Genomic DNA, 60,948 nt, shown 5'->3' with positions numbered 1-60,948 from the left:
CTTAAATTATTTAGCAAAAGAAAAAGAAAAAGTCGGCGTCCTTTTCCTGTAACTAATAACAATTATTTAGAGAGGTGATCTGCAGGGGTGGCAGAATTACACCCACCTCTGAACAGCTTGTACTCCAATTACTTAAATTTGTTTAATGGGATTGCAGATGCTTCATCCCTCAGCTGCTCTTTATGTTTCCTTTTCTGTGAGCACCTAAAGGCTAAAGTTGAGACTTTGGATGGAAAAAAAAAATTTGAGTGGTCTTGGCATCCTTATACAAAGAGTGCAAGCAGCAACTTTGGACCACTCTACTCACAAGATTCTTGTACTGTACTTAATAGTTATATCTTTCTCTGTCATATCCTTAATAAGGACCCGTTAAAAAAATCATGTACCTATATGTATGTAGGGTTCTTAGGGAACGCAATCCCCAAACACTCCTCCATCTTTGCCAGTGGATTCTGGACATAACACAACCCAAAGTGTTTTTCTAGGAAGGCCCTCAATAACACCTAACTCAAGGTAAAACAACTAAAAGGCTCACCAACAAAAAGAAATATTTACTTAGTTTTTATAAAGTAAAAAAAGGTCACATTTATCAGGAAAAAAAATGTTAAATATGTTTGTAAAAAAACTCAATATATAGTTCTCTCATTTAAAGTAAAAACATTTTTTTTAGATTTTACTTATTGTTGAACCGATTCTTTTCTCAACAAACAACATTCAGCAAAAACTCTGACCATCAAACCACATTTTGAAAATTTATTTACTTGTGATAATACCAGTTTAGTTTACGAATAGTGGAGTATTAATTGTGACCTTCAGTCAACAGGCATTGGTGTTTTTATGTCACAACAAGTGCAGAGAAAAATAGACCTATGGCAATTTTTCTAGACACCAGTGTCTTGAGTAGTAGACTGCACATGGGACAGAAAAATTCAATGAAAGCGAAGAATGGAAATATCTTTTTGGCTTAAGATGCTGCTGTGCTTGCTTTAACATGGGGGTGGTGATGGTGCCTATTCCTTTTCTTTCTCTTGTCTCTATTTTTTCTACCTTCTGACTTTGTTGGCAGTTTTTGCTACATTGGTATAACTTGAGAGAGATTGAGACCCCCAAATAAAACCAATTGGAGCATGCTTTCCTCAAATCAAATGCGGACCACCTCTTTCCTCTGGGTTTGAGCCAGCTTGTTTTGTTGCAAGCTTGGGGCATATATACACTGTGGACCCTGATGTTGAGACTTAATAGTAATTTTTCCATTCTAGGCAACAATTACAATTTTGGCACAGAAATCTAACTTTCTTAACACAATACTTTACTGGGACAATTAAATATATGCTATCATCTATGGCAACATTATATTCCCCCCTTAGCTGTATGTTACCCTCCCATCCCATATTTTATATTTGTATTTTTTTATTTCTTTAAATCACATTACTGTCTACTTAACTTTCACCCACCCCCTCAACATTTTAAATTGTGCATACATTTCTCACATTCTGTCAATCTACTCGCCTATTGTTTTTTTTTTTTCCTTTCTAATATATCTGTTTGGTCCCCTAATAGTTTTTGGTTTTAAATTCATGTCTTATATTTTAATAGTTCTAAAATGATCTCTTAAAGAATTTTTTTTATTAACACATTTATTTTTTTATTAGTTTTAATTCAAACGACATTAAACCAATGTAACCAGTCAGTCAATTGTGTCTCCTCTGCTGTGGAATGCAATGGTCACGTTGGTGGAGTCCTGAATGACGCCAATGGACTAAATTCTTTTGATGTGAACTTCGCCGATGGTTATAATCTCTCCATAACCGTTGAATTATAAACGAAATTAATGCTAGAAACTACATCGTCACGAGAATCGAACGAGTTATAGTAGTCAGTGACTTAAGTTTAACGTCGTTTAAGTTAAAACTAACAAAAAGACCAATGTGTTACTAAAAGGTTTGGATAGAAAATTTCAACTAAGGAAAGTAATTTATCAGATAATTTGAATTTTTGTAATTTAGAATTTATTGTGTGGATGTTTTTTTATGAAGAATTTAAAATTTTGAAATTTTAAAACAAAATTTTAAACAACTAAAAATCTGGAATTTCAATTTCTTTCTAAAAGGTGAGAAATTGAAATTCTCTTCTTACAATCTTCTTCAAGAAATATTATTTTAACTCTTAAAATATCGATAGAGTGTGAGCATAGAGGAGGAACACGTATAACTAGCACATCAATCATATCTTCTCTTTTTTTTCATTCATTTTTTCATCTCATAATTTTAATTTTTTTTATCCAAACACAAAATTTTGAAAATAAAAGAATTTCAATTGAAATATTTGAAATTCTTAAAATTTAAAATTTTTCAGAATTTTAAATTTCCATATCCATTAAAATTCAATTTTTTAAGGAATTATTTTATAACTTTTAAAACATAAATGACTAATTTAAAACCCAAAAATAAGTTAGGTACCAAACATATATTTTAGCCTTATATTTTCTTGAAAGAAGTTATTATGTTTGATCCCTAAATTAATTTGACAATAGTTTTGTAATAATCAACACTCAACATGTAATAGTTATCAGTAATAGATTTTATGGTAGCCTCTTATTTTCTCATTGCCATACAACACTTTAAAAAAATACGTATAAAATGATCTTTAAGGTTATGGTTGGTGCAAGACTAGGGAGACGACCAATGACACTATGGCAGCAAGCAACTAATCCAACATCATGATTATGAATGTCTTCTTAATTTTGTTACTATTATCTGTTGGAAGGAAAAGAATATTTGTCCAAAAAGTATGTCTCATATTTACTTGCTTTTTGCTTTTTATAATAAGCAGCGTCTCTTTTTATATAATTTCTTTCATACGGACAGGAATAATATCATTGAAACAATTTACACTTACAAATATAAAATTACGTGTTTAGTTGTTAACAAAGTCAACAACAATTAAGCGAACAAGAATGCAGAAGTTATAAATAGTGACGATCGATATCCACACGTAAGTACGTACTAAGTAACTTGGGCAATAAGTTCCTCAACGGAAAAAAAAAAAACAGAATCATGTTATTCATATAGTAATACTTTTTTTTTTTCTATATCTCGATCTCCATCATAAATTCACCATATTTCATACCTTTTTTTCTCTCTCAGTTTCTCTCATTATTTAATTTTTTTATATAAATAACATTATTACAAAAAAAAAACTTCGAATATCCAATCTTCCATTCCTATCGAGTTTTTTTTTTTTTATTATTCCTATCGAGTTTTAGGTAGCCTTATATCATATTCTACAATTTTTTTAAAATTCAAATTTTGATTTCTCTCCTATGTTTTTCAACTTGTGTATAACAAGTCGTCATGTGGCTGATTGACAGATCAAGGAATTTTTAATTTTGTGGAAGAAATTTATATTTATAAATTAACTTTTTAATTTATGTATTATGCACAGTAAAATTTTATTTTTTTATACTTTAAATGTAAATAATAAATAATTTTAATGAATAAATATATTTAAATTTATAGTTTATATTTTAGATTTGCAATAAACAATTTAAATTATGACATAAGATAGTTTTAATTATTGGTAATTTCTTTTGAAAAAATATTGAAATTTAATTTAAAAATAAATTGAGAGTGATAAACAATTAGGAAGTTCAAACATGCATATAAAGATAAAAGAAATATAATTTGAAATGGTTAACAGTGAATTATTTTGAGAAATTATAGAGATAGTGTGTGAAATGTAATTCCAAAAAATATATTAAAAATGACTAACTGAGTGAGTAAGAAAAATAAAATGGGATAGTAACAAATTTAATTGTAAAGACACTGTAAATTGATTTTTAATAAATTTTAAATTATAGGTAAAACAAATATTTTAACTTATGAAAATAATTTATATTTATATACTATATTATATTAAAAATGCAAGGGCATCTAGATTTTTGCGTTAACATATTTTTAATTGTAGTCCTACTTATATTTTACATGAAATAATGAGTTTATTCCTTAAAAAAAAATTAAAAAAATTGTTGGAGCAGTTGCCACAGTCATAAACGTGAATCCGTCCGTGATTGGCTTACATACTAGAGAGAATAATTTACTTGCAGACTGAATAAACTAATTTATCTAATTAACTAAGCTGACTAAAGTTTAATTATGGTAATTCATATAAGTATGATTAATGAAAGGAGAGTAGCTTAATTGGAAAGATTCAAAATATAAATATTGTTAAAAAAACATAAATATCTTTCATATTTTAAATAAGGACCTTGTTAACCTTTTTAGGATATTAATTAAATAATTTTTAAAAAAATTGTAAAAATTACAAGAATATGTAAAAAATAACAAATAACACAATTTTCTGTGTCTTAGTAAAAATATCTTTAGTAAAAAAACATTGTCATGATATAAAGTTTAGCTTGGGATATGTGCAGGCCTAGCTTCACTTAGTTAGTGATCTAGCTTATATATATGGTAGTGCCTATACTCGACGCGAGATGATACCAAAAATAACGTAAACACTTGCAGATATATTTCCCGTTTTAGAAAAAAAAAATGTGGAAATTTAGTTTTAAACACATCGATATTAATTTCAAGCAAATTAATATAAAATTTTACTTTTTTATATGTATAATACTGGAAATCTATATCATACATGTTTCTCAATCTTCATATTCTCATGAAAAAAAATGAAAAATTTAATTTCTCATATGAATATTTATTTTAAATAACTTTTCACTTTCTTCTCATTCAACATAGTATATTTATTTATTTGATATTTTATTTTTAAATTAAAAAAATTTAAAACATTCCTAAAAAATAGAAAGATGTACCAAACATTTTTGGTAGGAATAATATTATGCCCCTGACATTCCAAGGATGATTTTTACCATTTATAATAATTTTATTCGGTTCAAATATGATATCTTCATGGGAGCTTTATATAAAAAATATGTACATTTTTCAGATTAAAAATAGAGTATTAATAAAATCGTCAAATTTTAAAAGTATATTGATGATGAAAATGCTAGAGCATCTCTAAAAGAAAATATATGGAGAAAAAAAAAGATACGTTAACTATATGATGTTCTAATAATATACAAAATGATCTATTAACACGTAAAGTTTTATGAGTATTATGTGCATAATATAAACTTTAATAATTGTTTTGATGAAGAAAAAAAATATAAAAGTACTTATTAGTGCTAGACCAGAAAATGTTTGCGTAATACACAATTTTTTATTTGATGCTAATAAATATTTTTATAAATGATCTGACACTAGCTACAAAAATATCTAAATCAGGGTTTAAATACATTTAAGTATTTCAAAATATAGTGATTTTTATTTTATTTATTGTAAATTTTTTTAAAAACTATTCTTATAATATTGTTATCTCTTGATTTTTTTATGTTCTAATAGTAGAGTCTACAAACAAAAATCACTTTATTTTGTAAGGAAGTAAAAAGTAAACACTAAAAAATATACTATTAATTTGTAAAGACAAAAAAACCTATATTTATAAGTACATAAAACAAAAACTGATATGTTTTATAAGTACATAAAACTATATTACTGTTGAGAAATCAAAATAAGTAACGAAAAATATTAAAATATTTTAAAAAAGTATATACAGCAATTAAAAAACAAAAAACCATTACATTTATAGAAACTTTTGACAGATTTAATTTGATAAAATGTTCATATTTTTTTATGATTTTAATTATTAATTTTTCATCAGCAATTACATCTATTCGCATTTTTTCCTCTCAGAAATGTGTAACTCTTATTTTGAAGGAATCAAATCCCAACTGCATTTGTAATAATAATAATAATAATTGTATGATATTTTTCTCTTCACTTATGGTTTAAATTTTAAACTAATAATAAAACCCTGAAGCCTAAATTTAAGTTAATTAATAAGTAATGAAAATTAAGCAAATTTAAAATCTTGTTTTTTCCTCTAAAGTAAATGCTTTATCTGCATATATTCGAGTATATATAACGCTACTGTTGTTATGTGCATATAAGGCATACAATTCTGAATATTTATTAGTAAATTCAGTTGGGTTAGTGACGAATTGCGCAGTGAAACATAGACAAGTAGAGGATGATGATGATGTTTTATTTGCAAGATACCAACATTGCCTTTGGTGACCAGCCAATAGATAGTGAACATCGAAAAGACAATAATCAGAATAAAATCGATCCAGGCATTTTTATAGCCCGAGAATTCTTGTCTCTAGAACCCTATCATCAGACATTAACTACATGATTGCTAGTAATTAATGTTTATATATTGGCAGAGAATAAAAGAATACTACAAGCCAGTAATGTTTTTAAAATGCAGATGTATAACTTATCCCAGATAAAAATGTGCTAAACAATCTTTTAATAGGTGATTGATGTTATTTGTATGTACTTAAAAATAATTGGTACGATTTTCTTAATATATTGCACTCATAATTTTAGATGGAGTTCTTTAACTCCAATTTTATCCGCCGAAATAAGTTGGAAAACTCTTTTAAAATTGCTCCATGTAAAATTATTAATTAACCTGACAATTAATATACAATTTTTTACTAGAAATAATTTTATCCAAGTATGATATAATTAGTCATTAAACTTTTTATATTTCTCACAATTCTAACTTTTAATTAACTCATGCTTCTTTCTCATGATTAAAAGACACATATATCCTAAAAAAATACTTATACATATGATTTATATGTCTTTTTCTGCACATAGGTGCACTCTAAGCTCGTACCTTATGTATAGAGTTTAGTGATTTTTATTTTTTTTATGTATAGGAGTCAAACTCAAGAATAAAAAAATTATAATAATTTATGTATATTAATTGCTCATTTAATTGACTTGAGCTAGATCTCTTTAGTAAAGTTTAATGACTTTGAAAAAAAATATTTAGTTCTTTTTTTTTGTTTAAATTATTGATATATAAGACACTTATTCAAGTAAAATAAATATACAATATGATGAGATAATTTTTCCAATAATATGTGCTGTTAAAATCACGTGATTAGTCCGGATTTATTTTTCGTGAGGAATCGGTTAAGGATAAAAAAAAAACACTTTTATACTAGTTAAGTGAATCCCATCCGTTTCAAGTATTTAGAAAGCGCGCCATGTTGTTTTTAATGAGACAAAAACACCTTATTTCTTTGTTGCAAGCTTCTTACAATTTTGAGCTCTTATTTTGAAATTATCTTAATAATAAGTCTTCCAATTATATTGCGTAGTAATTAAAAAATGAAAAGGATGGAGGTTGACGTAGCAATCACATGAATTTCTTTTGAAAAAGTTAGTTCCTTTTTAATTTTTTTTAAATGATGAATAAAGTATAATTGCGCTTAAAGTTTTACAAAAAGTAAATAAGTATCAAATAAACCATGCATGTGTAATGTGATTCTCTCTCTCTCTCTCTCTTTTTTCTTCCTATATTCTCTCATTAACACTTTGGCTAAATCTTACTTTAGTCCACCTTGCACCATTCTGATTTCACAGAAATCATAGCCGCCACCTCCACATATAAAATACCCATATAAAATACCTAGTCCAAATAAAATATAGAATACTTATTCGGTATATATCAAAGAATCTTTTAAGAAGCTATATATTCTTGCCACATACAGTTCCACGTGCTTTCCTTTCCTTCATCGATATCAATCAAGCAATCCATTAGAAATATTTAAATAAATATTATTTTTTAGTAAATGTGTAATAAAATTTTTATATTATTAATCAATCATAAATTTTTCATAAGAATTCACTAACTTTTATAACTATTATTTTAAAAATTATATCTATTATAATTTTTAATTAACTAATATTTTTTTTCAAAAACAATGCATAAAAATTAAACTCGTTTTCCTTTCTAAATGGGTGTAATAAGTTCATATCTTGACCTTTTAAGCATTTAAAAACTTATATTATAATATTAGAGCAAAACATACGTATAACACTTTTAGGTAGTGTTAGTTACTTTATTAATGATTTAAAATTTAATGAGTATAAATTATAAATTAAATATTTTAATTATTATGAGTATGTATTTATCTAAGTTATACATAAATGCAAATATATTTATCATGTTATCATTTTTTAAAGGATACATTTATATGAATTAGAATGATATAGACATTTGTAATATAATTATTTTAAAATATACATTAATATCTAAAATTATCTATAACCTAAAACATATCTATTAATTATTACAATATCTAATGTGGTTATGTTAGAAATATTTTATGTTGATGCAAGTTAAAGTTATTCTTATATCATTCGATAATTATTATATTAGATAAGCATTTTACAAAAGTTACAATCAGATGCTTATTAGAAGTTTATATTATATAAATTATATCTATAAAATATTTTATATCATAATGCAAAACAATTTAGTTATTCGTTAATATTTTTTAAGAATAACATTATATATTTTTAGAATATATCAAAATAAGCAACCATTTATACATTATTAACATTATTATTTTTATTTAATTGTAACGAAATTTCATAAAGAAATTAAGATAATAAAAAATTATAATTCAATGCTTATATAAACAAAATGACATTAATGTATTTGGGTTTATTAAATGTGGTACGACTGTTAAGTGCCTGGTTGATATCAAGTAAATGGAACAAATAGCGTCCATTCTATTTATTTTGCAATTAATTTGTGAGTATATTATAGTGTCATCTTTTAGATGCTCTTAATCTACACATACCAAAGGGAAAACGACTAGTAACGTAGTATATACGTACAGACTGTAATTACTTCTTCTCTTCCCTTTTCAATTCTTACCAGCCACTATAAAAATAAAAAAAATGGTGCATTTAAAACACATAAGCTATAAAATAGATAATGACATATATACTTTAGATCTATCATGTCACTACTTGTATCTATAAGAAGGAAAAGGTTTTCAGATAGCATTAAATATTTATAACTAATGAGTCATTTTCCTAATCACCAGTATCAAACGTTTCCAGTATGTAGTATATATGCAGCTGGCACCTACCAGATCCAGCACAAGCAAGTATTCGACAAATGGCAAATTTGCATAACAGAAAAAAAAGAGATACTTAATTAATTTTTGTTTGGTTGAGATGCTTTTTTATTTCTTCTTCTTCTTGATATGCATGATGTGTGAACTAATGCAAATGTCTATGTAGCCATGCAAATGGTCCCCTCATTCCTTTGGCTCATGTTCACTGCTTTCCTTCCTCATCAGTGACATTAAGAGATAGAGAGAGAATGTGAAAGGGTTCCCCACTTCCTTAGTACGCAGCTCAAAAGTTATTAATGCATTTTGTAATATATATGTATATATAGAAAAACACTCGCTATCTTGTCTGCAAACTGCATGGTGGTGGTGTTGGCGTGACAATATTCAATTTACATCACTAGGGACCACTTTTTACCTCTTTTAATTTGTTTTCATTTTAATAACTTCTCCAATGGCTTTACACCCTCCCCTAATATTCCGTTACTTATAGATAACAAATATTAAAAGTTAAAACAAATGGTGGGAGGCAAAAAGATTATAATCAATAAATAAATTAAATTAAAAGGAACCCTTCAAATTTTCACATAGAGTCTTTCTTGATTTCTCTTTGATCGCTGCTATATATAATAGTGACTCTTCCTACTCTCTTCTCCATCCAAACCCTAGCTAGCAAAAGCAGCAGTTAAAACCTCCCTTCAATTTCCGATCTCATCATCATCATATACATCATCACCTTTTAGAACACTTGTTCTTGTTCTTCCCAATATCTGTCTACCATCATGCACCACTACCAGTTGAAGCTGCCAGCATGATCTTAACTTCCCTCACTTGCTGTGGAAAGATCAGATCATGTGGCAGTTTCACCTAGTAGTTGTTGGCCGCATGAACCCTAGTTTAATAATTTGTTAGTTCTGATGCCTTCCTCTCTGTTTTGTGTTTAATTATGTCTGTGCCCTCTTGGATTTTCTTTGCTTGTTTGTAATTTATATAGCAGAACAAAAGCGTGACTAGTGAGGAACGGATTCTCATCTTATTTTCTCTCATCTGGGTTCTTACTTCTTATTCTTAGTCAGCATAGCATATATAACTGATAGCTCATTATTTTCCCCTTAATTATTTTCTTGGATAAGACAAGGATTCTGGATGAGATATTCTTTAATTATTTATTTTTTTCTTCTGCCACTGCGTGAAATTGAATAAGCTATAGGTGCTAAATCTTAATTGTATGATTGTTAGGGTTTAGGGGGACAGGAATTGTTTTGCGTGGCTCGGTGCAATGCATTCGTGATTTCGAGATCCAATCCGTGCTTCGGTGTCTGAGCCTCCATTACATTGGAATTGTAATATACCTTTTTTTTTGTTAAATTTATCTGTTGGGGCTTCTTTACCATTAGTGTCTTTTTTTTTTCAATATTGGTGATGATAATGGCAGTGAAATTCTGTATTTAGGGTTCATGATGAGGGTTGTGTTTTGTGTACTTTCTGGATTTCCTAAGATACTCTGAACTCTTTAACTACCTAAAATTTTCTTTTCTTTTGTTTTCTCTTTCTTTTTTTTTTTTGAAGAGGGTCCAATTAGTTAATTAGAGAGAGATTATTGAGAGAAAAAGTCAAATATTTTAACTTAGTGATTTTTCACCATGACATTTTGGGATTAACATGTACACATTACCTTTCTCAATTTATATTTGTTCATTGCTTGGTTAACTTGAGTGTGCGAGTGTTGAATAAACATTGATGTAGGTACTGCAAATCTGTAATTAATACATGGCTCACACGGTACAGGTGAGTCATATATATCTACTTTAAGCCAATTCATTTTGCTTCATATCTGAGAAAGATGCTCAAATGAGACAAAATAACTATTCCATTGCTGAAGTCATGGTAGATTCTCAATATCTCAATGTACTTTCCTCATCTTACTAGGATCTGAGTAGACTTTTGGCATAGGTTTTTGATTTTGATCTTTTTCCTACGTGATGAGGCAATAATGTGCTTTGTATCCCAAAGAGAAAAAAAAAAATCCTCCAAGTGAGTATGATCAGATCATAAAGAAGAAATAGGAAGAAAACAAGCAATAACAAACTTTACTAATTTACTTCTACTGTTTGCAATCATCTGTTGAATTGAAAATTGATCTTCCTTGGAAGAATCTCATATGGATAATCAATTGATTTCATCATCACCTTCATGATCTGCAAGGTTTCTGACAACAACAAATATATATGAACACATGAAGTCATGAACCACCATGTCTTCATAATATATAATAATATATATATCATCGGTTGTGTTATATTTGTACATATGTGCAGTTTCTTTCCCTCTCTTTTTTATCTTCTTTGTTCATTTTGGTTCTCACGGGGTTTTCTTTGGATTTAAAGCCTCCTCTTTTTTCCTTCTTTTATTTCTCTCTCGGTAAGATTCCACATAGCTTTTAATCTGCTACAAGTACCTAAATGACATGTAATAGGTCAGTGGTTTGATTCTCTCAATTCTTTCCGTATGTCTTTTATATGTCAGTTATTCCTCGGTATATATTACATAATTACCAGAGATGTTAGCATAAATCTCTATATTAACTGTTACTTGAGTCATGCATTACTGTTAGATATATAGACAGGTGTATTCAGAATGAAATCAGAATAAAGCCGATTAACATAATGAAGCATATGCAGTTATCTGGCTACTTTAGTTTTTCAGGGAAGGCACTTATATCAAGATAATTTATCACACTGAAGGTGACTGGATTATACAATCACAATCTCTTGATTCGACAAATATAAAGTTCATACTTAAAGTTTGAGCATATATGCATATATTTTAGCTGTGAATTATTTAACTGGTGATTTCTAAGTAAGACAAGTTTAAGTTAAATCGTTGTAGGATCCCTAAAATATTCTTTATATGACTAAGAGTAGCTCACAGGTCTTTTACGTAACAATTCCTTTGTATTATTGTTGTATAATTAAGTGTTTGTTTGTGCTTGCACTCTCAAAAACTATGTATTCGTGTTAATTGAAGGTATAATTTGAAGGCTCAGTTAGTACTTGCCATAGACCTCATTTGTGTTGTATATATTTATATATACTGCTTAGAGCTCTGACTGGTACCGTATATTCTTAAATCACTTACTAGTTACCACATTGATTAGAAATGCATTCCTTTGTTGTCGAAATGTTGCAGTCACAAATCACAATATATAATATTCTACAGTGGATGCCTCATTTGTTTGGTTTCAAATTAAATAGTTTCTTTGAATTGAAATAGTACGGAATGAAATCTAGACTATGAAAACCATATGTAAACAAAAGCTTCTGTGTGAGCCTATATTTGCCCCTTTACTTAATGGTCAGAGAGCATATAAATGAGGGGTAGCATTCAATTTAGAATTCATAATTATGATATCAGATGCAGAATGTCACGTGATGCGAAAATTGTCTTAATTTCTTTTGGTCCCCCTCCATAAAAATTTAACTTAACAATTCTTATGTTCAAGGGGCAGTTTTCTCTCTGATCAATTAAACTTCCCTCATCATGAAGAATGGTTCATGAAATCCTATCGTGAAGTTTTATTAATTAATTACCTGAATTAGCTAAAACCTCCCACTCTCTTGGGTTAATGCTTGCTGAAAAGTTTAAACACTTTCATGTACCAATTTTTTTTTTAAACACTTCCTAAAATTGTAAAAAGAAAAAACAGAGAGCTAGAGTAATTAATTAAGGTGGTTCGGAAGGAGGAAAGGGAGGATGTTTCACAATTGAGATATATTATTCCTATAAAAAATTTGTTAAACACTTTTTTATGGTACAAGTACAATTTTTCTTTTTTATTTGAATGGATGCATGCTAGAATTGAACAATAAATTCTATGAAATGAAAGAAAATTTTCTCCGAAGTACATTTATACATGCTTAAAGGAAGCAAGTAACCCTAGCTTAGCTATTTTGTGATCTTCAGACTTCAGCTTAATAACAAAATTTGGAAAGTAGGTGGCTAAGCTGATGCTTATTTCAAGATATATATACCGTCAGTAATGAGTAATCCATCAAATAAGTAATAGAAAAATTCAAGATAATAGTAAAAAAAAAAACAGATTAGATTTTTAACTGTTTTGTGATATAAAACACAATAATTAAGTGTGTTCAACAACAAAAAATATTCGTATAAAACTAGATATTTGCTGGTTGTTAAATATGTTATGTTTTTTTTAATCAGATTAAATATGTTATATATGTTACTTGCATTATACAATGGATAATGGGAAAGGGAATGTATATTGGTTATTGAGCTTAACAAATAGAGACTAAATTTAATATAATATGTACATAGGAAATAGCTCATTAAAATTATGTTATTATATAAAATTAAGCATATATGCCTATGGCCCGAAGGTATAATATATGAAGGCAAATTTCATAAAAAGGTCCCCTACTTTTGGAACTTTAATTTGTTTATTAAAATTCCATTACGAACCCAACCATATATAATTTGTTTTATCTTTCTTTACTTATATACCAGCCATTGAGAATCAGGAGTTACGTACAAAAAAGTGGGAATTATTTATTTTAAAGGCATAGGACTTGATTCTGAACAGTTTGATCCCTATTGAGTGGAGTTGCCAAAAGCAATAAATTTTTAGATTGAGAGAAAAAAGAAAAATTGAGAATGATAAAAAATAAAAAAAGAGTTGGTGTTCTGATAAGTGTTAGTTTTTAATAAGTTCAAATACATTTATATATGATTTCATTTTTTTTACTGTAAATTAGTCACATTTATGTTATTGTCGCGTAAAATAGTGCTTAAAGATTATTTTTGTGGTATAGTGGATATAGAAAATAAAAATTATCTACAATGTGTTTGGACTGTGTGGTGTCCAAAAATCACAACCCCTTAAAAATCTGCAGCAAGCTAACGTCCGAGAATCATTCCTTTGTGAAACACCCCACACGGCACACACATGCACCAGAAGCATAAACTACCACCATGGCACCATCCCTACCTATAAGCTAAAGTCTCTACAGCTACACCATTATTATATATACTTTGACTATAGGCATGCATGATAATTAATTATATAACAATATCACCATCCCTATCTTGGTGCAAAACGTCATTGATCGATATTCCATTCTATAGTTTAAAGAAAAGTTCCAACTGATCGAACATGTAATAAATCACCATATGGGTGGATGATGCATAAACCATTTTCCCTTAGTAAAAAAAAAATGTTATTTTATGTTAGATATATACAAAGCGTATGCTTGGTTTATGATACACCCAAAAAAAAATCTAGCACATTCTAAGTTAAACCAAACATACTTTTTTTAACATTTCTCTTTTAACTCTTTACTATTAGTTGAAATCTACAATTAAAAGTTATGAAATTATAAGTGAAACTTATTAAATATAAAGTGAGAAATTTTGTAATTTAATATATTTTAACTAATTATATATATATATATATATATATATATATATATATATTAAATAATATGTTACAAATATTTTTCTTAAAAAGTATTTTTACGAAATTAATCAATAACCATAAGAGCATTGACTCCCTTAAAAACTTAAGCATTTAAAAATGCTTGTGAGTAAAAAAATGTGTACCTTTAATTGTAATAATTAAGTTTTTTTTTACTTGCTGTGAAGTTATTTAGTTAATAAATATGTAACCTATATAAGTTTAATATATTAACATAGAGCATAAAGTAATTTTAATGTTGTTTGTTTTTCAAGAAATAAAAAAAAAAATTCACTTGCTCTCAAAATAAACAATTACTTTTTTTAGTCGGAGCTCAAATAAACTATTCGAAGAATTATTTTAAATTGGTAAAACAATATTTGCCAGCCATGTACGCTGGTCCATAACCACAATGTGCTTACAAATTAATGGCTTGCTATTGGTCTCTAATAACTTTTAAAATCCATGAAAATGATCATTTTATCCCTCGGTTTAAATCCAGCACACATACACAACAAAAGTATAGTTTCTCATACAAGATCTCAATTATAGTATCAGGTTGCTATTGTATTTTTTTAAAGTTGAAATAAATATGTAAGGAAAAGGTGATTTCGCATACAAAATTTTTGAAAAATAATCATGATTTTGTTTCAAATTTTATATGCGAAATCACGTTTTTATTAACAAACACACAACAAAAACATATTTGCGTGTGCAAAATCTCAAATTTTGTATGCAGAATTACATTTCCGTTGTATTACATGAGTACAAATAAAATCTAAAACGAAACGTTTTATATTTTGTTTGCTCCCTTACACTACAATAGAAGCATGATTTTGTAGGGAGGACATTTTCAAGAAAAAAGTTTCAACTAAATTGATAGAGGTCAATAACAATGCCCAAATTGCCTATATGTCTCATTATCTTCGCCATTCCAAAATAATATATGTTGACATGATTTGTCAATGTATCTTTCAATGCAACCCTTTTATAGTTTTATACAAAAAAGAAAAAGAAAAAAATACACTACTAAAAAAAGTGATTATCACGACGATTTTGATGAACTTTTTATGACTGTTTTTAATTATTTTTAAAGCTGACATCGTAAAAAATTGACTTTCTATGATAATTCTCAAATCATCTTAGAAATCATTTTCTGAAAAAAAAAAAAAAATTCAAAGAGAACTTTTTAAGCCGATTCTTCAAAAAATCGTCTTAAAATATCTTATTTTTTTAAAAAAATAAAAATATTTAAAAATTTTAAGACAATTTTTTAATAGACTTTTCAAGATAATTCTCAGAAAAATTATCTTAGAATGTCAAAAAAAAAATAAAAAATAAAAGAAAATTTAAAAATTAGAGGATTTTAACAATTTAAAACTCCACTTTCTAATATAACTTTTTAAAGAATCGTCTTAAAAATTAAAATTTATTATTTATAAATTAATTATTTAAAAATACAATATTTTTATTTCGAAACAAGGTCATTGTTTATAATATGTTAAAATTAAAATATAAACCTAAATTTATTTTATGTTTATTTAAATATAATTAAAAAGTTATAAATATCTACAAATTATAATTATTTCAAAAATTGAATACTGAAATTACAAAAGAGACAAAGTTAAGATCGGACCAATAATAGAGAAATTACAAAATGATGAAGTGCTCAGTGTAACCAATAACAGAGAAACTCCATTGGTCCTGCATGAAGCAATATTGCCATAACAACTCCACTATTCTCCATAATGGAAGACGTGATGCCCCAGATAATGTATAGCATCCCAAGTAGTATAATAATCCATTGAACAATATTTGGTCATCCCTGCACAAATTAAAATAAATAATTCAAAAGAGCAAGTTAAATCAACCTAATAAATGATCAGAATATAAAATAATCTTTGTTTCTTTTCTCATTTACACATTTTCTTTCAATGATTTTTATGTGCTTGTGTTACATGCTCACCTGTTACGTACCGAAGGAAAATTATTTTCTTGACACCCTGCGAATACAATCTTTAATTGGAAAAGGGAAGGTACGTATATGTATGATGTAATGAATAGAAAAGAAAAGGGATTTTTCTTGACATGCATCCTGCTAATATTTATTTATTTTCATAAATATTCTACAACTATTTTAAATTTAAAATAAAAACTTATCTTCCCTTCAATATAATTTCCATCAAAACACCAAAAATAAAAATCCATCTATGCATTAGACTTATATATATCAGAGTTGAATGAATAGATATATAGGATAAAAGAAATGTCTAGATTCAAGACATATATTCAGTTTATTTATATCATATTTGACATTACTTTTTTTTTTTCATTTTATATGTTATATAGTAGTATAAAAAAATATAATTTAACATTAAATTAAATTAACTAAAAACAGAAAAATTCCACAATATTTTTCCCCTCCCCCTTTGGGAAAAAAGAATTTTGCTTGTAGCCCCCTAACCTATAACCTATTCCCCCTCCTCCCAGAGCAAGAAAGCTACTTTCTGTCATACTAATTTATTCTCTTCCTTTTTCTAACATCCTTTCCCCAATCAAAGTGTTAGGGTCCTAGCCATGAGGTACCACCCTTGGAGTGAGATACAACTTATAATTAACCAGAACTACAAAAGTTAACTAAATCTGTTTGTTTTTTATGGAAGCGTACTGTGGTGTTTTGAGGACCATTAATTTTGTTTTTTTTTTAAAGCAAAAAAGATATATTGATGTATGGCACCAGAAATGCCGTAACATTTACAAAAGATATCCACTTGGTTACAAGGTATTTATTGCATAAGATAAGAATAAATACCACATAACCAAAGTTTTTCCAACATTAATTTTGGTTTTGTGGTGTACTATTCTGAGTACCTATCGTATATTTACTAATAAAATTCCCATGTTTTGTAAAGTGTCATGAATAGAATGTCTTAGCATTCAACTACTAAGACAAATTGATTTATCAGAGACTATAAAATATCTAAGGTATTTGGTTATGTTTGGCAAGCTTGGATAAGGACCTACTATTCCATGGACTAATATCTAAAACAAAAATATCATGGTTCTGTTATTTTTTTTTTTCTACGAAAATATTCTAGCACTCGGGTATATATAGACCGAGAAGAACATACGAAAAATATTATAGCACCCATACATTTAAAGAAAAGTGTAGAATTGAAGAATTCATGACTAAAATACCAGGGGTGATGAATCTGAGAAGGAAGCACTCTTCTCTGAGTGGCCTTAAGAACTAATTATCCATGAACCTTACTAACCAATAGTAGCTTGAGGGCTCTAGAGAAGGTCTCTTCTGCATCATTTGAAAATTGCATGTATATGGACATAACGCCACGATAAAGCGCCAACCTCTGCTTAATTCTTGCTCTGCAAATAGAGAAATCATAAATTTGTGGGTGCAATACAACATTAACTTAAGCACCTATACTTCACACCCTCCAAAAATTAGAAAGAAGAAAAAGCCTCCACTCTCCGACCTGCATAAAATCACAAACACAAATATCAGAGTCATGAATATGAATAAAATCAACTTTATCATTCAGAGACCCTCCTGGGAGCCAATAAAAAAACCAAAAATTGGAGCCATCATTCCCAAGATTAAGATTGAATCCATTTTGAAGCTCTAGATAAGCATTTTTAGGAACCTCCGCGTATAAGAGCCCTTGTTGTCCAGTCTAGACATAAAATTATCACTCGGATACTTTGAGTCAACTGAATCCACAACTTATCATGGGAATGCAAGGAGTCCCAAATCAACTTCCCCAAAGGGCCAATATTCTGCTCACGGGCCTTTCGGATAGCTAACCCTCCCCACTTCATAGGTTTCATAATAGTGTCCTAGCTAGCCAGATGAATCTTTCTATTGGTCGATCCACTCCAAACAAAATGCCTATTAATGGCGTCCAGTTTCTCGCAAACTTTGTTAGGCAACCATTGAACTTGCATAGAATAAATAGGCATAGAACAGAGAACTGACTTGACAAGAGTCACCCTCCCTGGCCTATTAGAAGGCGACCCTTCCAAGCTAGCAACTTCCTTTGAACCTTATCCATAAGCTCCTTAAATTGATTACTGGACACTCTCCCATGCACCATATTGAAACCCAAGTACTTACCCAAATTACTTGTAAATTTTATTTGAGAAATACCTTCAATCTTGTCCTTCCTGTGATTAGTGACACCTTTAGAAGCAAAGATTTTGGATTAATTAGCAAGATTAACCTGAAGACCAGAGCCACTGCAGAAGTTATCTAACATGTTCTTACTAAGCCTAATCTGGGAAGGCTTGCTTTAGAGAAGAGCAGGACATCATCCGTGAAAAACAAATAAGGCAAGGCCCACCTCTAGATAAAGAAATAGGGTTCCAAAGACCTCTATCCTTAGCATCCATAATAGAATGACCCATTCTTTCTAAGCACAACACGAAGAGGTACGGGGATAACGGGTCTCCTTAATGAAGCCCTCTCCTGTTGGGAAAAAGGGTAGTTTTGATACCATTCCAAAGAAGAAAAGTCACCAAGGAGGACACACAGAACATCAGATTTATGGTAGGTTCAGGGAAACCAAAATCAAACAGAACTTGCTTCAGGAAAGAACACTCCACCTTATCATACGTTTTATCCAGATCAAACTTGAATAAAACATCTCATTTCTTCTTCTTGTTCTTAGAAAAGCTATGTATGACCTTCTGGAGAATAATCCCATTATCAGAGGTTCCTCTTCCCGGAATGAAGCTATTTTGGAGAGGGCTAACACTGGGATTTAGGAGAGGTTTCATCCGATTAACAAGCACCTTGGAAATAAGTTTATACAAGACATTACATAAATTTATTGGGCGGAAATCTCTATAGTGCTTTGGATTGTCCACCTTAGGGATAAGCACCACCAAGGTTCCAGCAACCAGAGGGTCAAAGTTCCCAGAATCAAAAGTTTGCTTCACGAAATTCCACACATCATCTCCAACATCATCTAAGAATATTTTATAGAAAATCGGCTGGAATCGAAAAAAGGTCATGTTCTTGCTACCAAGCCTGACCTAATTCTCTCTCGACTTCTGATACTAAAAGGTTTCTTCCTGGAAAAACACGTTCTCATAAATCATAACACAATTTCTGATACAACTGCATAAGGAAGGCTGAGTCAACCGTGTCCAGAGCTTTCTCCAAACCCCTTAACCCTGCCTGCCTGGAGAATTCTTTTACGCTAAAAAATACAGCCAAACACCTCTTTGTTAAAGGTTATTGAGTCCTTTTGAACCTATTTCAGAGCTCTACAGCAAGCATTTTGCACAACATGGGGTAGTCTCTATGGGTACACCAAGCAACCTCCTCTAATCCTCTCTACTCAGGAGGACTTATAGTATCATTCGTATCCCCGATGGCCACCCAGGGATGCTGAAGGAGAAGATTAACAGAACGCAAATGATCCCACAACTGAGAACAAAGGTGAAGATTAGGACTGGCATACACTTCAGAGCACGTCCAAACTTCATTAGAAATTCTAACATCTACAAAGCCAATCAGCACATCATAATGCCCAAATACCCCCTGAATGGCCTTGCGCTTCTTCAACGGTGATGAGTGATGACTCTATAGCCCACACTAGTCTGTCTGGGCAAACAAGGTGTGGACTTTAAAGATAAACAACAGAGAGATAAAAACCAACCAAAAAGAACATCAATGGCCCTCTTGGCATCTTCGCACATGGAAACATCCTTCCGCTCCCCTGGGTCTGCAACCTGCATCTGAAAATCATGAGGTGTCTCCAGGGTCCAACATCTTTCTTCTCTCCTTCCTCCGTTAGGATCGATGGCAGTCATCTCAAGGAAAACCTAGGAAAGAGAAGAGAGGAAAGACACGTTAGCACTACTACTTGAAAATCTGCATTGAAAAATAATTTAAACATTAACATATTAACAAGGACCCCTTTTATATATGTATTCAGAAATGTAAATATATATTGCATAAAAAAATAGACTCCTAATTTTATTAAAAATATGTTTTATTATATTAAGCAAAAAATTTAATAAATCTTTAAAAAATTGTCTCATTTTTCCATCAGTTTACTCATGTATATCATCTATAATTTAATTTATATCTCTGAAAAATTATACATAAATATTTACACATAAGGTCATCTCCTAAGGAGAAGAAAAGTATATCTACACATTTTTTTTATAGTGGTTTTATATAATTTTATCTTTTATAATTATTTCATTTATTTTTTTTTATGTTTATCTTATTAATTATCATATCTTCTATTTGATACCATCAAATCATTAATTTGAATAATATTGAATTTCAAATTTAAATATGAAAAAAATATAATTAAAAAAATTTATGATCACATTTTCTCTCTCTTCTTATTTCTCTTAAATAAAAATAGTATTTCAGAGCAGATAATGTATTGTTATCAAATTATTTAATTAACTTATAAGCTAATTTCAACCATGTAAATCAGTGGTACACATGCATCAATTTCAAAAACTTTCTATTATTAGGGCATTAATTAATCATTTCAAATTTTAGTTCAATGGTATTTCAATTTTGCAACTTCTACGTGAAAGAGATATGGACCATAACCTTGTATCGACAAGTTTACTTACTACGCAATTAATTTTTGGATCCGTATATAATACTCCTTTCTTATAGGGTATTGAAATCCCTTTTAGAGAAAAGTCTAAATATTCAAGTTTAATCCATGCCTCAATTATTTAAGTAGAAGAAAAAAAAATTGTATTAGGTCACGAATAAATATCATTTTTAAGAGTGAACCAGTAACTACAACCAAATTCCTTAAAAAAAAAAATGAGTTACTACGACCAATAAGAGAGAAGAGAATAAAAAGCAGTTATCACTATTACTATAATTACTCACAGTTGCGTTGTTCTGTTGGAGTTAATTGAATATTATATGCCTTGCTTTCGTAGGATTTTTTTTGTAATTGTAGGTACCATGTGAGCTGTATGGTCCTTTTCTTTGTATCTTGGTTCTGTCCACATTCAGGCTCCTCTTGTGATTGTTTTGGACTCTTTTTATTAATAAAATTTCAATTGGCCTTAAAAAAGAACACTATTTCTATAATTCCTGTAAAATTGTAACTAGAAATTTGTTCAGCATTGGATCAAGTTGAAATTTAAACTGCAAATCCACAGCGTCTAATTTGTTCAAAGTAAATGATCATGTTCGTAATTCATAGCTTTTGTAGTGAGTTTTCTGTTCTTTTAAGTTGAAATTTGAATAACAAATCCACAACATCTAATTTGTTCAAAGTAAATGATCAAATTCATAGCTTTCGTAATGAGTTATTCTCTTTAAATGAGGTTGTTGTTTCCTGCATTTTTCATTGTTTTTAAGAAAGTGCAGGAAGTAATGGTGGTAGTGTAGGAAGTATGTCCCTTCAAACGATAGTTCTATTTTTGGTTACTTAACACCTTCAATTGTCAACAATGGGGACTCATGGTCCAACTTAGCACTCACACATGTATTCTAATCGTTCGTAAATGATCTCTTTTTTTATTATTAATTTACACAGTTTTTTGTTACAAAATGTGTTTGGTCTATGCACGTGTGTCTCAAAAATTAGTCTCAGTTCCTAGGAATATTTACTTATTTTTTTGTGGTCTTTTAAAAGTGGATGAATTTTATTCTTGCTATTGAGTGATTTATATTTAAAATTTTAAATCGAGTTGGCTGATTGTAATTCAAACCATTGTTGTCATTGATATCATATTAATTCAAGTCATTTTTTTTCTTTTCTTTCTATCTTTTATTTGTATAAATTGTTATTGATGCATATATTTATTGTATGAGTATGGTTTCTCTTTTTCTTTCTTCTAGCAATATTTTTGGTTGTTATTCACATGGTACACTAACTTGTATCCCAATATGCTTTAGCTATAGTGCAGGATAAACATGAATACTAGGAAAAAACTTCCCCTCCTTGCAAAGATGAAGGAAATTTCTACTCCAGCATCTGTAAAGGCCTTATGGCAAAATTTTCTACAAAGATTGACAGAGAATATTTTTTACAATGCTAAATTTGGCATCTATATAAAACCTAATAATGCTTGTAGAAATTCATTCTAAACTATGGCTCAAGAACTGTAATCATGGATCTACCACAGCAAAACCTACACGACTAATGTACAAAGTAATGTGAGGTGAACATTGCACTCCATGATTTGAAAACTTGCTTATCATGTTGATGCTTGCCCCATATATCTATCATTCTACCAAGGCCAAGCCACTAAGCAGTCTAACAGTAAAACATGACTCTCTTCACATTTTCTTTCAAGTCTGGCAATGGCTTGACACTATAATCACCAGCTGCTCGTGTTGCTTTGGCACCATGACCATTACCGTCACCTGCAGAGCCATTGTCTTGCATATCTGGTTCCATATAGAAACGTGCTCGAAACGCTGCTAAATGTGCATAATATGCTGGAGGAACTGCATAACAACAATTTCCAGTCAATTAAGTTTTAAACTATCCAAGACAAGTATAAAGGTTAAAGTTCAATCATGTTAAAAATATCATAGCTGTTCAACTAGTGTTGAGGGTAAGGACATGGGTGAGTCATAACTGGGACCAAACAACCGAAAAACTACATATTAATTGAAGCACGGGCTTACCAACTGATACTGAGCGTGTACACCTGGCATATGTATAACAAAGGTTGTTTGTCAGAGACTGAATTCCATCAGGTGTGAAGTTGTTTTCATCCCACAGGACATGATAATGAGCTGGCCGACTAGTACCCTGAATGATAATAGAAACACAGTATGCATAGTTAAGAAAAACTCAGATGTTTAGATTTTTTCCAAGATACTAGTAAAGCAGATCTTGAATTTCACTCTGGGTTCATGTGTAATCCTCCTATGTCAAAATTAAACAAGTCCTTAAGACATACTTGTGTTAGACATTAGAACCACACTGAAGTGGGGGAGGCCAGAATGCTAATTGCTAATAAAGATTGATATTTTGAACCTTAAAAAGTATTCTTAGAACAAGACCAGGCGAATGATTTTTCATAACTTCAAATAATAGACGTGAGAAAAACCAACAAAACACTTCTTATTGATAGTGCTCACTCTCCCTCTAATTTTGACAGTTTTGAACTATGACAATTTTCTTTCCCATAACCAATTCTCATTTGTAATTATAACAATAAATCCTGATATAGAAGGGAGGAAAGAAAACTATCTTCTACCTGGATGCCAGCATGGCTGCAGAGATAAAAATCAAATTCTGTTGGATGGCAGATTTTGGTATCAACAACAGTCCCTGAAAGACAATTTAAAACATGAAAATTCCAGCCCATTAGATAATCATTTTAAAAACCAAAGAATGATTCAAAAATGCATTTCTGTAGATAAGCTTTTTGGGAATGTGCAACATACCAGGCAATATATTCCCACTCCGATCTGTACTGCTTCTGTCCCTGTAGTTGTTTGCAAATAACCGGGTATGATGTCTTTTTTGCACAACTATGAAAGTTACTGGAGGCTGGTAGTTTGGTTCTAAGGAAGCACATGCCTACACAGATATAACTTCTCAGAATTGACATAATAAGAAAACAAGTGTATGATGAGAGAAAGTGATCCTGACCTTCCGAATTGCATCTAACTCATAAAGTAAAACTTGGTAAAATTGTCCTTCACTTACACCATCCCTGTTCAAATTTCAACATTCAATGTTAATATACCGGTAACTAACTCTTTCATCAAACTAGCATGTTTCAGAAAGCCATGCTCCTAAGTAAGCACACACATGTAAACTAGAATTTGAATGGATTGTGCCTGAAATATGGATAAAGGGAAAAACCATTTTGGATGTTTTATGCACTTGATTTGACAAGCTATAAAATGACATCATGCCTAACGTAGACATAACAGTTTATATGAATGATGCAATCTTGCAAAGGATGCATCCAGAAAACATCTGAAGTGCGGCTGAAAGCTTAAGCATGCATAATTGCATTTAAATAAAATTCATTTAGATGTCAAAATGATGAGCCTGGACTTGGAGGCTAAAAATTATGTGTATAATTTAAAAAATAGAGGGTGGGGGTGAGGGGGAGATTCATCCCTGACTGGCCCATTAATAGGAAGCTTACCAAACAAATTTCAGACTTTTCAATGGTGCTGTTTGTTATGAAAGTTTATAACATGCATTATAGATCTTTCATCATAAATTAAACATAATGACCTGTAAAATATAATTCGTAGTGGCTTTTGTCCTGTTGCCTTTCTGAAGGAAACCAGTAAATCTCTGCACATAAAAGGACACATGAAAATTATAAACTAAGATATAATATAATTGAAACCAATCATCAAAAAACCTAGAACAATTAATATTCAGAATTAAAATAGTAAAATTGATATTATTAGTACCGGATCATGCCACCACTAACTGTGCCACGAACAGGGTCTTGCCAAGTTTTGTACAAATCTTGTATAAGTTCCTGCCTATGAGCTTGAGCACATACTAAACCGGCATATTTTGTCACTTCGGGCCAGTCCTGGGATGCGACTACCTATAGATTGGGTAAACATTATCAGTTTCCAAAACCCTCAATGACTATCGCAATGCTATAAAACAAATAAAGATAAATAAATTAGAAAAATACAGCTGCTATTGAAGGGCTCAATTCTTCTCCATTTTCAGGGTGGGTTACATCTGCTCCGAAAATTATGGTTGGCATGTCACTAACCAATGGTATTCTGCTGCTTACAGCATCAAGAAGTACAGTGTTTCTACCTCCCATCTGCATCAAGAGGAGGGTAAGTGACCACTATTTAGTTATTGAAAGCCTTTATCAAAAGTAATAGTGATTTTAATTTTCAACATGAATACCCCAAAAGTAGGGAGCCTACATTGGCTAAAGATAAAATAACATGACTGCATAATAATTTCTACACCATGGATTGGGATTTTAAGCCTGTGTCATTGGCTAACAATTTCTAACTAGTGTCCATGTATTTATTGAAAAAAATTTAAGTTATCTATGCAATAATGAAGTAGACTTCAATACCAAAAACATGGTTAAGGCTTTGGTGATCAAGAGTAAACAAACCTTCACATTGATCTTCAGAGACACATTAGCCAAGTACTGTTTAGTGATTTTGAAGACATGCTTTGTCAGACAGCATTGTGAAATTAAACCAAGGTCAGTTTCACAAATTCGCTTGAGATCACCTGAAAACAAAAGATATTTAAATGAAAGCTCTGCATTTTAACTTGGAACTTATTCTTCTGTGTTCTCTTCTGTCAACTCAAGCAATGACAATCAGTGATTGATACCATATAACAGGGCTATGTCTACAAGTTTTGAGTCTTTAGACAAGTTTTTTATTTGCGTTTCATTTTAATACAACTCATCAATTTTTGTTTTATTCTTCTAATTTTGTGAATTATATTTGTTAAGCAATTTTAACATTTCATTTTTTAATAACTTATTTAATCATTATCTTATAACAGTTTATCTCAAAATCTTAAAAAATGTAATCTTTAAAAAATATTCAACCATCATTAACAATAATTGCAAGAAATAATAATAATAATAATAATAATAATATTCTCCAAACATTGCATGCACTAAAAAATATTCTTTTTAACATAGTTTAATACTTTTATTAGTACACTATAATTTATTTTGTTAGTAATTTGTTTACTAATTTTAATTTATAAAAAATGTATGCACTACTAATATCAAATTAATGTCCACTAAAACTTAAACATACACACAAAAACACATGCACTCTCATGTGTGGGCACACATATTTAATTGAAAGTTGTTAATTTTTATAATATATTAACATGCATCATGCATAAGATAAATGTTTATTTTATATAACAAAAAAATATTATATAAACTGTTATATTATAATTAAAATTCTTATCAAAAAAATATTTTGAACATATAATTATATTTTAATATTATGATAAGTTATTTATATTATTATATAAAATTATTTTTAACTATTAATATTTTTAAAAAATATTTGAATTCAACTTAAAAACAAAGATGAAAATATATGGTTTGTGCGACAAATATTAATTATTACTTTTTCTGAATGTTTTTTCTCTGTCAATTTATCCTTTTGATAAAAGGGTAAATTGAAAGAGAAAAAAAATTAACAAAAAAAGTTTAAAAAAATTAACAAAAAATTTTTAAAATATTCTTATTAAAAAATAATTCTTAAAAATATTCTCAATTAATATAGTTATTTTGTTTCATATTTAGAGAGAGAAGAAATTGTACTAAAATTTTTAATAACAAATTAAATACAAATAATATAATAAAATTTATTATCCAATAATTTAAAAATATTTGTAAGAATATATAAAAATTCAATAATTTAAAAGAGACCTAAGCCGGGTTGCATTATTGGCCTTGTGCTAGCCACCCATATAACAATCTTTTAGAGTTATTATCAACTCATGTGGCTTACCATAGAGAGACCCGTTATTGTCTGGCAATATTGCTAACAAAAGCTCCAATTCCTTTCCTTTAATTTTGCTCCCTGACACATGGTAAACATGTTTCAAAGCTTTTTCCACCTGTTCAGGTTTGGCATTGTAGATGGGAATAACAGACTCTGGATTAAATTCCTGCAAGAAAATCAATGTTGCTAAATATCAGAAAATTTCTTTCTACACTTCCAACACAGACAAAATAATTATAAAAAAAAACATTGAAGATTATTACCATGCCAGATACTTGACACATTTGAGCAAGTTCATTACAAAAAGTGCGAGCAACACTATCTTGCACGCTCCTTGAAAAATTTATGCATGCCCACCGGCTAACAGTCATTCCATTAATCATTTTCTGTCATTCAAGATTTTAGGAGACAGTATCAATACTGAGCCATCACAAAATTTTGGTAACAGATAAATGTAATGCCAATATGTATCACCTTGTTCATCATATTCCACTGACCAACTTGGGGTAAACAGTTCTTCTCTTTCCCACTTTCGTGATATTTAAGCTGCATTCAGAAGTGCTTTAAATTAATGAATGACAGGGAAAAGGTAAATTAAAGTTTCAGTATATGACAAATCAGATCTTTAGAAGGAGAAGCACATTACCCAAGGGGCCGGAAGAATTCGTGCTTCAACAGAAGCTAGCTTTTCACTGATTTTAATTCCAAATTCCTTTGCATAAGGATCTTGATCATAAGCATTATGTTGAACGGTCTGTTGGTATGACCCCCACCACCACCACATACAAATAAAAATAAAATAAACAAATCATTACTATGAAGCCCCGACAGTGTCATGTAGTTAAGAGAATATAAATGTGTGTGTGTAACCATAGTTAATGCACTTTTCCTTCATCTTAATCCAAGGTTTCATTTGTCACATAAAACCTCCCCAATTTCAAATCTTTATCTAAACATTCCAATTACTACATTGTCATACACATGATAAATAGAAGACAAGTTTGTAAAGTACTTTTGAAGCAAATCATGAAAACAATATTAACTTAATGGCCTTTCATTTCTTAATTGTTCTGCAATCAGATATTAGCACTTAAGAAAAACATGGGTTAGGAAGTGGCCATGTTTTTTGTGAAAGTTCAACATTAAATGAAAGGATTAGTTGTTGTAGTGAAGGTTCAAAGAATCAAAATTAAATACCCGTAAAATGTCATTTTCCCGATCGCGAGGTCTCTGGCAAGTAACTTTCAACAGAGCTGTAATTTGCTTCTCATTCAATCTTTTTGTATAACGTTGCCCCTCAACAATTTTGCAGGCCTGGGGAGCCAAAGGCAAATGACATTAGACAAAATCATTATGAAAATGTTGAGTGACTACTTCAATTGCCAAGAACTGTCCTTACCTCCATAGGTAAATAGTTAGCCTTCTTTTGGTTTCCTACTTGAAGGCAAGGAAGGTGAGTATATTGAATAGTGAAACCATACATCTCTTGGAAGTATTCAACTACTGATTTCATAGTTGAGTTCTCATCAACAGGAAACCTAAAGAAAATACATCATTATTTAGTGAGCTAACGGAAAACACTATCGCTTCTAAGACTGCTAGTAGGAAGAGACCTGAAAGAGAAACAACTCACACAAGTTCTCTGGTTGGTTGAGAAGTCAATCCAGAAACACGATATTTTCTTCTCACACTTCCTCTGTGTGTTACTTCAACTTTAACTCCTCTAAGGGCTTTCTTAATCTGTTTGACATCAAAAAGTAGCTCTGTAAATTGATCGATATTAACACCATAAGAGATGAACTCAGCAAACTATGTCCATAGTATTAAGTACCTTAATGCGATCAGCATCTGACAATGGCCTTGACAGCACATCTTTTGCTAATAGCTGGCCAACAAATTCCACTACTGGAAGAGGCTCAATAAACGCAGCAGACGCCATATCTATGAAATGCAAGAAAAAAATGAAGACAAATGAAAAGTATTTGGTTTGAGAAAATATTTTCTGTTTTCATTTTCAATTTTCACTTTTAATTACAAAAATGCCATGTTATTTTCATTTTGTTTTCAAAGATTCATACCAGAAAAGGTGAAAAAAACTTTTTATTGTTTTCCTTCTTTCCTTTACAAATATTTGAAAACAAAAAACAATTTCTAAAAGTAAACAAGGCTTCCTTTGTACTTTCATTGGACTACTTATATAATCAATATAAATATAAATGATATACCAATATTAAGGGAAAGGCCCATTTGTGTAGGCCTTATACTCTGGTAAAATCCACACCATGATTCTAATCCCTCTCCAAGCCGTTGCGGTGTTCTAATATCAGGTGAAAAGAAGGACCTCCCAATAGGGCAATACCTTTAAAAAAAATGCAGCCTTAGTAAGATAAACAAGAACTTAAGCTTCACACTTTCATTAAACTTGTCATTACTTGAATTTTAAAATCTTAAATCCCTTTGACCAATACTACCTCTTAGTTGACAGCTCTCTTAATACAATGTCAAGAATTTGAAGTGCCTCTTGCGGTGCATCAGCACGCCTACCAGCTAGAAACTGTCCCAAGTGATACAAGTTAGCCCGAGCAACGAACTTGATCACCACCCTGTACTCTCTTTCCCTTCTGAAAAATGGCCAATTGTGTCAGTTGAAAATTGAACTTACTTAAACATTCAAAACTGTTCAGTTTTATCTGGTTAGTGGTTACAGTACACGAGAGGAGTTTGTGTGTGAGTTGAGAGGGAAGAGAAAAGAAAAGAAAATATTTAAAGTGATTATACTTATAGGCAATAAATCCTTACTTAGGGCCATTAACTCCATCCTCTTCATCTATAAGCTTAATCTTAAACTCTCTCCAAGCAAAGGGAAGCTGCCCTGCAGTGTACAAACTTTTTCTGCCATCATATGCTGGAAGTCTCATCCCCAAGTCAGACTCTTTATACAGCCTCACTAGTTCTGCTATGATAGACCTGTTTACTGTTCTAGAAGACACTTCTGGGGTAATAGTAACCTTCAAAAAATAAAGCAACACATAATAATGACAATAAATTAAAGCAAAAGCAATAATAATAATACTACTAATAGGAAACAAAAGCCTCAAGCCAGATTTAAAAGTCTCATTAATGGCACTACAATAAAAAGGACTGCAAAAGCAGAAACCCTATAAGAGGAAAACCACACGATGAACTTAAATGCATGCTAGTTGTGCACTCAGAAGATCCAATTTAATTGCCTTATCAGAATAGTGATAGATCATAGATATACCAAGGAAAGGATCCTTACATCATATTGGTTCAAGTCCTTGTCTGGTAACTCTGCAAAGAAGTGGTTAGCCTTCACAATGCATTTTGTCCCAACTTGTCCATATCCAGGCCTAGGAGCAAAGGTCAAAGACTTGCTTGAAGTGGGAAAACCCATATCAGAGATGCAACCATTTTCAGCATTCTCATTTGCAGTACTTGTTAGTGTTGCAGTGCATGGCCTGCAACTAGGCCTCATCATAACATCTCCTTGATCAGGTTTTCTGCCACCTCTCCCTCTTCTCCTTCCCTTGTTCTTTGAGTGTGGCGAAGTTTGGTTATGGTTTTCTTGTGGCGGTGGACCTTTGCCATTTTGTGCAGCTTTGGTTGTCTTCTTGGCTTGATTCATAGGATTCTGCAAATGTGGTTTGATCACAAGGTGTTGCTCCGAACTTTCTTTCATCTGCCTCACTGGCATGTTGGCTTTGTTGTTGATAAGTGCTGGCTTACTCCTCTCACACCAGAAAGTGTACAAACGACAACAGTACAACACACTTGTCAAATGTGACAAGCTTCACAGCCAAAACCAATTTCACACTCTTCTAGCCTTTGCTTGTTATATCTGCAAAACAGTACCAATTGCTTGAGCTAAGAATGCATATACAAAGATAGAAAATGTAATTATTATATTGGTACGATCGGTAGTAATTACTGTTCATCAATGAGAAAGATCAATGGCTTGATTTGATGTATGAAGTCAGAAGAAGAGAGAATTAGTATAGGTGAAATTGAAAACTGGCATTGTATTGTAATACAAGCATTACCATTCTTTTGCAAAACTGAAAATCCAATATTTTCACCCTTGCTTCAGCAAGCAAATCCAAAAGTAGTTATGATCGGTAGGTAGTAGAAATATACTAGTCCATAGAGCAAAATAAGCCAAACAAAACTACAAAAGTAAATTTTTTGACGACATCATCTTCTGCCCTTTGCCTAAAAGTTGAAAAGGCCAGAAGACAAGGAAATCTCGGTATAAATTTGCAGCACGAAACATTAACTGTGCAACACGAAATATCACAGAGCAAAAGACAGAAAAAAAAAAAAAACAATTGTTCAGTGAGAAAGCCAATGACTATGTATGAGCAAGCAAGGAAGAGAAGAGTTATTATTAAAATGTGACTATTAGACATATGAGAAGCTCAGAAAATGGAAATAGCCAGAAGAAAAAGCCAGTTCTCACCGGCTTGTCCCCTACCAAAAACTGAAAATTACCAAGACGACGAACATATACAGCCACATAGCCACACTTAATTAAAAAAAAAGACAACAGAACAATGTATTAATTGTGAAGACAAATTTTGAAACCTTCACTTCACTGGACTACCATGAAATTGAGAAAAAAGGAAAAGAAACAAACAGAACAGAACAAAATCACTATGTCAAAGATTTTCACCAAGAAAAAGAAGAGAGAGAGAGAGAGAATGCTGGTAAAGCTTTTAGAGCAGAATGTTTTTCCATTAAATGCCTCAAACAAAGTCAAAACAAAACTGAAATCCCACCAAGAAACAAGTAAGAATGAGAATGAAAGTGAAGAAGCAAAGCTGAGGAAAAGAATTAAAGAACAAAACTTGAACTCACCCTCTTAGAAAAGGAGAGCTTGTGAAACATGGGTGGTAAGTAAGAAGTGAAAGGAATGAAAGGAGGGTAGAAATAGTAGAAGGGTGTGTTGGTGGAAGCAAAAGATTGACAATTTTGAAAGAGGAAAGGGAAGCAGGGTAAGTAATAGCGTTGATGATGATTATGATGATCTTATACACGCATGCAATGAGCTTTTTGGTTCTTTCTTTATCACGTGTAAAAGGCTTTCCCAGCTCTTTGCTTTTACTCTCACCTATCTGTTTCCGCAGCCTCGGTGATACACCATGCCCATAATAGAGACTAGTATTAAATTAACATGTTTTGTTTTGTTAGATAATTATATCTCTTAACTATAAGCATGTGTTTGGTAATTAATTCAATTTTAGATTTTTACGAATGAAAGAGTGAGTATTTATTAAAAGACTTAAAGTCATCAATTTCTTAAATAATCTTATTATATCAAGAAATTATTTTTTTTAGTTGCTTGAGATAGAAAATATAAAATTAATCTAATAGTAAAGAAAAAAAATGAAAGAAAAGTCATGAGTTGAAATCTCCAAAGTTAACAAAAGCTAAAAATATTGATAATTTGCCAATAAAGAAAAACTTGCTTGAGATAAAAAAAAATGATATACTCGAAACAAAATAAAGGTGGAAATTAATATTATATGAGAGAGAGAAAGAGGAGCAAGTATTGTGGGTAATGAGTCCAAAAGAGTAACTGAGGATTATAAAAGCAATCATACAAGGAAGAAGAATAATTTGAACTTGCAGTGGTCTTCTTCTCTGGCAGGCTTGGCTTGGCTTCTTATAATAGTAGTATTTGTGTTTGTGATTTTTTTTCTTTTCTTTCTTCCCTAATTTTATTTAATTTAGGGTGTGAATTTTTTCTCTTCTCCCTATGTAATTGTCCGAAAACTCTTTAACTTTGTGAAGCCTTTGTAACGGTCCATTCAATGGCATTGGCTTAGCTTTGGGTATAAACGGGGGCCCACGTTTCTTGTGTGTTGTGGGGCTGGTCTGATTCAGTACATGACGGTCTACCACAATTTATTGTTGAATAGGGATGGGGCCCAAGAGATCTACATTGATGATGACTTTGGTTTCAGATATGTCATGAGGATAATAGTTGGCTTGTTGGGTGGGGTACACATAGTCTACGTGGCTTCGGGTAGAGCTAATCATTAGATTGCGAGAGTGAGGTGTGAACATGAGAATAATATGAGATGAGAGATGACTTGGCTAGTGACCATGTTTTGGGAGCTCAACAGTTGGGTTCTTCCCCCAAATCATGAGAAACCAAGTAAGTAGGTTTCATCAAAAACCACTCGATTATAATTTGGAAGGTTGCCCTTTGGAAATTTGGTCTACTTATCATTGCCTTTTGACTCCCATGTCCCATGAGATACGGTTAAAAAAACTTGTGAAAATAATTTATAATAGTTTAAAATTACAGAAAAAAAAAATGGTTAAACACGTTTAAATGGTTCTCAAACAACTTTTAACACTTTTTAACCGTCAGAAATATAAATGTTACAAAAGATAATTCAAGGACCGTAAAAAATTTAGAGACTAAAAATAAAAGGTGATGAAAATTTAAAGAATAAAATCATAATTTATCTTTTATTAATATATCTCTTTACTACATAAAATGAATTGAACATGTTCACCGTGTGCTGCTATATGTTAAACTTGTTGTCTTCCTCTCATATATGTCCTCTTCTTTTGCCCTTCATTTGTTAAAAGCCTTAAAGCAAGGTTCAGCAAATTAAATGTTAAATGTTGATGGTTGTGTTTCTCTCTAAAAGTTGAAATACCTACTTATAAGCCTTAAGCCCGTGATATAGATTGAAGTATTCGCAATGTGATGCTTGAAATGGACTTCCAAGTCATTCTTGTATTGACCGTTAATTTTAGAGACATTTTCCCTCACCATGGTTAGAGGTGCGGTATTCTTTTTGGTAAACTTTAGTCATGGCCCATGAGATTTGCTCTTTATTAGGTCACCTCATTGGCTCATTCTTTCACTTCCTCCTTTATGGGGTTTTCCTTGTTGATTAAGATGTTTGGCTTTTTTTTCTTTGCACTTTTACCCCATTCATTATTAGAAGAAGAAAGAACAAGAAAATAATACTACACTATTAATCCATGGTATTGACTTGTTTAAAATAGACCAAGTTGACATGTTTGAGATAAATTGTTGAGTAAAATTGAATTCTAACGAAAGCAGATCTCGTGTAAGATGAAGCAACGATGCTTTTAAGATAAAACTACTGATTTAGGCCTATAGGTAATGCAAACTGAAGTGTATTCTAAATATTTGAGGTTTTCAAGTGACTACGAGCTCTGATAAAGTTGAGACACCGTGGGAAATTGTAAAATATATGTAAAAAAACACTTTGATACTCAAGGTAGTGAATATTCACCAAAGTAATTAATGGTTTGAAATAAATTCCTACTTGTTTTAGTGATATTGGTTGTATTTATAGAGAGGTTTGAGATAGGTTAAGTTGTTTAACATAAGGCTTAAGGTCTCTTAATATTTCTTTATCTTGGTGTAGCAATAAGGTGATCTTACTTTGGGGCTAGATGTGATTCTTTATTCATGATTTTATCTTAAAAGTCTTACTGGTTTGGCCGAGGTTGTCTATTACATGGATTGGACCTTAAGCCCATTGCTGAACAATCATATTTGGTTTTTTTTTCTTCTAGAATTTAAAGTATAATTTTTAAAATATTTGTTGTTTCAAATTGGGCTCAAAACACAATCTATATATAATTGGTAATTTCAGACCAGTATTAGTCCAAAGTATTGAACTGACTGAATTCATCAAGTGTCTTTGTGTTTAGTTTAGGGTGGGAGGGAGAAATATAAGAAAAAATTTATATTTTTTAATGTGATTGAGATCCACACTTTTACACTTTATTTTTTTTTTATTTTCATCCTCTAAATTAAACACAGTTACACAAGATCAACACCTACACATTCAAATACATGAATCCTGCAATGCATTTGAGAATAATAAAAGCATGCCTCAATTTGAAATATTTTTTTTTATTATATTAAAATAGGATAATATTCCTATTTGTGAGTATTACTTTTGAAAAACACAAGGTATCTCAAATTCTTGTAAATATACTCGCCCCAGTATTAAATATAAGAAAAAATATATATTTTTATTAGTCTCAAATATAATAAAATTTTAATTAATTTTTTCTTATTTAATGCTATTATTTTTAAAATATTATTCATTTAATTGAGATTTTAGTTTCAATGATTTTTCATAATATAAAGTTTCAATTAAGAATAAAATAAAAATATATATTTTTAATTGAAATTAGTACAATTAAATATGATTAACTAATTTTCTTAGTTAGCATAAATTTATTTTCTCTTGTATATTTGAAATCAGAAAAAAAAAAGTACTTATTTTCATAATACTTATAGAATATTTACTATATATCGTCACTCTAGTAAAAGACTTCAACATCATCATATTCCCTTTTAATCTGAAAAACCACCTCATTCATAGCTCCGCCATCCCATATCAACAACATCTCAATTCTCAACTGCACCAACAAAGCACCACCATTAAAACATTTCAGACCAAGGTGAACTAAAAATCACTTCATCAAAGCAATTACAAAGCTTAGTCATTGTCAACCATTTTACTACGGATACCACAATTATTATAAACGTCTCAGTCAACAATACAAAAATTAAATCTTTTTTGAGTTTTAAAGATGAAAAGAAATCATTATAATTATAAGTAGATGAAACTTTTCTTAAAGTAAAAGCCTTTTATAGCTAGACACGTTCTGATCAAATCAAGCACGCCAGGTTACTAGAATTTTAATCAAGGTTAAAATGATTCCGATTCTATTGACTACCAAATGAATTCTAATAATGAATTTTAATCAAGGTTAATATGATTTCGACTCTTTTGACTTGCAAATGAAGTCCAATAATGAGTTAACTTTAATCATGGATAATATGATTTTGAGTCTATTTTATAGTGAATGTCTTAATATTCTTGGCTGAATATGATGATGATATATTTATTACACAATAGATTATTAGTAGTATATTTATAGCCCTTTTTTACACTAAAAAGTATCCAAATTATCTTTTATTTCACCAAATCCATGCACCACTATTTTAAAAACCATCAATTGATGGTTGATACAAAATAACACTTAATTTTAATTTTACCTTGTAATATTAAATATTTTTTGAATGACTGCTTTTAAGTGAAGAAGTATTATAAAATGATAACTGTTTATAATAAGTTAATAGTTTCACAATTTATCATACATTAACATATTATTGGTGCAAGAAATATTGCATCTTTGACCCCGAGCAATATTTACAGACATTGTTGCTTGGGGCCAGTGAACCCAACACAAACAAGGACCACTCACTGAATTCTCCCACACAATCCAATCTGAAGGTCAAGGAATTGAATCTAAACGACAGATATTTAACTGGAAGAATTTTATCAGAAGAGTCTGTGAGAGGACCATACAACAATAGTTATAACCCAACACAAGCGGAGTCTTTTTCTAGATAATTTCGGTTTTGCATGCTCACAATGTTCCAAGTCACATTTAATGCACTAAATCATTTAAGAGAGAGACAAGGACGACACTGGGTCATTGAGATTTGTTTTTCTTAGGAGGCATGGGCATGTTTTGTTCCGGCACGTAGACACATGGTTAATTATTTTCATCGCATAGTGGATTGATTAAGGACAAGGATGAGGAAGATGGGCAAGAGTGGTTCCTTTTTGGGGCTTTGGGATTTGTTTTTGTCACTTAGGACTTAAATAATGTAAATGTGTTTCACTTGTGCTCGTGGCTGTGGACAAGGAAGGGGCATGTTTGAGATTGATGATGCTTGGTAGTGGTGGAGACCGTGAGTTCCCAAGCAAACCAAAAAAGTGGAATGGTGCGTGTGGTGGGGCCATATTTTCCAATGACATAATAACACATCCCAATATTGCACATTTTGCACTGTTGCATTGCAGCCTATGATTCTTCTCCACCCATTTCAATGTTGGGTTCTTTAATGTGTTTTTGCCCTCTTCTCATCCGTAGAAAAGGGTGAGTGGTGGTGCCCATTGTGTTGTGTGTACATTCATAGATGACCCCACCATAGCCTTGAACTTTCATATAAACAATGAACCTAGGTAAACTATATAAGAACTTTCAATTTTTAACATTTTCCACCATCACGTGAAAGGCATACCAAGACATCGCCATTCTCGGCAAAGCACTACTCATTTATCCCTCATAGAGTAACAAGTGATTGTTTAACGTTTGGTATGCTAAAAGGTGGCTACCAAGTTAAAGCCATCATTTAGTTGGAAATGTCATGGTACAAAACTTTATTCAATAATGCCATATTCATATATGATAAGCGCATAAAAAAATTACAACGCAATAAAATGCATGTGTTCCAAAATTACTTCTTTACCCTATTATAAAATTTTGACACCTGTAAAATTTGGGGTTAATTTTGTCAACACTTCTTCTTTTCCTTTCGCTCCCCCCTCCTGTTTCCTTCTTCTTTTTTTTCTCTTTTAATTTCTCTTTGTTTGATTTTTATCTTTTCTTCTTTCCTTTTTTTTACGTTATCTTATTTTAATGTTTCTTTTCTTTTATATATTTTTTTATTTCTTTTACAATTTTGTTTTCTTTTATGAGAGAAATAGTTATATTATAAAATTGAAAATTTTAAATTAAACATTAAATTAATTAATATATTTATTACAAATACTTTTTTGACTTTTTTTAATAACATAATCTATTAAAATTCGGTAATAAACATTTACATTTTTTTCAATTTTATTTTTCTCTTTTAGTAAGACTTTTTTTTTTAAGTTGTCCTTCACAATAATTATTTACTTACTAAAAATTCCTTAATTAATTTATAATAAATGCTATGAAAATGCATTCTTTCTTATAATGATGGGAGAAGAAAACTAACACAAATTAATTAATTAGATAAATAATAACAATTAAGTGGAAGGAGAAAAATGACGAGTTTCAATTATTTTAAAGATAATCTTGAAAAAATAATATATATTACTAACAAAAATAATGTTATTAATTAAATTAATCAACTTTCTTAATTACTAAAAAAATATAGTCTTATATTTATGTACAGGGGACAAATAAATATATTAAAATTAATTTATTAAATATATTAACACAAAATATTATTTTTGTCCCAAAATATGTGTTGCATTTGATTTTTCAATATAACATTAATGGTTTTTTTCCACCTATATCTCTAATATAAATGTTATTCTTTTTCATCTATTTAATAAGGTTAATTTTGTAAAATTATTATTCTTTTTCATTTATTTATTATATTTTAAAGGTAATCTTGAAAGAGTAACATATATTACTTACAAATTTAATGTTAGTAACTAAATTAACAAACTTTCTTAAAAGATACAAATTAATTAAAAGAGTCTTATATTTATGAATGGAAGAGTAATAAATATATAAAAATTAATTTATTAAATATATTTTTAACACAAAATGCTAACTCCATCTCAAAATAAGTGTTTTTAAATGAATATATAATAAAGTAAACTAAAATTAGTTTCTTAAATACATTTTTATTACAAATAGTTTTAAATTACTTCTTTAAAGATGTCATACAAGAAACTAATGTTGTTAAGTCATGTAGAACTATTATGGGTGAAAATCTCTTTCTCCTAGTATTTAACACTTCTTCATTCTTAAGACTAAACAATTTTTTTTTTTTACTTTCTAATCCTATAAAATTATTTTTACTTATAAATTATGTATAATAATTTTTTTAATAATATTTACATCATGAATTTGAATTTTTTATACTAAAAATCAATTTAGATCTAATTAATTAATATATTTCAAATAAAATATTATTTTCACTCTATGTTTAATAAGTTTATGAAATAAAATTTGGTTGATTAATATTTATACAATAATTTTATTTTTAAAAAATATTGAAATTAATTTATTAAATATATTTTATTTACAAAAATATTTTTAAATTATTTTATTAATTATATAATAATTAGTCTTTTGATAGTTATAACTAATATATTAGAGAATTTAGTAGTTAGTAACTTAGCCTTTTTTTTTCACGGGATGAAGATAATACTACTAAACACACATGTAATAACGCATCTCACGTAAGTACTAATGAAATATAAATTGTCTAATTGACATTAAAATGATAATTTATTTTATAATACTCATTTCAATAGTTTGCATCTAATTTAATTAATTTTTACATTTAAATTATTTAATATTTTTTAACAATTATAATATTATAAAATTCAATTTTTTTATTTATATTATAACTGTAAAATAATTAATTTATTTTATTACTTCATAGTTTAAAATTTAAAATATACAAATTTAATCAAAGTTAAATCCCTTCCAAATTTTATACATAATAAATTTCTCATATAATTTTATAAATATTTTAAATTAAATTATAAATTTACGAGTAATTATAATTAAAATATTTTTTTCTCCTTAAATACTCTCTCAGTCTTTTTCTATTTCGGAGAGTTTTATTAGCTAATCATGTTTATTTCAATAAAAATATCTAATTTTATAAACAAATGTATTTTGAATGCGTGATACGTCACAACAGGAATGACCCACGGGTACCTTGCTAATAAACTTTAAAGCGAATATGATTTATGGCCCAAAGAATACACACGAGTTGATCCCCTTTTTAAAGTGTCAAAATGATGGGGGGGAAAAGAACCATGACTAGGAAAACATAGAATCGTCACTAATAAGATCTCTATAGCAAGTGTTTCATGAGTTTAAAATTAAGCAATGCCACTTAACCAATATTTATTATTGGAACAAATGACTTGATAATTTGTTGTTTAAGTGAGTTGTTCATATAAGTAATTATTACTTAATTTATTCTTATCATTAAAGAATTGTTTTTCAATTATAGAATTTAATGTGACTCAAGTTAAACACTCACTCTAATAACTTTAACATTGAAGTAGATTTTTGTGTAAAATTTTTAAATTTATGTAACATTATAGAGCTTACAAATTTGAGATAAACAACTCATTTAAGCAATCATGCATTATACATATTCTAATGTAATTTGCTAAAGGAAAGTATTTTTTTTTTTCAATAATGAAGGAAAGTAAAAATTCATCTTACTGTACAGTAAAGTTTCTTATCTCTACCATCAAGCCAGCCAATAGATTAATGGTGTAGAGTGATTTTAATTTAATTAATAATCTCTAATTTGAGTTTAAGTATACAAACTATACTCAGAAAGAGAACATTATGTTCATAGCATAGTGCTACTCAATTTGAGTAAAACTGTTGCTAATAAAAGATACTTGTAAATTGTAATCTTAAAAAAAATCCCTTATCTCTCTTCTATAGAATGAAAAGTAATTGTGAAATATGACTAGAATTATTCATATGGATGCTACAACAGCCCACAGGAAATAAAAAAAATGAAATGCCTGCTTTACTTCATGGCCATTATTGTTGGCCTATTGTTGGGACAGATGCGACAAAACAATCCTGATTTTTTTTTTAATTGGTACCAGTCTGCTTTTGAGATTGGTTATTATTACCCACATATAGTGTTACACCTGAAGGTTAAAATCGAATAAAATATGTCGTAATTCTATCCTATCTCTCTCTGTAGTGCAATCTATATGTGTATACTTATAACATTAGGTTGCAAATTAAAATTAATAGAGGCAGAGTCACCAACCCAAGAGAAAGCCAGAGTGGTGGGAATGCTTAAAGAAAGACATGGATTAGAGACAAGTATGAAACTGCCTAGTGATATACACGTGAGGGAAGGATTATGGTTAAAGGAATATAAAATACTAATAGAATGTCAATATGATGAATCAAAGTTGTCATCAATATTTTACTCTCCAAAACCACATATGCACAGCATTTATGTCCATATGTTCCTGTTAAAGATATTTATTATTAAATTATTAATGTGGAATTTAGTAGTACTACTATATAAAAAGATCCTTATTTTAATGTCAATGTCAATAGAGTATATGTTTGCCAATGCACGCCTGCAATTCCATTCATGATGGGTGTGGATATTTGTTTCTGCTTCTGACCTTTCTGCCTGCACCTGTAGTTGGGATAATAATTGCAATAACAGTTTGTGGTCTTTTGCCATTAAAATATGCAAACACTTGTAACATTTCCAATAGTATCCATCAAGGCATGCAATCGAAACTTTGGTACTCGATCTCATGCGGATTTTTGCTAACAAGGTACAACGGGTAACATAGTAAGGGGAAATTAAATACAAGGCCACAGAGAACTAAAGCATGCTCTCACTACCTAGGGATAGAGCCATAGAGGTAGTGTGTGTATATATATACTTATTTTTCAAGCTCAATGCTTGTTAACTACGTTATATATGACTTAGGAAAAAAAACTATGTTATGACTTTCAAATTATTACCAATTTTAATATGTATGTATTCTTTATAAGAGTTATTTGTTTGATTATTATTTATGGGGGGGGGGGGGGGGGGCACCGCGAATAAAAAGAGTAAAAAAAAAAAGCCTGAACTTATTTTATTAGTTTGGCTTGAATTTATTTTATCAGATTTGCGCTCGAGTATTCAACTTGAAAAAACTAACCTCCAGTCTGAGAGCTATGATTCAGATAATTCCTTTATATATTTTTTAGAGATTTAACAACTCAATTAAAATTAATTTTAGATCAATACATTGTAACTATAATGTCTTTTTCAATAGAGTTTGGGTCTACTCTATAAGTTTACCTGCCTGACATTTTTGGTACAAAATCATAAGTCGGGTAATTAATAAACTATATGCTCACAATTTAAACTTAAATTTAAAATTATTAATTAAACTGAGAGAACTTTTGATCCACTGATAGTAACTATACAATATTTGACTTCAACTTAATATTAATGTAATCAAACTTTTCATAAATTTAATATTATTATGATCCAAAAAATTATTATTAAATTTTAAACTAATCGAATCAAATTTCAATTCACTTTTGTTAGGTTGAGTTTGATAGGCCAACCTTTTATAATCCATTTTTCTCACATATACAATTCACATGCAAACTGCAACTTAAATTGAAAAATAAAAGGAATCAAATTATCTCCCTCTACCAAACTTGTCAATCTCACTGTCATGGCAAACATAAAAGCAAAGACAGTGAAAGACTTTTACAGAGTTGGTCACATATCATCTTTTTTTTTTTTTTTTGCCTTTAACTTTATACATGGCTTTGTGACTAGAGAAGTGGATCGACAAAAACGGCAACAAAACAGTTTTCCCCCTTATATAATGGATAAAACTGCAGCCTTGTAAAGAACTTTGTTTTTCCTTGGGTAGAAAAAGTCTAATGTGACAATGTTAGAATGCCTTTACCAACATCTCAATTATTTTTTTTCTTATTTGCTCGATTTTCATGCAGTACATTAATTAATAAATGTCCTAAAATTGCCACTTGTTGCAGAAAAGAGATTCATGCTTTTTAAGGAGACACGGGCTTTTAGCCTTTAGATCTTATCCTCAATCAAAATGGATCAAAGCATTAGAGCCCCACAAATTGTAACAATGGTGTTGAGTTTTAAGGACTTGTGTAAGTTCTAACTAAGTTGAACTAATATGAACTTAGTATTTTATCTATTTTGATTCTGAGCTTGTATTGGTTCAGAATACTGAGAATAGTTACACTGATGCCAAGAATATGTGTCTTTTTTTTCTGTTTTCACTGCAGAAGCAGATGCCCTTCCAGCATCTGCATGCCTTCTAACTTTGAGCCAAATACAGCTTATGTCGGTATCAGAAGGCACCAAAAACTTTCATCATTCATTCAAAAGCAAAAAATGGTCAGAAAAACCCCAAAACAAGGCCAAGTAGTACTTTCACTTTAGCTTCCTTTTCATCCTGTTTGTTTATTGTCCATTTGATTATTATCCACAATTCACAAAGGCCAACTACTTCACTCACTCCTTTTTTTTCTTTTCTTTCTGTAGAACAAAAGAACCAAGGACAATTTTGTCCATAACTCAGATATAGATTTGTTTGTTAGGTGTCTTATTTGGGCCCCACAGCAGCCCAAAAGTCCATGAGCTAATGAATCTCTTCTGTGGTGGCCATGGAATCAACATGATCCGTACGGTAGTAATAAGTGCTAGCAGTGCTAGTATGCTGGTTGATGCTTTTGTTGCAAAATTATACACTTTATCTACAGTGGGAGCTTGCTGAATGTGACAATGATATTTATATAATGAAATTTGAGTAAAAATATAAACATTTAGATAGTAAAATAAATAATTCAGAATGATGCAGTGCTAATTATTAGAATGTAAATTTCCCATATTCTGTGAAAAGTTTTACTTTGAATTTGGTAGTTTGGTTTAAAAGCAAATAATGAAGATGATGTTCATCAAAAGAAAAGAAAAGAAAAAAGATCAACAATGCTACAATAGTATGTAACTTTATTTTCATTTAAAGTATGCAAAACTTTTGTAAGTGTTTTAGTTTCCACTTTATACTTTTATTGGAGATGACAAAAGGTTGTAGCCTTGTAGGTGGTGATGGGGCCAATGAGCTGCATAGTGAAAGGTGAATCTCGCGCGAGTGTGTGTGAGAGAGAGAGTAACATTTAAAACACAATGATTCTCTAATCTTAAAAAAAAAAAAAAAAAAAAGATGATTCTTTATGCTTTATTTTGACTGCAACTGTGCATATTGCATAGCATATTCAAGCCAAGCACCATGCATCCGTTGAATGAGGAGTTTTGTGTATGTTTGTGGCTTGAAACAGTTACAAAGATTAAATTCCTTGCCATTCAGATAATTGTTGACTAGAGATAAATTTAGAAAGTTCAATACATACATATTGTTAGATAGTGTTCATGTGGTCTAGACCGGCCACGTAGGGTGATGGCAATTATGTTACTTATTGTCCAGGTGACGATGAGGCGTGGGACGGTGATAGTTGTAAAAACTTTTACACTCAAATTAAGAACTAGCAGAGTAACTAAGCAAATATGTACGAAAAGAACATATATGAGGGGTGTTAGTGTGTATATAAGCGTTTTGGAAGTAATGTGTTAGGTGGTTCTCCAGTCTTAGCTTAGTTGTTAGTTGCTGGCAAGGAGCTGATCATATTGAGGATCAACAATAGGATAGGTTACAGCATGCATGTTTGGTTGTCAGTTGGAAAAATACTTTTGGGCGTTTAACGTATCTTTTGAGAGTAACATGTTTGGTTATCTCCAAAAGTGTGTTTGCAAATAATTTTTTTGTCTTAAAACTCAATTTTACAAAAAGAAAAAAACTTGGGTTATTTTTGCAAACTCGGGTTACAAACTTAAGTTTAACTCAAATTTAAGTTTGTAAACTTTAATTCAAATTAACCATGCACTTGGTAGTTCATATTATGTTAAACACAGATACGTGAGGTTCATGCTTGTATTAGAGAATAGAGATACACTGAGATGAGTTAAGTCTAGAGGTGAGTATGACCTACTCTGACCGGATCTAATATCGATTTGGACGAATTCAATTTTTTTGGAAATTAAGCTTGATGTATATTAAATACGAGGTTGGGTTATGTATTAGGTTGTCTCGACCTAATTTGATGTCCCAATTATATAATCATTAAACTCTATTAACAATAAAATATTTTTTTAATTAATAGATAAATAATAAATAATTTTAATTTTTATTATAATAAATACATGGTTTTATCATGAATTTTTTTATTTATAACTTATCATATATTTATAAATACATAATAAGACCAGTAAAAAAATACAAAATAAGACATGCTTAGAATAATCGTTTGAGGTCATTGCTTCCTGCACCCCACAATTGTTAACCAGCAACCCATATGAAAACTAAAAGGTCTAAAGCATAGCCTTACTACATAAAATTTTGGATTTTAGTGTTCCGGATTGGTGGTGGTTCTTTGTTAGACTAACTTCCGGATTAAGAATGCTGGAACATATAAAATTTTGTAGAGCCTTCTAGAAATGCAAACCTGGAATGAGTTTTTACCAGATTAAGCAATATGGAAAACAAATTTGTTTTTCGGATTGCTTAATCCAAAAATTATCAAAAAGTAATTTTAGATTTACATTTCCGGAACGCTCTACAAGGCTTTATATGTTCTAGATTTGTCGTTCTGGAAAATCACCAAATGAAAATTATGCGTCGCAAGATAGTTTCGGAATTTTATTAAATTTTTAAAGTTAAAAAATGCATAATGTATTTTTATGGGTGCAGGAAGCAGTTGTCGTGATTCGAATATAACATTGGCCCAAATCCAGCATTGGTCAGTTCAACTTAAACTGGCCAAGTTAACTAGACCGAGACTAGATGTATTGTGCACAAGGTTTAAAAATGAGAAAATGTTATTTAAACAATAGGACAATATTTTTTAATTGTATTTTTTTTTAGATGCGTGTATAAAAAAGATGAAAAAAGTAAGGGATTTCAAAAAATCAACATTAAAAAAATAATCGACTGTTTTGGAAGACTAATATCCAATAAGCATTTAATGCTTTTCTCACAACTTTTTATGCAACATCATTGGACTATTTTCCTTGTAATGTTATATCTTCTTATAAAGTTTTCATTATTTTATGAGTCTTGTAATATTGGTTAAGAACTTAATAATAGTTTTTTAATTAAAAAAACCATTGAAAATACATTGGAAAAAGTAATTGAATGTATAATTAATAATTTTATAATAAAAAATGAAAATGTAAATGTAATTAAGTTATGTTTTACTCAGTTTTTTTTAGCTTAAAAGTCATTTTAAAATTGAAACTCAAAATAGAATTTTTAAAATAAAGTGAAAGTTTGGTATATTTGGCTTTAAAATTATTTGTATGTGAAAAATTTTGTTTGATTGTGTCATAGTTAGGAGTGAAAATAGGTTAGATGACTCATCGAGAGCCTATGGCTTGATTTGTGAAAAGTTTGGCTTGTTTATTATAAAAGTTAGACTTAGACTTTTTTAAAAAAAATTAACTAAAAAAGTTAGATTTTAAACTTGAAAAAAAACCTATTGGACTTGACAAGCTAACCTATTTATATAATAAATTAATAATACATAACATTATATATAGGTCCGGGCCTATTAGACTCATTGACTAGTTTAGACTCCTTGGTCTAATTAGGCCTATAAGTTTGTTTATAGAGTCTTGTATAGAATAAGTCACACAAACAAACTTTTAGATTAAATTAGACTTTTAAATAAATCAAGCTAAACCTTAAAAAAAGACATGCAATAAGTAAACAGGTTAAAGCTCAGGCTCACCAAAGTTCGATCTAACCTATTTTTACTTTTTAAAAGCTACTTTCTCCCCTTTATTTTATAAAATTAAATTTGTCAAATTTTTTAGAACCTTTTTATAGATGTACTCGTGTTCAGTTTGGACAAATTCTTTCATAAGAACTTGAGAAAAAAAAAGAAAAAAATATAAATTAAAATTAGCTTATTCATAAGTTAAAATCAACTTTTGGATAAACTAATATAAAAAAATTCTATAAAGAATATTATTTATATATAAGCTAATTTAAACTTATAGAAAAACATATTTCATTTTTCCTCATTTTCTTTTCTCATAAGTACTTATAAAAATGTTTACATGCTCTTTTATTTTTATTGGATGTTCCCGAAGGGACCTTCTTCTTTACTTTTAAGAAGAAAATGCAAAAAAAAAAAATATTGAGATGAAGATCACCTTGACATCTTAGAAACATAAAAACATTTTTTTCATATAGCTTAGAATCATAAAAACATTTTTTTCATATAGTAAACTAATACGAGAAAACATTTATAAATGAAATTAATTTATATATAAGCCAATTTAAACCTATAGAGAAATATATTTAATTTTTTCTCATAGGTACTTATAAAAAAGTTTACCTGCTCTTTTAATTATATCGGTTGTCCCCGAAAGGACCTGCTCCTTTACTTTTAAGAAGAAGAAAATGCAAAAGAAAAAATACTGATACGAACATTACCTTGACATCTTAGAAACATAATTTTTTTTTCATATAGCAAATAGGAAGATTAATAGAAAAATCTTGTAGAAGGATTAGAATTATTCCTATTTTTTTTTATATTCAGATATATTAGTTTCATCGTGCTAAGCATTTAATTGCGAATTGAAAACCATGCAACTATCCCCACTAAATTCATAAATTATTTTTTAACGAAAAAAGCCTTTGAAAATATCTTCTCTCACAAACTATGCTTTTTGTATCACCTTTTGCAAATTTTCATTTAAAAGTTCATTGAAGCCTTTAGCTTTGGGCCTTTAGCTTTAGCATGTAGAGTGTAGAACGATCAGGCTCGGTTTGGAAAAATTGGCTATGGCTGGTACCAAACAAACAATGAACCTAATTTTGAACAAAAACAAAAACTTTTTAAAAGAAATAACCATGTCCTCTTCAATTTAATAAAATACAATATTTAGACAGTTTTGTCTTTTTCATGCTTTTGTGTTTCTTTCATTTTTGACTTGAGTGGAAATAAACTAAAACATGTGAGGCCCATTTATTTTCTATCTCTCCTACTATTTTATTAAAACTAACAAACATCAGATGAATTTTTGAAAATGTATTTTTTTTATCATTCCTTTTTCTTTCATGACAAACTTATATATCAAGCAAAATGTAATTCTGTATGTCTCTTAATAAAGCATCCTCATGTTCATCATCAATAATTGAATCCTCATAGGAACTCAATTATTGTTCCGTGTCAATCTACAATTTTTGGCCGAATTGACGCATGCTATGGACAAAAATAAAACATAAAAAAAAAAGAAAGAAAGAGGAATTAACGCATGCCAATAATATACTTGTATTTGAACTTCTCTACCTTTATAAATTAGATTAAGATGAAATGGCTTCCGAAATATTTATGATCAATTTCAATTAATTTTCAACGAGAGAATCTTTCATTAGCTTAAATTTGATTCCTTGATAACATAAAAGTATTTTATTTGATGTTTCTAACATCAGACGTTGATATCAAAGTTAAGTACTTAATCAATTATCACTGTTTTAGCGCTGAACTTGTTTGTTGTTGGTTAAATTATTAAAAAAAAATCTTATTTTGTTGTCTATGATTTACTAATTTTTATGCAAGCATCTGTTAGTGTCGAGACTTGAGATACCACAGAACAGTGTTAAACTTGAAAGAAAAGCAAAACAGATGCTGCAGTTGTAACTTCAAAAGTACACTTGTAACGTACCAAATAAAATTCCATATTCAAACGAAAATTATGAGTCTCGTGCGTAGATATCATTTTAGTTAGTGCATTATGAGAGATCACATTGAAATCTCTTTTCTTTCTGAGTCTATGGTCGTATTATATGCAATTTTGTCGGCATATTTTTCAGATTAGTTTTTGAGTTTTTGAGAAGCTAGCTTGTGTTGTCTATAAGATTAGTTTATCTTGTAAGTTGTACCAATTAATAGATTCCCCACTCCACTATCCTTTGTTTTAATTACTGGCATTGCTTTTACATTAAATATAGTAGAAGTGTGATTAAATTATTTTGCTGGTGATGAGTATCAGATTGTCACTTCCTGATAGGAATATGCCTGTGCTTTGCCCTTGTTTTCTGTGGGGCCTCGCCTCATATGTGTGTCAGATAAGCATTATTAAGATGCGTAATAGATAATTAGATATTCAATCAGCAATATTATTTACTTTGTCATTACTTCTTAATTTGTTGATTGTGTTGATAAATACTTTCCTAATCCTTATACGAAATAAACTCCATCCTTTAACTTAGACTCTCTCAAATTCAATCGTGCAAGTGTGCAACCACTGGCAAAAAGAAAAGTATCTTTGTCGACTAACTAACCAGATTGAACAGGAGATCTAAGCAAAGGCTGTCACGTGTTACGTTTTTTCATATTGTTAAATTCCAATTCAATGAATTTCCTTGTTAACTACAGTTTATACTTTAGGTTGTCGGTAATTAACTACGCGCAAATTATTCCCATCCATTCTTATGTATAATATTTAATTATTTAATTCATCAAGATAAAAAATAATTAATTTAATTTATATCAATAAATTTATCTTAAATTTATAATTTTTTAAAAATTATCTTTATTGTGTTCCTGAACATAAGTTTCCAACAAAATAATTCCTATAAAAATAAGAATTTAATTTTTTAAGTAAAATACTTTTTACTGCAATAAAAATATCTTAATTTTCTTATTAAACTATTAAATATGACATGATAAATAATTAAAATTTACTATAAAAATACAATGTTACTCTTTAATTTTTAGGAAATTTATACAAATATTTCTAATAATATTTATAACCAACCAAATATAACAACAACAACAATAACAACGCCTTATCCCACTAGGTGGGGTCGGCTACATGGATCAACTTCCGCCATAATGTTCTATCAAGTATCATACTTCTATCCAAACCATTAATTTCGAGATCATTTTTTATAACCTCTCTTATAGTCTTTTTGGGTCTTCCTCTGCCTCGAATTGTTTGTCTTCTCTCCATCTGGTCTACTCTCCTCACTACAGAGTCTACCGGTCTTCTCTCTACATGCCCAAACCACCTAAGTCTATTTTAGTTATTTTCATAGTCCGATACCTAAGATTCATTATTCTTTGGTATAAAAACTTTTCTTGTACCAAAAGTCTGTTTAGAATTCTCAACATTATTTCTTTTCTCTCATTTAGATATGTATTTTATATACTTTTTGCACATCATGTTTCAATATTTTATGTTAGTCGTCATGTTTTTTAGTTTAGTCATGTATTAAATCTTTGATTTTGAATGAAATGATATATAATTAAGTTTTTTTCCTTGATTTTTTTTATAATATTTAAAGTACACTCCGTGATGAGACACGTTAAAGTTTAACAAAAAACATATGAATTTGAAACCCTCGTAGAATTGAAAGTAGTTATTCCACATACGAACACTTGGAAAGTCCACCGAAAAAATACGAACACTTTGAAAATGGTGCGAAGCATGAATGAGGACGTGAAGGAAGGCATGTTCACTTTCTTGGAATGAGCCGTTTCTTTCGCTGAGCAAATGAATGAGGTCACTTTTCTTCGGGTATTGTATTGTACATGGCCCACATTAAGTTGTGTACTTTTTGAATCTTGAATTTCAAATCAGGAAGATTCATGGTAACTGCTAGAGGGATACTCGTAATAAAACACCATGCGAAAATTCAGCCACATTGCTCACTCAATTCAATAACTTGTATAAAAGTTCTATACTAATCGTCTTAATTAGAGTTTACAATAAAAAAAGAGGTTTAGGTAAAACCATTTACATTTAAATAAGATTAATTATCTGTCAAGTTTATAGGTAGGCCATATGGGTGAGGCTGCTTCCACTTTTTTTAGCCTATTATTTTGGTTTGGTTTGGTGCTTTTCATTTGTACGTCCATTAAGAATTGTGAGGGAGGCATGCATAGCAGCATGACATTTTTTATAATTTTAATTAAATGAAGATTTTTGTTGTTGTGAATTGACAAAAACGTCCATAGTTATAGCTTCTTGAAGTTTATGTGCTTGAAAAGGCGTTTCTGTTTGTATGATGCTGCTGGGTGTGATTAGATAGACAGACAATGCATGAGTTGCCATTTTCAAAAGTGATGTTCCATGATCCTCTGTAGCCTGCCAGTTGAACAGATGAGAAGAGAAATCCAATCACTTTTGACTTCCCTATAGTTGGATTCTCATGTTGGTTGTTGCAAAATAATTGATTTGCCACTTTAATCAGGTTGATGATGCATGCAGTCACGATTGTTGGCCAAATTGTTCTAAATTGTCAAATCAATTTTTAAAAAGCTAAATAAATTCTTAACAAAAAAGAAATCAAAAACCAAAAATATCTTATTATTGGAAGTTAATAAGTGAATCTAACTGCAAATATATCAAATTTATTAACTGTTCTTACTAATTAAACAATAAAGCATTATTTCCTGAAAAAAAATAAAAGTTAAAACAACTTATTTAATTTAAATTAAATTATTTAAATTCAACACATACTAGCAAATTTGGGTCAATTTGCCTTTCGCTATTTGTTTGCTGCGCTTCACTTTCACCAGAAGGAAGATTGGAGGATGGTTCACGAGGAGAGAAAAACAACTTGCCTCACTCCTACTAATAATTAATCAAGGACCCACGTGTTCACTGTTCATGTTCAAAGTAAATCAGATGCTAAAAATTATTTCAAACTTCGAAACTGGTCAAATGGTACTGTTTTTGCTGTCAAATTAATCTTGAGAAAATGAAACATTTTTTCACATACAATTAATAAAATATAAATCCAAAAGTACAATATAATAAAGTCTACTTCAGCTAGCTCCTAAGCTGTACTTGTAACAGGTATGAAGTTTTTTTTCCCCGTTAAATATCAAGTTTAAACTTAATAATATGGCCTTTTTACTGTGTAGGAGTATTTTATTTATTTTTTCAATAGTCATTTTTAAATAATGATCTAAAAGGGGTAAATCGTGAGATGTTACAACTTCATATTTTTGTATTTAAAGTTGCAAGTAATTTTTTTTTCTTTTAAAACTTTAAAGTTGTAAAAGTTTTTTTTATTTTTTTTTATTTTATGACTTCGGAGTTGTAATTTTTTTAAAAAAATGTTAAAGTTATTTGTTTTTTTTAAATAATAAATTTTATTTTTTTACATGTTTTTTTCTAATTTTTTCAAATTATAAAAAGAATTATTTATTTAATTATCAAATAAATAATTTTAATTTTACTTATTAATAATTTTTATTTAATATGGTGTATATTTTTTATAATTTTATTTTACATGTTAATTTATTTTAATATTTTATTTTTTAAAATATTTAAAATATTGTTTTATTTAAATGTTTTTATTTATTTAAAATTTAGATAATCTATTAATAAAATACATATTAAAATTACAAAAAAATTTAAATAAAAAAATATTAAAATATTTAATATATTTTAAACAATAAAACATTAAAATAAATTAACAACATATAAAATAAAACCATAAAAAATATACATCATATTAAATAAAATTATTAATAAGTAAAATTAAAACTATTTATTTGAAAATTAAATAAATAATTTTTTTATAATTTGAAAAAATTAGAAAAAAAACTGTAAAAAAAATAAAAACTATTATTTTTTTAAAAACAAATAACTTTAAAATTTTTTTAAAAAAAGTTTTACTACTTCAAATCGTAAGACCAACAAAAATTAAAAAAAATTACAACTTTGAAGTTGTAAAAGAAAAAAAAGTTGCTTATGACTTTAAAATTATAAAAAAAATAATTAATATCATAAATAATTTTATGATTTTAGGTAAAAAAAAATACGAAGTCGTGGTATCACTACTCTTGACTCAAAAGTTGTGAGAATGGTTACAAATTATTCTCTTTTCACGATTATTTAAAAAAGACCCAGTTGGAAAAATAAAAAAAAAATATACCTAAGCAGTAAAAAAAAACCCTAATAATCTCTAGAAAAACGGAAAGTAGATCGATCATAATCCAATAAAAAGAGGAAAAAAGAAAACAAAAGCCGAAAGAGAAGAGATACTGCGGTAATTAAACAGGTCAGCAATGCACACAAAGGTGGCAATTATTAATTATTAATTAATACCAGTAATTGAAAGTGAAGAAAATGAAAAAACACACAGACACACATGGGCAAAAAAGAAGTGTCCAGGTTCATCCTCCTGAACCAGTCTCTGTCGAAGAAGGAAGGCCCTTTATATATAAAAACCTAAACTCGTATTGTTCTGAGCAACCCAGGTTGTCTGTTACGGATTAGCATCAAAGCAAGTTAACAAAATTTGGGTGCGTCCTGGATTGACCCTTTTGCCCCCTCTCCCTCACCCTCCACTAACTCCTCCTTTTTGGTTTTTATAAAGCACATTCCCAATAGAGGAGGGTCCCTACACAACACAACCCTTCAATGACGTCCATGGCCACTTTCTTCGCCCAAACCTCCTTCCCCTCCCACTCTCTCTCCAAAACCTTCGATACCCATTTCGCCCCTGCCCCGAAAGTCAACGTCTTTGTGAACTTCAGGGCGAGGAGGCACGTTGGGGTGCGAGTTTCGAACGCGCTGATCGAACCAGATGGAGGGAAGCTCGTGGAGCTTGTGGTGACGGATTTTGAGAGGGATTTGAAGAAGGGTGAGGCTCTTTCGTTGCCGAGGATCAAGCTCTCAAGGATTGACCTTGAGTGGGTCCATGTCCTCAGCGAAGGATGGGCCACACCCCTGAAAGGCTTCATGAGAGAAGCCGAGTTCCTCCAAACGCTTCATTTCAACTCGCTCCGACTCGATGATGGGTCGGTCGTGAACATGTCAGTGCCCATCGTGCTGGCTATTGATGATGCGCAGAAGCATCGGATCGGGGATAACAAAAAGGTTGCTCTTTTTGATTCCAAGGGAGACCCCGTTGCAATTCTCAATAAGTAAGACACTGCCTCCGTGTGGCTTTTTATGGTTTTTTTTTTCTTTTCAATCCTCTGTTTGTTTGATGTTTAATTACCATGTTTTTGTGCCTTGTGCCGCCGTGTGGTTTTCCTTTTTCTTTTTTATTGTCAAATGTCAAATGTTAATTTTTTAGTTTTTGATAAACAGGACATTCGAATCCATGACCTATCCCTACCTCTCTTTTTCTTTCTCCACCAAACCAATTTTATATCTCCGTGTGTTTCATTCTTAATGTGTGTAGTTCATCAATTAGGCTTTGTTTTTCTTGTATGGGATTGGAAAGGAGGGGGATTTGGGGGACAGGGGAGGGACCGGGAAGGTTTTCTTATTTTCTTTTTTGACTTTTTATTTTATTTTTGAGATAAAAAAATTCATAAAAATAATAGTACATGATATGTCTAGCTATTTTTAAAATTTAATTAGAATGTACTCACATAAATTTAATATATTATTATTCAATCGCAAATCACAAATTTTCATTGTAATAATATTGAAAGTTTGTTGACTTACAGAACTGTCTTAAAGTCATATTAAGTAATATTGGACATGATTTCTGAGTTTATGAGAATTAAACTCTATTTTTTATTTTAATTTTTTGCATAATAATAAGAGAAAAATACCCAATTGGGATTTAGGAGTATTAACTGTGATCAGAGTAGGTACTGTAGTGGTACGAAAAATTTGCTTGTGAGAAAGGTATGCTTTTTGTGCTCATTTCATGCAAGCAGGTGTGATTTGTTTCTTGAAATTTGTGTAGTTTAAACGGTCAACTACTGAGAACTAAAGTTTTTTTTATTTTTTTATTTTTTTTATGTACAATTGTGTTTGTTTCATACTGGGAAAGGGTAGAGATGCGGAAATTGGAACAAATATGCTGAGGATTAGCTATTTCCGTACATGATTTTGTTTCCATGTTCAATTCCTTTTCATTTAGTATTGTGATGCTCTCTATGGTTGGTTGAATAATCAACCACTCATACTCATACAATGCCGTAGTGGAATTTGAGACAGTTTCCATTACTGTCGTTGTTTGTCCCCATTTCTTTTATTAATTATTCATGTCAATCCAATCTTTTTCAGGCGTATTTGGTTCAGATATCACCTGGGTGATTTTCATTTGAAAAAAAATAATATAAGGTCGAGGATAAGAAAATTTAAATAGTTTGCCGTAACTAAAAAGTATTCAATAGGTATAATGCTTGTACGGACATATGTATATGGCTTTGTGGATTTTTTTTTCCTTTCTGTGGTCCCAGAATACACGAGAGCAGATTGTATTTTGACATTCTTGTTCCAAAAATATCCCCGGCTTAACAGATTTTTTCATGCTTCTTAGGTTTGAAGGAATGTTGGTATAGGTTCTTGGAAAATGAAGTTTGCGTGCCTTATCCATATTGACCCTTATTAAGACATTATTGACCATAAAACATGTTCATTATTCAGATACTGTTAACATTACGAAACTTAACTTGAGATAATATGGATTGACAAAGCTCTAGACCTGTGATTTGTAGATCAATAAGAGTGTTACACGTATGTGTCAATAACATAATCATTCCCTGAATAATTGTTTTGGTCTGCTATTGCAGTATAAGTTGACTTTTGGACATGTTTCATATGTAGTAAGTTACATTTGTACGAGTGATTCTTGATTTATTCTATAGTCATCTTTTTTTACTGTTTTGTTTTGTTCCTTTCTTATGGCTTATACTTTTCTTCTTTTGGTTATTTCAGTATTGAGATTTATAAGCATCCTAAAGAAGAAAGAATAGCCCGAACTTGGGGAACCATTGCCCCTGGCCTACCTTATGTTGAACAAACTATAACCAATGCTGGAAATTGGTTGATTGGGGGTGACCTAGAGGTCATTGAACCAATTCAGTACAATGATGGACTTGATCATTTTCGTCTATCTCCGACACAACTCCGTGCAGAGTTCACAAGGCGCAATGCGGATGCTGTGTTTGCCTTCCAGCTCCGGAATCCTGTTCACAATGGCCATGCTTTGCTAATGACTGACACCCGAAAGCGCCTTCTTGAGATGGGCTATAAGAATCCTGTCCTCTTGCTTCATCCACTTGGAGGCTACACCAAAGCTGATGATGTCCCACTTGATTGGCGAATGAAGCAACATGAGAAGGTGTGTGTCAATTTCTTTGCCTTTTTCTATTTAATTGTAATCGCATTGGTTTGCTACTTTTCTTGGCACACACGCACATTGTTTGTCTCCAAAGATGCTTTTCTCCCTCACCTAAGTTATTCTGTGGTTTCTTTGTCTCCCTAATTAGCATTGATTTGTTCAACAGAAAAACTCACTTGTATCAATTTGGTCTTTCTTTAGGTACTTGAGGATGGTGTTCTTGATCCAGAGACAACTGTGGTATCCATATTCCCATCTCCCATGCACTATGCTGGACCCACGGAGGTGCAGTGGCATGCAAAGGCTAGGATCAATGCAGGGGCTAACTTCTATATCGTTGGTCGTGACCCCGCAGGCATGAGCCATCCAGTTGAGAAAAGAGATCTGTATGATGCTGACCATGGAAAGAAAGTATTGAGCATGGCACCGGGACTAGAGCGTCTAAACATTCTTCCTTTCAGGGTAATTGAGAATTTGCCTTCTCATTAATACACTGAGTGAAGTTCACTTAGGCCACTTTGATATATGTGTTGATGATCATTTTCATTCATTTACAGGTTGCTGCATATGACAAGACTCAGGGTAAAATGGCATTCTTTGACCCTTCAAGGCCTCAGGACTTCCTGTTCATATCAGGCACAAAGGTATATTTATTTGTTCTCTGAATAACAAACCTTGGTGTAGTTTGGTTTGAGAAAATGTTGTTTATGTTTTCACTTTTAATTACTAAAACGTCACCTTATTTTTGTTTTATTTCCTATTTTCAAAAGTACAAAAAATAAAAAACATTTCATCAACCAAATGGCACCTTAGGTATCAAGGAAGTCTAGTTCAATTAGTTGAGTAGAATGTATGAGTTGTTACAAAAGAACACAAGTACTTTCTAGACGTCACAAAATGGTGTTCATTGTGATAATAGTGACTATGTTCTTACATATCTGTAGTATGTTAACAAAGGTTACTTGCATTTACAGATGCGCACACTGGCAAGGAACAAAGAAAGTCCTCCTGATGGATTTATGTGCCCTGGTGGATGGAAGGTGCTGGTTGATTACTATGATAGCTTAGTACTCTCAAGCAACGGCAAAGTGCAGGAAGCTGTTCCAGCTTAATCTTGTATCATATCATAATGTATATATCTCATGATTGGGAGAAACCTTAAGCTTATGTATTCTCCTGCTAAGACATACTTCACGAGGATCCTCTGGCCCAATCTAATAATAATAATAAATTAAAACTTTGGGGAGGCACAAGCACGGACACATTGCCTCTCTCTGTATGTATGGCATTTAGACAGCCTCTTGCACTTATGGTGCAATTGTGCATGCCAACTCTCTGTAATATAATGTGGTTGTGCTAAGGATTTGGTTTGATCATTTTCGTTCTTTACACTTTATTTCTTCATAATTTTCGGCTTGAAGTTCTATTAATTAAACATATATAACTCATTTTAGCCATAAAATTGCCAACATTACGCACATAAGATTTTCTCGTTATAGTTAGTCCATTATCATCACCCAATGCTGTGGAATCTGTCACGTTCCTAGTAAGAGAAACAGTACTTACGCGTTACTTGTAATCATATTATTACAATTGTTGTGTAACAAGGATTTTGGGAAGAAAGACAGAAAAGTTAGTGAGGATTTGTGAAGGGAAAAATACATCAAATCATCACAAAAGTTACAAAGATCACAAGAATGGGAATATATATATATATATATATATATATATATATATATATACTAAAGTCAAATTCTGAAAATGGATGAACAGGAAAATGTATTAATACACGCGACAAAATCTAACTTTGGATCGAGTTAAGTAGGAGAACCAAATGTACGATCTCGTTTATGATTTGGTAACCATATGAAGTTCATCACTGACACAATCATCAGGACACAATACTAAACAAATTGGAATTGCTTGAAAGGCTAATTTTCTGAAAACCCAATGGAAACGCAACAAGATAGGGCTCAGTGATGAAATAAAGGCACCTCATTAGCGATTAAGATACCCTAGGGGTTGCCATTTGTCAATTGGTAATGAGAGTCCAAGGCAGGCAGTGGTAAAAAGTTTCTTATTTTCTCCCAATCAACGAAGAACGTGTTTGATACCGAAATGTATTGTAGAAAGGACACCATGCTGGATTTTCCTCCTCTAAAATAAAAAAAAATTGAAAAGTACACTTAGTCAATTGTAAAATTATAACAGAGAAATTAAAAACAGTTGAGATTTTAACTTTTGTTATACTATACATTAGTTATCACAATCTCAATCATTAAATTCTTAATCAATGATACTTTGCCTTGTTAAGTACAATCATTTTTAAAAATTTATTAATAGAGATAGGAAAAAAGGATATTTTTGTGGTTCATGACTTAGTCGAATAAATACATTAATTTTCGGGAATCCAAAAATATTTTACAACACGAGGCAATTGCTTCTTAATTGTAATAAAATAATTGCACAAATATTTGTATTACAAGAAAATTGTCTTTATGATTGTCAATAATATCATAAAAACCAAAAATCTCTGTATTTTCCTAAGGAAAATACAGAATATAAATTTATTTATTTATTTCGTTTTTAATTATAAGACTTTTAAAAAACTTATTTATTTCTTTTTATAAGATTTTTTTTCTAATTTTTAGATGTATTAGTTATTTTTTAAATTATTTTCTCCCCCAAACAAAAACAATTAAGTGGATAATGAAATAAAAAAATGATAATTTTAAAACTATAGTACAATTAATTGATAAATTTAATATGATTAATTAAACTAACTATTATTTTTAAGATGCATAAATTAATTGAAAAGATCTAATAATTAAGGAAAAAAAGTATTTTGATAGCTTTAGCATATGAAGTTATAAAAGTTACTTCATAAGATAAACCACCCGATTGAGTTTCATGTTTGTGTTTGTCGCAATTTTACTCAGCTACAACGGACAAGAGACACAAAAAGACAACCACCCTAACACCCCCACGTCCCAAGCTAAGGTGTTGAAGCTTCAGAGGCTTGTAGATTTTCGACCACACAATGGTAACTCTATTTCCAAGTTGAACGAAACTAATCATTACTGCCCCTATTGAAGCTGTCTTGAAATATGCACATATAGATAATACGTAGAAATCATATATGTAAGCAATTAGAAGGCTAGCAAACTCCATTTTTCTCATTTTGATGACCCCAAAATTTCAAATTAGGTACACTGGCTATGAACTAGTCAATCAAAATCTTCAACGAGAGTAGAAGGCATTCGGAAACTATGGGAGGATGCAGCAAAGTGTTAAAAGAACCACATCACAAAGGTCCATACAAGTAATTTCATTGAATGCTATGAGCCGAAATTTCAATATTTGTATACACGGAATCTGTCTTTCTATTATATTTGTCCTTAACAACAGCAATGTCAGGCAGTGGAAACCATCAAAAGTAACATGCCAATTGTAAAATCATTTCACAAGTCATTTGCATCAAACATAATGAGTTTTGACTAACTGCATACGGATTTCCAATCAGAACTGTTTCAGCCCAAGTGAAAATTAACTAACCAAGTGCAAATTAACTAATATTTAATAACATTAACAGTAAAAAAAATAACTTGCAAAAAAATTTGGTTCGATCAATATCACCACTTCAATCTTTCAACTAAGAAGGAAAAATAAACTGATTGCCTGATCCAACCACATTGCATTGCTTTTATAATCAATTTACATGTCGTATTATACAGTCACTTTCTCTTCCTTCTATTATCAACTGTAGGATTCCTCATGTCATTTTTTGCAAGACCAGAGCCAGGGGGCATACCATATGGCATTGGAGAAGGAGCTTGAGAAGGTGTTGCTGTCACAGCAACACTTGTTGCAGGTACTGGTGGTAGTGCAGACACAGGTGCCTGAGATGAGGTTGAAGCAGGAGCTGCAGGTGTGGCGCTAAGTTCAGGAAGGGATCTTGGTAAAATGTGTTTTAGCCGATTGTTCCTATAGTTCTTCCAGAAGTAGAATTGTTGTCTGTGTGCCAGTTCCTAATATACAAAAACAAATGATATTTGCACAATCCATGAAATACAAGGCAAGCAATTATTCAAAGTTATTTATTTCAATGATTTGCAATGCAGGCCATCTGGCTTGATCTGTGAACGACCATAATTAACCAACTAGACTGATAAATCTATCAGTGACATGATATCTATACCAGGGTGGCATTAAACCTTTGCTTATCAATTATCAATTCCTATCACCTCACAATATCACAAATACAATAAAAGACTGTAGATTCGCCTACAAAGAGATTGTTCAAGTTAAGTAGAATGACTCAAAGGATCACCTCTGCCCTCAACCTCAATTCATACAATTACAAGTAAATTTGATATTAAAGGAGAATCTATTATAAAAGAAATAGATAAGGCCGTTACTTCAGACAGGAGCAAAAAGATACTGCAATTTACCTTATTGGTTGGATGCGCCATTGCATTGCGAAAATTTGCATTCTGAAGCAGCTCAAGAAAATAGAGGCAATGAGGATACCTAGCATTCATAGAAAATGACCAAGTTAGGATAGCAACCCAGCCAGAGTAAAGCAAAACATCAAATGAAATAAGGGGGTGGGAAGAAAAAAAGTAACAGATGCCAGACCCATTCATAGTCACGTGCCACGCATTGACTGTTGAATTTCATGTATCCCTAGCCTAAATTTTTAATCCTTTACCCTAATTGAAATTACTCAGTGCCAGATAGAATAGTATTCCATAATACCTAATTTGAAGAAAAGGCTTACATAATAAATTTAATATATTCAGGGCGTTGCCAATATTGAAGATACTTTAAGTATCCAATGAATGCTTCATCCTCAAAGTATCGATTTTGGGCCAAATCTGTTCAAAAGTGTAACAAATATAAGAATAAGGCAAAAAAAAATATAAAAGTAACTCAGATACACATTCAAATGACAAAGCATGGTGCATTTTAAAAAAATTATATAAGAAGGAATTTCATCAAGACAAATAAAATTAAAAGAAGTTTTGAGGATAAGCTATCTTCCCCGAACTCAAAGGCAAAACACAAAACAACAAAGAGGAAATGATAAAAAAAGAAGAAGAAGGAAACATCAATGGATCAAGCTATCAAATCCCTAAACATTTCTGTCAGAGGTTTTAAAAAAGGTCTGCAACAGCAATTTGTGGCCGCAATGTCAACGGTTTTGGGGTCTCTGCAACCGCAATATGGCCGCATCATCATCTGAAATTTCATTACAATTTCAAGGATTGTAATGAAATTGCAAACACGACTGCAATTTAAAGCCTTAATCCCCTTAAACTGACCAAGTGTCATATGCTGAATAAAAGCCAAATATGCCTAATCTTTGTCCTAAATAAGCTGTTGTGTCAAAGAACACTAATTACTTGCAACAATCAACAGATGCAGATATTTT

The 60,948-nt window shown here is 30.4% G+C and overlaps 3 protein-coding genes, 2 long non-coding RNA genes and 2 other non-coding genes across 10 annotated transcripts in view; 3 read left to right on the top strand and 4 right to left on the bottom strand.

Annotated features, from left to right (window-relative positions):
• The first annotated feature begins 9,805 nt into the window (after positions 1-9,805).
• MIR167F (microRNA MIR167f) lies at positions 9,806-9,914 on the top strand. Its single transcript, NR_048655.1, has one exon. It is a non-coding gene; the product is annotated as a microRNA MIR167f (primary transcript).
• On the bottom strand, positions 9,813-9,901 carry MIR167H (microRNA MIR167h). Its single transcript, NR_048825.2, has one exon. It is a non-coding gene; the product is annotated as a microRNA MIR167h (primary transcript).
• A 6,163-nt stretch (positions 9,915-16,077) lies between the features above and the next one.
• On the bottom strand, positions 16,078-19,586 carry LOC102662210 (uncharacterized). Its single transcript, XR_001383295.2, has 2 exons — positions 16,462-19,586; positions 16,078-16,320 (listed from the first exon to the last, which is right to left on the bottom strand). It is a non-coding gene; the product is annotated as an uncharacterized lncRNA (long non-coding RNA).
• Positions 19,401-19,678, top strand: LOC121172908 (uncharacterized). The gene is made up of 2 exons (XR_005886736.1): positions 19,401-19,521; positions 19,579-19,678. It is a non-coding gene; the product is annotated as an uncharacterized lncRNA (long non-coding RNA).
• Positions 19,679-22,462: 2,784 nt separating this feature from the next.
• Positions 22,463-32,097, bottom strand: LOC100807513 (protein argonaute 10). Of its 2 annotated transcripts, none has more exons than XM_003536452.5 (22): positions 31,837-32,097; positions 30,242-30,820; positions 29,761-29,969; positions 29,433-29,582; positions 29,187-29,320; positions 28,793-28,902; positions 28,595-28,701; positions 28,361-28,499; positions 28,159-28,275; positions 27,608-27,715; positions 27,436-27,507; positions 27,225-27,347; positions 26,968-27,127; positions 25,590-25,711; positions 25,143-25,280; positions 24,907-25,049; positions 24,722-24,784; positions 24,122-24,185; positions 23,914-24,049; positions 23,724-23,797; positions 23,146-23,272; positions 22,463-22,962 (listed from the first exon to the last, which is right to left on the bottom strand). In XM_003536452.5, exons 2-22 carry the CDS (start codon positions 30,674-30,676, stop codon positions 22,769-22,771), a joined length of 2,925 nt encoding a protein of 974 aa, XP_003536500.1. In that variant the 5' UTR covers positions 30,677-30,820; positions 31,837-32,097; the 3' UTR covers positions 22,463-22,768. The 2 variants fall into 2 exon arrangements, with proteins under 2 accessions (XP_003536500.1, XP_006589576.1); XM_006589513.4 differs by lacking the exon at positions 31,837-32,097 and adding an exon at positions 30,911-31,810.
• Positions 32,098-52,650: 20,553 nt separating this feature from the next.
• On the top strand, positions 52,651-56,991 carry LOC547634 (ATP sulfurylase). The gene is made up of 5 exons (NM_001248739.3): positions 52,651-53,352; positions 55,109-55,514; positions 55,716-55,976; positions 56,072-56,158; positions 56,489-56,991. The coding sequence occupies exons 1-5, from the start codon at positions 52,847-52,849 to the stop codon at positions 56,624-56,626; spliced, it is 1,398 nt and encodes a 465-aa protein (NP_001235668.2). The 5' UTR covers positions 52,651-52,846; the 3' UTR covers positions 56,627-56,991.
• A 2,088-nt stretch (positions 56,992-59,079) lies between these two features.
• Positions 59,080-60,948, bottom strand: part of LOC100527879 (SOH1 domain-containing protein) — a 2,689-nt gene continuing 820 nt past the window's right edge. For 2 of the 3 annotated variants that reach the window (NM_001362426.1, NM_001248135.2), the window contains 3 exons: positions 60,295-60,391; positions 59,966-60,044; positions 59,089-59,542 (listed from right to left, as the gene is read on the bottom strand). In NM_001362426.1, the coding sequence (NP_001349355.1) occupies positions 59,249-59,542; positions 59,966-60,044; positions 60,295-60,391 (470 nt within the window). In that variant the 3' untranslated portion in view covers positions 59,089-59,248. Of the gene's footprint in view, positions 59,543-59,965; positions 60,045-60,294; positions 60,392-60,948 lie in introns of all 3 variants that reach the window. The other variant, XM_041005567.1, reaches the window with a different exon arrangement.

This window comes from Glycine max, chromosome 10 (genome assembly GCF_000004515.6).
Source record: "Glycine max cultivar Williams 82 chromosome 10, Glycine_max_v4.0, whole genome shotgun sequence".
Classification (NCBI taxonomy): domain Eukaryota; kingdom Viridiplantae; phylum Streptophyta; class Magnoliopsida; order Fabales; family Fabaceae; genus Glycine; species Glycine max.
Note: the sequence above shows the minus strand (reverse complement) of the source record. Positions and strands in the feature narration are given on the sequence as shown.

Excerpts from the sequence above, each read along its gene's own strand:
- LOC100807513 (XM_003536452.5), bottom strand. The coding sequence starts at position 30,676 with ATGCCAGTGAGGCAGATGAAAGAAAGTTCGGAGCAACACCTTGTGATC. Across the intron at positions 25,050-25,142 it reads TGAGCCCTTCAATAGCAGCT|GTAGTCGCATCCCAGGACTG; the intron begins GTATTTTTCTAA and ends CCCAATCTATAG. Across the intron at positions 24,050-24,121 it reads AGTTAGATGCAATTCGGAAG|GCATGTGCTTCCTTAGAACC; the intron begins GTCAGGATCACT and ends ATATCTGTGTAG.
- LOC547634 (NM_001248739.3), top strand. The coding sequence starts at position 52,847 with ATGACGTCCATGGCCACTTTCTTCGCCCAAACCTCCTTCCCCTCCCAC. Across the intron at positions 53,353-55,108 it reads CCCGTTGCAATTCTCAATAA|TATTGAGATTTATAAGCATC; the intron begins GTAAGACACTGC and ends TGGTTATTTCAG. Across the intron at positions 55,977-56,071 it reads TAAACATTCTTCCTTTCAGG|GTTGCTGCATATGACAAGAC; the intron begins GTAATTGAGAAT and ends ATTCATTTACAG.